Source organism: Lytechinus pictus, chromosome 1 (assembly GCF_037042905.1).
Source record: "Lytechinus pictus isolate F3 Inbred chromosome 1, Lp3.0, whole genome shotgun sequence".
In the NCBI taxonomy this organism is placed as follows: Eukaryota; Metazoa; Echinodermata; class Echinoidea; order Temnopleuroida; family Toxopneustidae; genus Lytechinus; species Lytechinus pictus.
Window position 1 is genome coordinate 11,409,985 of NC_087245.1, and position 72,089 is coordinate 11,482,073.

Below are 72,089 nucleotides of genomic sequence, written 5' to 3' on the forward strand. Positions count from 1 at the left end.
ATTCAAAACATGCCAGGGACGTTCAGACCCAGAAACATTAACTGCTGGAAAATAACCAGGCAAAACTTTATTTTGGACCTTTCACAACCTGCCTATATCTGTAACATTGCAGTCAATGGGGATTTTCCAAGGCTCTTTTATACATTATCCAGGGCTCTTTTGGGCATTCCTTGGGGGGCAAAATCCCCCTGAGTCCCCTTTTATTTTCCCCTGCTAAATACCAATACTGTTCTCTTACATATTAAAGCTTTGTGCAACTAATACGAAAATTACCCTAATATGAATTTTGATCACTGTGCATTGATTGGGATTCAAAATCTTACCTACATGTAGGCCACTTGCTCAAGTGCACAAAATGAATATCATCTTTTCAGTATTATTACCTGGAATTACATGTATATTTTTCATTCATGAATGAAGACATAAATGTAGGTCTTACATGTAGGCCTATTTATAACAAGATCTGTGATAATCTTTGAACTGGCCATATATTTGAAAATCTAATCACAGCTTTGTGGGGAACTTATTAGAAGAGAACCATGAATTCCTGGCTATACATTGTACATGTTTACAACAAGAGAGAGATACATGTAGGAGATGTCCCGACCATTTTACAATCTACTCATCAAATTGCCATTTACATACTATACATTGTAGACTTGAATAGTGATCTTAATTTTTCAAATAGCTGTTACCTTGTAATTCCTTTTGTGCGATTTATTTCACTTTCACCTTTCTGTTTTCTCACTTTTCTCCTCTTCCATCCTTTACATTCCCTTAAAAAAAGAGACTTTTGAACTATCAAATCTATACAACAGACAGATGATGGAAATGTGAGGATGGAAAATTCATTTTAAACATGGCTCATGCGAGCAATGTTTTGATGGAATGGGTTCTCACGCTATTATCACACAATATTACTTTGCCATTTTCTCCTAGGATACCACTCTTATACAGTCTATAATGACTGGAATTGATACTGGAAGAGCACTTTTATTATGAAAGAAATACTGCTTTGAAGTTCAATATAAATCTTTGACAAAATAAATTATAAAATAAGAGATAAAATCAATTCCTTTGTCAGAGGACTAAATCCTGGATCAGAGCCCTATTGCATAAAAGTTACTGTTATGATAACTTTGCCATCCAATGGTAATTACCATGGCAACGATGATCAACAGCCAATCAGAATCAAGAATCCCATGAAAGTTACCATTGCATGGCAAAGATACCATAATGGTAACCTTTATGCAATGGGGCCCTAGAAGTTTATAGAGCCAATCAGAGTTCCCTTTGCCTTAACTTTTGCAGTGCTTTATATTTGTTGCATCGTGCGTAACAAAAACAATTAATAGGGCAGGGCCCTACATGTTAATTTTTTTTTTTGTAGAGATACAGAAAATATATTAAATTTCCTATAAATGGGCTTACGGAACAGAAGAGAAAGCATCATGTGTGTTTCTGATAATTTGATTGCATACATGTACATGATATATATACACATGTATCATACCTGCTTTACACTAGTTTAATAGTGGAATGTTTCATTCTCTGGTTGTACTGTATGCCATCCTTGTACATTTTTTCTATGAGATCATGCTTCATATGGCAGAATTTAATGATAATATTTACTCAAGATCATATGAAATTCTAGCATTTTTCGAAATCCTACATCTCAATACAAAACATGGAAAGGCACAATGGAGTCCATTTCAAGGAGGCGTGTCTACTTTCTATCCCAGTGGAGTGGTTGTGTTATTTTTGCACAGGATATGGTGGAAGTGATGACATAAACAGAGATACATGTAGTGTGACCTGAATTTCCAGGTCACCAATGCTTGACTCAACATGGGAGAATCTTCAGGAGAACGAAGAGATTGTGATATACTGTTTCACTTTCCAACAACCTGTTGAACATCTGGCATCATTCTGATTTTCTGAGCAGACTTTTGCTGAATCTTTATTTTAAATGGTTGTACAGGGGACATGGTTTTATAGACATGTATGCTCTGTACATGTAGTGTCTTCCTCAAAGGACAAGTCCAACCCAACCAAAAGTTGAAAGGAGAAAAATCCAAGAATCATAACACTGACAATTTAATCAGAATCAGATACTATAAGAGAGTTATGACATTTTAAGTTTTGCTTGATTTCACAAAACGTCCTGGTCGGCATCATTGGCGGCGGAAGCTAAAAATTTTAGGGGGGACGCAGGAAACAAAATTGACAAGCAAAATAAAATAAATAAATAAAAAAAAAGGTTAGCAACCAAAATTTCAGGGAGGGAATACCAAAATTGTTTGACAAGCAAAAAAAAAAAGGTCATCAACAAAAATTTAGGGGGATCGTCCCCCCACCTCAAATTTAGGGGGGACACGTCCCCCTCGCTTCCGCCGCCTATGGTCGGAATGCAAATGAGGGGTAGATAACATCAAACATTCACTATTTCTTTTATTGTGTGAAACTATATTTTTATTCCTCCCTGAACATGCGGTATTACCATTGTTTTAATGTTATGGTTCACCTCAACAAAAAGTTGATTTGAATAAAAAGAGAAAAATCCAACAAGCATAACACTGACAAATTTCACCCAAATCGGATGTAGAATAAGAAAGTTATGACATTTTGAAGTTTCACTTAATTTCACAAAACAGTTTATTTATATATATATGCCCACCCTGGTCAGTATGCAAATGATGAGACTAATGACATCATCCACTCTTTTTTATTTTATTGTATGAAATATGGATTATTCTAATTGTCTTCTTGTTATCAAGTGAAACAATTATTAATTTCTCCCTGAACATGTGGAAATAGCATTGTTTTTCTATTTGGTTCAGTCAAGTTGGTCCTTATTGTCAAATCTGTAAAAAATGAAATATTGTATTATTCAAACAAAAAACAAAAGAAATAGTGAGGAACATCGTCGACTGTCTCATTTGCATGTCACCGAGTTGTGCATATCACTGTTAATTGTTATGTGAAAAATATAAAATGTCATAACTTTCTTATTTTACATCCGATTTTGATGAAACTTTCAGCGTTATGCTAGTTAAGATATTCTCTTTATTCAAATCAACATTTTTCTGGGTTGGACTTGACCTTTAAGTTTGTCCTTAATGTCAAAACTGTAAAAATTAAAATATTGTATTCAAACAATATTTTTCTCTATTGATTAAAATAATATTTTCCTCTATTGATTAAAATCAAAATTTTTCTGAGGTGGAATTGACCTTTAAGCTTAATATTCAACGGATGAATTGGCTTTGTCAAAAGTAGACAATTTGATTGTGGCAGAATGATGGTATCTATTTTTATCATCAACAATAGCTGATCTTTTTAGACAAAATGGAAGTCGTAATTATTAAAAAAGGGGGGCAACAAATACATGTTATCAAGGTTCATTAAACAGCTTGCCTGATGTCCAGCTGGCAGGCTGCATTTTAAGGCCAAGTGCAGTTATGATACAAATAGACCATTCTTATCCCCTGCCCATAGAACACATGTACACAACACTCGTAATAGTAATTACAGTGCACATGTGTAGGTAATGAATCATAAATATGGCCTACATGGAACAATATCAGGAGAGAAAAAAATAAAAGGAAAATTAATATTTCTAATGATTAGTTATAGGTAGTTGTGAGTTCATCTGATCGATGAAAAACATCTGTTATACATGTATATCAGCCTCAACAACACAGGTCTGCTATTTGTACAGAATGAACAATGTAGGTTCCATTGTCTCAATGTGTCATATTAAACAAGTATTCATTATAACAGAGACCCTGCAATTACTCTCCCACTTTAGCTTGTAGAGTTATCTGTTTATGTGTGGATCTAAAAAGATGAAAATGTTATAAATACCGGTATATCTTGCTATGAGAAAATATTGATTTTGGACATTTTACATATGAAAGAAAGTGTTGATGTAACATGGGAGAATTGTAAATAAAGAAACAAGCTAATGTAGCCAATTTTCATTCATTGCATTCATGCATTGTATTATGTCAATTATATCATTGGTAAAATGTTAAATGCAAATATATGCCGTATTGGAGGGAAATAAAAAAAATAAGAAAAATACATTCTATTGAATATTGTACTCTATGATTTGCATGTAGAATAGGTTGGAAGAATGTATAAAATCAGAGTATGGTCAAATATGAAACACATCAGCCATATTAGGCATTGCTATTTTGTTCTGTTTTCTACATTTGTGTGCAACATTGCCAAGTGTCTTCTGCTTAAATTGTTTATATGTTTAATGTTCAATATAGACAATAAAATTAGTCAATAAACTTGAGATTGAAATTGAATTGAAGTGTAAAATATTATTGGTGAATTCAATTGTTTTTAACTGTTTGTTTTTTTATTTTATTTTTTAAAATACAGATCCATTCCTAAAGAGTTACAAGGCACACTTGGTGCAACCAGTTCTTCTTCAGAAATATCTTCCCATCTTGCTTTCGGCATCGAGCTCATCCTCACTTTCATCTATGTCTTTGTTGTGCTATCATCATGGGAACTGAGATTGCCTGAGAGTGGCTATTACTGGCCCTGCTGTCGAGCCCTTGTCATCGGTATCACATATAGTATGAACACTATGTGGGGGGTAAGCATGAAATATCTGAATTACATATTCCTTACTCTCAGTCAGTGCATTATCTTTGGAGGGGGGGGGGCTTGTATTTTAATAAATACTTTATATTGTGACTTCAGTAAAGAAAAAAAAAATTGTGTGTTTCTTATTGGAAGACAGTCCTTGGGCATTCCACTACCGTTACAGTGTACATTTTCAATTCTAAAGAATTTATGGGTTTCTAGATTTATCCCATTAGTTTTCTCTGTTTTGATATATCTCTCCATTAATATGTGTAAGTGCCGTATCTTTTGATTTAGCGATCATGCTGTTCCTCAACCCTCGCCTCCTAGTGCTTCATCTCTATTTATGCCCCCTTTTTTCCTTTGCATTTCAGTATGCATTTACTCAAGCAAGCATGAATCCAGCCCGATCATTAGCTGCTGCTGTAATAACGAGCTTGGATACAACATTATGGCTTGTCTTATTAGAGGTGAGTTGGAGAAGAATATTCCACATGCCAATGCCTTTATGATGAGTGGCATGGAGGTAGGAGAGGAGGGTTCCTCATCAATGTAAACAAAATAGATGAAATTAACCCTTTCAGCATGTAGGCAAGTATGAAGGGATACTTTTCAAGTATATTAAGAAAAAAAATTGACAAAAGTATTTGTGGAAATCGCCATGAAAGATGTGTATTACTAAAATCAGAGGTATTAGACTTAAATTTTCCTGATGCAATTTATGTTTAAGGATGAATTACATAAAGTTATTGATTTGAAGAGTAGGTCAATCTCTTGAAAAAATAGAAAATAATTCATTGTCTCCCTAATGAAAGTGTGGCTCCACTATTTTAGTGGGCCAGTGATATCATAAGCTCACTTTGTATTTGGTATATTTTCCAGCATCCCATCAGCATTTCCAAACCACTGGCTGGTCATCTTTTCTCAATTTGAGAACAGAGAATATAAATGTAGGGATTTGCCATTGTTTGAAAATGTATCTTTTACAAATAATTCTTGTTCCCTTGCCAACTGACTTTTTAATGATAAATATTATTTGATTGCTTTGTTCATTACTTGTAATATTATTATATTTGCTTCAGGTCTATGTGGCTGGCCCAGTACTAGGCGCTGTTTTGTCGGCCCTAATTTACAAGTACATCTTTGCAACAATGGCGATCCGAGACCGTAGGAGGCGTAAGAACGAGAGGGCTTTGAATGGCGACTCATCGGAAGAGGAAAACATGGTCGTACTTCAGAACATTCAATCCCCAGTAGGGAGGATCAAGGATACAAGAGATCTTTAGTTCTCCCGGGAGGATTCCATATTATCTGTTCTCTGACTCATGAGGAGAATGCATACTGCATATCTTCTACGTGACCTACAGGAAATGACTCCGTGATCCTGTAACATGGTCGTACTTTAGAACATTCAGTCCCCGGTAGGGAGGATCAAGGATACAAGAGATCTTTAGTTCTCCCGGGAGGATTCCATATTGTCTGTTCTCTGACTCATGAGGAGAATGTTTACTCCATATCTTCTAGGTGACCTACAGGAAATGACACCATGATCCTGTACAAACTCCACATAGACATTGTAGAATGTAATGTACATCATCCCAACTTCTGTTAATTTGGTATTCCATTCAAGATCTTTGAGACAATTGTCCTGGATCTGCTAGACCAGGTTCAAGATTGGAAATGGAAATAAATATCGTGCCAAAGGGTTTTAAATGAAGCACATGAAGTACCGTTTATACATGGAGTACTTCTTTAAGATCTGCATATATTCTACAGGAGAAGCTTTCCATACGATCATAATATACCAATGAAGTGAGTGATTACAGGTCATTCAAATGATGGAGAAAGGAATGTCATCCTTGCTGGTCATCATCATGGAGAAATATATTTCAGTTCAAGGAATCCTGTACTACATGTACATGTACATCCATGTTTGGTGAAACAATGTCATAAACGATGTACTAAACTATGAGTTGTTGAGATAACTATATTTCATGGTACTAATCTTGATTATGCCAAGATCTAGAGTCATTTGGAAGAATATATATTCTGAGTCTGATACAAAAATAGATGGAAACACAAATCACTGTACATTTGGTAAATAATATTTATCAAATTCAAATATTTTCCATTTGAAAATTTCTCATGATAAGCTAGAGACTGTCATGTTTCTTTAATCATGCTATAAAGGGGATTGGACATTGATATTGATTTCAGAGTACAAGAAATAGATTGATATAAGACATGGAAATAATTTGAATATAGTGTTTTGTATTTTCCATTTGAACATTCCTTATCCATTATATTTATGTTCCCTCATTTATTCATCATTAATTAATAATGAGCTGAAGATTTTTATATTTCTTATACGTACTTTACCAAATACACTGTTACCATGTTAAGCATGCTTATGGATAGGTACTAATAAATTCAAGAGTACAAGAGTAGATTGATTAAAAAAAAAATGGAATAATGATAATAATTTGAATAGAAATGAATTGTCATTTGATTTTGCTGTCCATGTGAATGTACAATATTTCATCATTCCTGTGGTACTAATACATAAACATGTAAAATAATTTTTCTTTTATCTCATGTTATTTAGCTACCTGTTTACGAATTGTTAATTAGATTTTAATATTTTTTTTACTGTTTTTATACCGGTAGGTATATTATTTTTTGTAAATTACTGGAATCTAAATTGCCATCATTATGCTGTAATGATTCTTGTGAAGTCATTTTCATAATTATTTCTTAATCCGATTTTAAGTAAAAATTGGTGTACTTGAATATTAGATATACTTAATAGTGTGGTTCAATGGCACATGTACATGTATTTATGCCGTTTTAATTTCGACAAAGGCATCACCACAGCCCACAATGCCTTTGTTACAATGTAACCATTGCTTGCGTGGTGTGATAACAAAAGGAAATAAATAGAACTCAACACAAGATGGCAGCACACAGGAATATGAAGTAGCTTGGTTAGGTCAGTTTTGTGAGAGAAATCCATTCTACAAAAATGGAATGGACCATGCTACTAACTCAATTCCAATCTATCCTTTAAATTTTCACTTTGTGATCTGAGCCAGAATATAAATGGGAAAAGAAAAATTTGATAAAATGACTTTAGGAACTTAATAGCTTGACAATGTCTGGTAGATATTAAAGTTGGAAGACTTTCTGAAATCATCCCTTGTGGATGAAATGTACAACTGCAACACTTCAGTATCAGTACTAGTGTTGAGATCTACTTATAATATCTACTTAACAAAATAATAATTTGAATTGAATGTAAAAAAAACACAAAACTACTTTTGATATCAGAGATTTTTAATGTTTTTTATATTTACTTTTAAGATCTACTCTAAATTTTACTAGTTTTCTATATCAGAAAAAAAATACAACTGAAACTACTTTTAATGTTGAGAGTTTTCATTTTTTTTACCTTTAATATCTACTTTTAATTCACTACTGTTAATGTCAGAGAAATTACAACTGAAACTACTTTTAGTATATGAGAAAGGATGTAGACTGGTTAACACACGCTAAAAAGATTGAAAATACATGTATCTGCATGCCTCTGCTTACCATTGGTGGTTGCTGGAGGCATTACATTTTCTGGTTGTCCATCTGTCTTTGCCGTTTTTTTTTCTTTCTCGGGATAACTGAAGAAATTATTGACAATATCTGATTAGATTGGGGCCCCAAGATCAAAGGTCACACATGTCGTTATTGGGAAGTTTAGAAGTTATGCCTGTAACATATTTTGGGTCTCGCAAATATGGAAGCATAAAATTTCAATGTGTGCCGTTGAGAATCAATCTAGTCTTTTCTTTTTATTGGATCAACGATTACTTTGTCACTTGTCAAAATTGTTTTTTGTTGAGATAATGTTGAATATTGACTACCAACATTGAACTTGTACACAAATGATATGTTTTTGCAAAAAATGTTTAACTAAAATTATATTTCATTGGTTTTAGCAGGTAATTTTCATGACATTTTCCCAGATAGATATTAGTTTTAGACCTTATTCTGTACAGTAGGTGATTTCATGATATGAAAAGAGAGTGGTGACTGAATTATGATTTAATCAGAAAAAAATGAATACTTTCAAATTTGTAACCATTAACACTTTTCTTCATAGTGAAAGTTGCATTTCTCATCAATATGGTTTTTAATATTACATGTAGATATTAAAAACCGACTGCTATAATGAATTTCTAATTGATAAATTCCCTCACCTGAAGATAACAAAACATTTATACTTTTGTGTATCATGGGGCTGTTGGATTGTTTTGGTAACCTATTTGGCTGCATGAAGAGAATGGGATGGATAATTCTCAAATAATGTGTGTGAACATGACATCAAGGATTGTAAGGTATTGTGTGTTCTGATACCAAACTACCTATTTCTTAATCTCATTTAAACAAGGTAATTTTAATATGTGTGATGATAGTTGTGTGTTTGTAAATTCATAAACTATGCAAGCTGTACTTGCCAGGGAAGGCAAATGTAAAATACTTGTCTCCTGAAACTTGCCTTCATTTTATCTGTCACATTTGTACAAATTCTCTTTGTATAGGTCATACATGTTTTAGATTCATTACCCACTAGATTGAGGGGGTGCTTGCCCCCTTTACAAGCCAGGTATATTTCTGAACACTGTAAATAGAACAGGTACTTTGAAGTCCTCAAACCTAACTTAGCTCTGCAAAAGCCAGGTGTGAATCTTTGGTGATGATGTTTCATTTTCAATTTTTGAAAGTGATTGCTTAATTCTTATTGCTATAGCTCTTAATGAACTTAAAATTATGCATGCATTTTACCGTTATGTTTCCTTCTCTTCACCCTGTATTTCTCCCCTCTATCTTTCTCACTATCTCGCCTCTCTTTCTCTAACCCATGCCTTCGCCATTCTTCTTCAAGGAGAACAAAATCCTGGGAACAAGTTTGCTTGTATGAACAAAAGAAATCAATGAAAGTTTGATAAAAATTGAACAAAAAATAAGAAAGTTATGATCATTAGAATGTTTACATCCCTAATGATGTGGACAACCTCCCCTTTGCAATATGACCAAATGTCAGACTCGTAAAACTTTCCAATAACTTTGAATTTAATTGCAACTTTTATCAAGTCTATCCATATATCTTTTTTTCTCATGGGAAGACATGTTATAGGGGTTCTATAAAATACTATGGAGATACCATAGACTTCTCAGTTCTGTGACATCACAATGAGAGGATCTCCATAGCAGTAGTGATTTTTACATTCAAAATACAAATAACTCTGTTATTGTTTGCCCAAATATTAGCAAACTTTCATTCATCTTATGGGCTATTCCACGGTTACGTTACATTTGGAGACACCTTGACTCATACTTGGAGCTGTAACTCCATTATTATTGATAGGAACTAAACATCTCTTTATCACAACATAGTACGCAGTCTGACTATCCTTTGTATAAAAACAAAACTTGGGAAATTTCATTATGCTCCTGGCAAATCTTTGAAATGTGTCGGTTACTCATGTTACATGATTTGGACATGCATAAAATGAAAAGTGGACATAAGTGAAAAGTGTCCTCATGCAAGGCTTTTATGAAAGTTGATTATATCCATTTCAAAGAAGTATATTAGGGAGACAAATTTGTATATAATTAAAAAAATAAAGAACACATGGTTTTTACAAGGGGTGCAGATAAAGTGGTTACTCACGTTACGGTTCAGATGGGCTATATGTACAAAGACACATTGAGCTCATGCTCACCAACCTATGGAATTGCCCTTATTCTTTGATTTTTCTTTTTTTCATACCAGCTAACTAAATCCAAGGGTTTCATTATCCTTTAATGTAAAAAAGCTGTTTCGTGTGTATCAATAGTGTACAGATGGAACCATATCATGTGTTACTGTAAATTCATTTGGACCATTCCAAGAGAGATGTCAACACTGTATATATGTGTATATTTCATTCTTAATAACATTATTGTAATATAATACATTGAGTCACCAAGCATATCGCTCTGTTTTTAGATGCTTTAATTTTATCATTATCATGTAGTTGGTACTTAATATATGAACAATATCATACAAATAATGAACATGTGTTGTGGCGATGGCAAAGGTATTTACAATATGCGACAAACGCGAATCGAAACCCTTGTGCTGATTGCATCTAGTTTGTGCACCTAAGTACGTGTAAGTGCATGAAAATCCTTCCCAGAGCCTTTTCATTGAAATAACTCGTATTTCAGATGGTGTTTTATGTGCTATAAGGGAAAGATGCATCCAAAATGTACAGTGTTGCACTTAAAAGTGCATGGCTGAAAGTACATGTGGTTGTTTAGAAAGCTGGTTTTTGTCTTTAGGGTAATCAATCCACACTGAGACTGAATGTCCACTAAATCTTGTTTTCAAATGAAAATCTTTAGAACAAAATATCTACTTGATTTTCTTAAAGCATTGAATTCTCATATTCTGCATGTACATACAGTTGTAGAATATGAATATGAACTCCTAAACTTTTGCCATTATTATGGTACTATGCATTATGGCTATTGGTTCTTGAGTAACTTAACACAAGTCAAACATTCATATTCAAATCTGCCTGGGGAAGCTTTCTTGAAGAGAAATTTTTTACTTACATGACTGAAAGAAAGTAGAAATGATGCATGTATGAAGTTCCTGTGGATACAACATCATACTCGACACTATTATGCAAAGTTGAACTAAAGGTTGAATGTAAGATAGTATCATGTCCGATTACACAAACTATGCAACTGTGTATGACTCTTACTTTGAGTTGAAATCTACTTTTATTTACACATATTGTACCAAATATGTATATGAAATGCATTTACAGCATGATGTGAACTCATCATACTTCCCAAATGTTTTACAGATATGTTTGACTGATTAGTGATGATAATAATGTTGAGATATATCACAGAGGGAGAATCTACAATGAAATGGTAGAAATTATGAAAATATCAAGTATGATTAATCCTGAAATTGATTTACGATACATGTACCATATGTTGTGATTTCCATTATATTCTACCTCTTACGTGTTGATATCATTGTCAATTTCATTTAGATATTATTTTTGGTTGTGTTCAGGGATTATTTTCTGTGTTGAATTTTTGTCCTGTTCCCCTGTCAAAATATGTGTACACTAATTGTATTTTTATAAATATCAAACAATACTTTTACAATATGTATCAAAGTGAATTGTTTGATCAATTATATACTGTCTCTGTTTTCCTCGCTCTCTTTCTCTATTTTTCCCTTTCCTTGTTTATAGTTCGTATCTCCCTATTTTAATCCCATCTTCCCCAAGTGGTTGACTTTTATACAATTTTTTTTTAGAGAAAGTACTGATATCTGTGATCAAGTCTTCTAAAAGTTATTAATATCCTTATGTATTAAATCATTTTATTATGATAATATAATGTAACAATGTATTGTGGTGTAAATTATACAATGAAATGTTTTGCTCTTCATATTTCAATATGATATTATATGATGATAACGTGCAGAGTGATATCTGTTCATTTATTCCCCCCCCCTTCTACCCCTACTGTCTCTTTCTCTCTCTAAAACTTGGAATAGCCCATCTTTTACTTTCTGTCTGTAATATACAATCAGGCTTAACACTATCTTGTTGGGACTTTTTAAATATTTCCTAATCCTATTTGATATGTGTACATTTCTTATCCAAAACTCCGTTTGATAATTTCTCATATTCCTCATTATCATCCTTGTCTAACCAGATCACTTTATTGCTCCTTCTTTCTTTCTTTTTCTGTTTCTCTCTCTCTCTCTCTTGCTCTCCTTTCCTATCTCATCCTTCCCAGTTCCCTTTCCTGTCTCTTTGTTTCTTACATGATAGGTGTAGCTGCAATAGATTGGCTGATTGTATTCAAGTATTATAGTAATAATGTTGGAAATAATTAACTTTGTCATTTTTATATGGTGTATTATGTAACATTGAAACAAATGAAAATACAGGAATACAATCCTTAATTTTTGTTTCTTTTGGTCATTATTTGTCTTATTTCAAGTCAAGGTTTAAGAAAATTATGTGAAGCTATTTTACATACCAGGAGTGATGCCAGAAATTCATTAATTGATCATATTGTGTCAAGTAATAATTTATCATATGTCAAGTTATAATATAATGAATCATGTATTTCTTTTTCAAGAAACGGGTCACCAATCAGAATCAGTTACAAATGATTAGTTGTGATTTGAAATTGACTTGCATTTGATTGCATGATCCTGTCAGCCCCCCCCCCCCCCCCTTGGTATGGTGGTGTATGTTTACCCCGGTCACTTCTATATTAAGGTGGTTTCAGAACCTGGCGCAGTGTGCGATCTTGAGAGAAATAATGCGGAGAAGCAAAGCAATCGAGCATTACAAAATGTTTGCCCTTTGAAATCTTTAACATCTTCATATAGAGACTGGCTTTTAATGCATTCACCTTCAATGAGGCGAGGGCTCAAAATCCTCTCAATATGTACTTTAAGTTCAGTCTATCCCCCCCCCCCCCCCTCTATATCTTGAGATTTCATTCCTGTGCCAGCTCAAATTGCCACAATTTCTTTCAAATTAATTTTTGAACTTTACAAGACCGTAAAAATGGCAATAACAGAAGTGATATAGGGTGATATATAATTGTGCAATTTTGAGTAGCAAATCGACTGTGTTTAATATTGTGCACTTACAGTATACAGTGCGTATCAAAAAAAAGTTTACACTTTGAAAAAGCCCTGGGAATGAAAAAATATACAACGTGTGGGTAATCTTTTCACATATAATCTTGGGTTTGGGTCTCATTTATCCAATTAAAGTAAAAGTTTTGACAGAATGTTACACTTGAGTGAGCACTGTCTATTTTTGTAAAGCTCGCAGAAATCTGTTTGCGCAGAAATGCTCGTTTTCACGCTGTGTCAAGGGGAACGGGCGAAAACAAACTTACCTTCGAAACATTTCTCATACATTTCCCTTGCACTTTTAGTCAATTGAAATAAAACGGATACATTCAAGCCATTTTGTAAGGATTTTGCCACCCAAATTGAAATTTCAACACTTAGTAAGCACAACCTTTCCCCTTTTTGTGCCAGCTTGATCTGAGGACAACTGAATATGAACAAAAGTTTATAATATCAGACATCTCCAGCATTTTTTCACTAAGTTTTTATCATTTAAAGTGGGTTTACATTTCATTTAATACTTGTTTCTCCACACTTCCAAGCCTAAGCCATTTCATGTAAATCACAGCTCAGTGTAAAGCAAATAATGTCACGATGACCTCAGTGTGTGGCCTGGGGGAGTGGGATGGGGCGTAATGCACTATTCGAAGTGTTTTGGGCAAGGAAACAATTTTAAAAAAAGTAAAATATATCTTCAAATCAATTTTACTAGCAAAATTCCATGTGTTCTTCATGATTAAGGTCTACTTTTATTCGCATAACTATTTCAAAGTTCTGCGCAAATCATTTTTCACAAACTTTTCAAAAGTAAGTGGTGCTCACTCAAGCGGAAATATTTTTCGACAGTTATATCGCCATTTGCTTAAATGGATCTTTACCAATATTAAAATGTGGAAAAATCTTCAGGATATTACAAATCCCGGGGGGGCCACATACATTGACGAGTGGATACCATGCGCGACCAAAAAAAAACACGTAAAAAGGATGTCTTTTTCAAGATAGGGCACGTTACGTACGTAACGTGATAAGGGTGTCAAAACACAAAAATAATGAAAAAAGGATATTTATTTCGCTAGGAAAGCTACGTGTTTAGGGTCAAATTTGCGGGGATGATAAAACAAAATTAAAATGTTTTATAAAGGATGTCCTTTTTGCCCCAAACATTACGTGTTTAAAGTCCGATTTACCAATGTGTAAAGGTAAAACCGACGACCGACGGACCCGTGACATAACAATAAAATATTGCTGTACTTGTTTAGGGGTTCATTTCAGGGACTACTTGCCAAGTGTATCGTTTTGTTTCCAATACTTGTTAAGGGTAGGGTTTCACACGCCAATACTTGTTAAGGGGTGCATTTTCAGAATATGGAAAATACGTGTTTAGGGTGCTTTTCGAGACCTCATGGTCGCGCATGGTATCCACTCGTCAATGGAAGTGCCCCCCCCCCCCCGGGTTACAAATGTATAATTTTACAGGATTTTTTCTAAGTGTAAACTTTTTTTTGATACGCACTGTATTATGAAGAATAATTTTGATGCGTTATAAATTCGCCTTCAACTTTTTTTCTTTAGTTCCCCTTTCCTTCTTTATTTATGTTCTTGGCTCCTGCGTAGCCCGGAGCACGTGCCCCTTGGTATCTCTCTGCCCCCTATCTATCTCTCTCTCTACCTCTATCTTTCAGTTATCATGCACATTATCATTCCAAATGCTATATGGAAGATTGCTAACAATAACACACTGGTGTAACATCACATTCATAACTTCTACTAGCTAGGGCTAGGTCATAATTCCCCCGTAGGGCTGAGGTCATCCAGCGGTCATATCTTTTTTATTTTTTAATTATCAGCCATGCGAGGGAGGATTGCTCGTAACCAAACATATCCTAATAATATTATTTTCATAATTTTGTTGAAATGGGCATTCCTGGTTTCAACGCAATTATCATTGTAAAGAGACTCATTTCTTTCCTGATCTTTGATAAGCCGCACCTCTCCTAGAATAGCTCTAGGACCCGGTCACAACAATCGGTTGCGATCAAATACTACTAAAATCAAACTAACTTGATGTTCAAGCAGTCAGAAGCGAACATTTTGGGGCTTGCTTTTGATTTATTTAAGTTGAAGTTTAACTTGACTCTCCTGCAACATGCCCTAGTTGCTATAATATCCTACTCCCGCAAAGACGAAGCTATATCGTGACCTCGATGTATTATATCGCGTTCTTATTCTCATCCCGTTCGAACCGTTTTACCCGAGTTCAAGACCTGTTAAAAATCTCACCGCAGATGGATAATAAAAAACTCATAAATTGCATTACGCTTTGATGCTAATATGCAATGCGCGCGGCGATATCGAAATAATTGCATGGGCCTTATTCGGTGCTGGAAGAACTATTATGAGGAAACAATTGATTTTCGAAGTTGAATGCGTTCGTCGTCGTCAGCGAGACTGATCCTGAAGAAGAGGCACACCCAAGTTTTTTAAGGCAATATATCGAGGGATTCGTGGTTTTTACACTTGATCTTCAAAGCTTGATACATCTATCTACCAGGCAGGATATGTGACTTCAGTTTTCCTGGATGGGGAATCAATCGATTTAAATGCATTTTCTCTCAAAACAAGGTAAATAGATATTTTTTTATTTAAAACGTTTTCACTATTGTAGAAATAGAAGTTGTTATAAAGTTATTTTGATATGCCAAGCTGTTTATAATGAGCATTATGAATGGACTTTAATAAATTTATCAAACGAATGCCCGTTTGCTTAATATTAATTCTCTCTACTTTCAAGTATTAAGATATATTTCTTGGAGAAATGATAACGAGCATCGCAATATAAACAAAAAAATCAGCGTCGGGCTAACATTAAACGAGGACATACCGAAATTTAAAAAAAATGAAGACAATCAGAGTGATGAGTCATTAGGCACCCCTCAATAACAATTGCTTTAATCATTAATGAATAAAGAGGCCGCTCGAGTTGGCGATCATGCCAAGGCAATTAAAATTTCGAAATTTATCATAATTACGTGTATTCCAGGCCTACAAAATAATGTGGTCATGAAAATAATTAGCCAGATCCTGTATAACTAAAATAAACTCTGGTACCTGGGAATTATCATTCTGATTGTAAATGGGTGTGTAAAACTTAAGACAGACGGGGGTCGGGAAAAGGGTAGAGCAGAAAGACAGCCCCCCCCCCCCCTCTCTCTCTCTCTTGTCTTGTTATTTTGATATTCCACAAAGGTATACACTCTCAGGGGCGGATCCAGCTTTTTATAAAGGGGGGGTTGGGGTGGTATGCGAGGGAGCGTAGCGACCGAGTCGAAGCGAGCGGAGCGAGCGAGGGGGGAGGGTGTGGGAGGGGGGTGTCCCCCCTCCCACAGTAGGGAAAATTTTTGAAAAATAAATACATAGAAATAGAATAAAATAAAATTACAAGTTTAAAAAAAAAGATAAGATTTAAAAAAATGGTCCCCGGATTTTTTTTTTGGGGGGGTTGCAACCCCCCCAACCCCCCCTCTAGATCCGCTTCTGACTCTCTGTCCTTACGTTAGAAAGGTCTTCGCTTTATATGATTGGGGAAAGAATTACAAATCCAGGGTTTGAGTTGATTTTGATTTTTAAAAATACAAATAAATTTTTTTTTTCGAATCCCTTCCTTGAATGTATTAAAGGCAGGGGTGGGGACGTCGACCCCCCCCCCCCATCTACTGTCCAACACTGATAACCTGAACCCCACCTACTTTTCCACCATGGGGAATTTCTGGCATGCATTTATATCCATGAAAACGATGTCAACATTTATTTGCATGCATTTTATTTACAGCTGTTTCTGCCCGGAAATCTAGAAATTAAATTAGAATGGCCGTCTGTGCTATAAAACAGCCAAGTATTTATTTCAATGCTGTTTTTCGTTAAAAGTCCTTTAAAGAATGCTTCTGATGGTCAATATAAGATATGAAATGCTCTAGAGATCAGAATAATAGGCCTTTAAAAAATATATAAAGATTTGAATATGGTGATATTCACGCTCCTTTCTCGTCATCCCTCTCCATTTTCTTCTCATCTCCTTGATCCAATTATTTTACAAGAGGAACTTCTAAATAATTGTGAACATTCATTATTAAACTATTACAAAAATATTTCTTTTTGTTTAGATATTTTATCACGACGCGTCAGTGTCCATGTTGTCAGAGGAATAGTAATGGATTTGTTTTCAATTAATGATGGGAGGAATATCTGTGCTATATATAAGCATGAATATTTAAAAAGCGTAACTATGGTAACCTGTTTTAACGTTGCAATTATATTGATATCCTATACGTGAAGATACAATGATTCCCAATATCAATGAAATAAACATCATATATATTAACCCACTTTTCAAATTGACAGATAATGTCGGAGATGGTATGTCTGGTGGATGGAGGCTAGTCAATAGGAAATAATTTATGTTCTATCATAGACAATCTCAGGCTTGACAGAAAAACAATAAATTTCAATGCTAAAGTAGTGAACCGAAAATCACGTTCTATGCCACACAAACGTGAATTCGCGCTTTCATCCGAAAGGTTAAGATGTGGGCCTAATGCTTCTCCCTGAAGTGAAATTCTGATATTCACTAGGGTATATTGATACCAATGTTTTGAATTAGCAAACATGACGATTTAATCATATCATCATGTTATCAATTACTGAGGTCATTCAAATATGAATGAACCATGAATAGATGCGCGCCCGATTCGGAGTTTTATCTCACCTATACCATGTATACCGGGAGAATGTTCACCCCCTGTAGAGACTGTAATGTCACTCTCACTCGTGGGACTTGTAGCTACAATATACAATTCAATTTTCATAATTTCCACCCTCCCAAAAAGATGGGTGTCATGGACGATATGGTGACAGTTTTGTCATTTTACAACAAATGTCCGGAAGTAATTCAACCTGTTGGTCTAAAAATGCCAAAATTGCACGACTCCAGGATAACGTCATAATTCGTATTAGATATGAGCAGGTCACTTTTACTTATCCTGTCGAGGTGCTTGTGTATAAGGGCCGTTTATGATTATTCATGAATTTACAGGTGCAACCATCAGATTCTACGTCTATGTATAACAATGCCAATGTTTTGTAAAGGGCTGAAGTTTGGATACGGCACTCATGCACTACTTCAGAATATTGCGAGAAAGTGAAACGAGCTATAGACAATCATCGACATTCTTTCATTCAGGTTATGAAATGGATTTACACAAAATATGAAGAAAATTCGAGGAAAATTCATCCGTTACGAGGCCGAACAACCACATATTAAGAGAAATCACTCTTGAATCAGATTAGATTTAGAAATTATTTCTAGTAAAAATAATTCGCATTTTTATTCACTTTAATTAGAGATACTTCATGCTTGAATCGACTAATTACCACATGCAGAGTAATAATTAGGGCACTCTAAAAGGAATGTAAATACGCAGAATGAAAAAAAAATCATTACTTTTAGAGGGGGCGAGAGTGAATTTAGTTTCTTAGCAACCAACTCTCAACATCTTATAATTTTGATGCATGCTTGCTTATAATGCCTATTAAATTAATTGCAAAATACGTCAAAATATCAAGTGGCACAGTGTCGTCCATTCGAAAGGGGCATGGCGACCAGCTATTGGAATGAACATTTTTTCTAACCGATAAATGCCTATGGCCAGTAAAAGTATTATATCAAACCAAATACTTCACAAATATATTATCAGCATCATCAAAATTAATTTCTCATTTCCTGGTCAGGACGTTCGCATTTATGTAAATTTTACATATTCAAAGTCAGTTACGTTTTGCATTCCCCTTTTTCGTCATCGTCTCAACAAAAGAAAATACCATCGAAGGTAATTACCATGGATATCTCTTTTTTCTTTATTGATTTCCGTTGTAAAATGTAAATTGTAATCAGTGGAATTGACCAATGTTGATAGATCAGGACATTTGGAACGTGTTCAGATACAACAAATATGATAGTTTGAACGTGGCTAACTTTGAATCAAAGTATCAAACGGTAACCCAGAGCACCTACCAGCAGGAGCACCTATATCTTCAAAACCACAGGTTACTCATTGCCATTCGCCTGGAATATGTTTGATGCGGGAGAAAAGATGACATGCACGACCGTGACAGCCGAGAGTGAATCTTGCCTGTTCTGAAAGCAATATAGATCTTGAGTACTAGTATTTATTTGTCTGAATCATCGTATAAACAGGAGTCAGATTCTCTTCGAATCTGTATGTCTTATCAGTACAGGAAGAGAGTTTTTTTTGTCGTATTCGAAATGTTTTATAATGGTTGTGCCATGTCGACGACTGTTTCGTGCAACCTGCCAACACGAGGTACAGACTCATGAATATTTGCGTCAAGACTTAGTGCATGTGTTGGTTTGTCTCTCCTTTTGAGTTTGATATCTATATTTTGAGGGGTCAAGATGGACATACGAGAACGAACCATAGTAACGAATGATGACCACCGCTAGTGGATGAGGTCCTGAGGACTTTCATGAACATGGTGAAAGATTGCTGAAATATATGTAATCTTCATAGTTTTTGGTGAGTTTTATCTCCTATGTAGTTGGCGTGTCACGTCCGCATCGGGAGTCAGGCGTCAATCGCATTTTAAGGGATTTCTTATGCTTTTCACTGAATTTAGTACTAGTTCAACAATGGTTAATGTACTCTGATAATATGTGGATATATCATTGTAAAAGAGCATTTCCTTACACATAACTTTGTATAATGGCAGGTCTTTAATAAAAAGGTAGCATCTTTAACCCCGATATAAGACAAACAAACTTATCATATCATATGTATAAGATTGTGAATACATTATGCCAAGTGAATATACCACTACTCATGATATTGGACAGTTTGGACGTAATTATTAAATTGTTCCATCGGTATATGTCTTTTGGGCGCCACTTTGTCTACTTCCAATTTATCTAATGTCAGTTTCATTCGGTCTAACCCCACATGGTCTAATCCCGTTTTCTTCCCCAGATATGCTTTTTTACCATCTTAGAGGCCGCGGAACCGGTATGCCCCCCCCCCCCTTTCAAAACCGTTCTGCGGCTGCTGCATTTGGTTTATTGCCCCGCCCCAGTTACCATTCATGGTGTTGATTCTTTCAGCAATTCAGCAATAAATATATCGTGTTTTACTCAACCCAGGTGTAGTAAATGGGTACCTGGCACTAAATATTCATTCTTTGAAACCTCGTTTTGTATGTCAAAATAACATAAGACGGTGCATAATATTATGTCCGATTAAACGAAATAATAAAAACCAAAATAAAAGTGTATAAGTTTGGGAACGTTCGGTTATTTTCGACCAGTTTATTATTATTTTTTTAATATGGGGGGTGTTCACTAACACATTGCTTGTTTTCACCAATCCGTCTTAACAGTGAAGGAAGTTTACATTGTGACACATCGGATCAATATTTGCATACCACCCACTTAATTGTCATGAAGATTCCTGTTTTATGCCATTTCTTTTTTATATATACATCCTCTTTCACCATATTACAAAAAGAAAACATCATTCATCTCGACTCAACTTGACATCAAGGTGGTTTCGGCCATTCATGACGGTTTTCGAAAATTGCTCTTTAGTTCAAGGCAATGAATATGTTTTGTCATTGACATCTGTTTATGGATGAAATATCCTATTCAATCCTACTACGCGTTTCACTCCATAACGGCTAACATCCATCACTAAATGATTATAAATACAACTTAATCATGCATGCTACACATGATAAATAATGCATGTAATCCCTATTAGAGGACTATTCTATAATCGTTTTTCATATTCTTTTGTACTTAAATGATAATACCAAAGACCTAGAAACGAACGATTCCATTTACTTGATGTTCGTTATAACACTTTATTTCTACATGAATACATTAACAAAAATTGTGTTTAATTTACACATATAGGTGAATGCGTAAGTCAAGCAACGGTTTAATATAACTCTACAATATTTATTTAACATACTAGTCGTGTTTGAAGAAGGGTTGACGAGATCAAGAGAGGGGAGATGAACGTGGAAAGGGGTATGAATTACGAGGCAAAAAGAGTGAATATTTTGCGAAAAAGTGCAAATTTTTAGTTTGGACGTGGAAATGGGTATGAATTACTAAACCAAAAGAGTGAATATTTTGCGAAAAGTGCAATGACATTAATGCAAAGTGTTCCTATTGAATGAAAGTTAATCATTCATTCGCTGACGGCAAGGGTGACTGAAAAATTTGTAATTTGCATTTATACTACCTGCCCATTTGCAACAGGCATGACATGTGATAACCTGGAACGTAAGGTCTGTGATTAAAGATTATGCATAATCATCCCGTTTATTATCGCATGTGTTTGTTATTGATGATTGTTCTCAATTACAAATCTTACAAATGAGCAAGATGTCAATGAATAATAAACCTGCATAAATATAAATGAGGGTTTTTTCAGTGATTGATACTACAATTATGAATTGTTTTACAACGCTCTTACAGGAAAAGACCAACAAGTGGTGTTCATTGCAGAACGGACATTGATGGGCACTTCATGCTCATCTGGAAAACGAAGCGATCAACTAAGCAACCACAGCGACGACGAGAGCGGTGATGAAGATTAAATGTCCAGAAGCATACCTGACATTGAGTAAAAATTGCCTTGCTGAACGTGCTGCAAATGACTGTTATCATTTATGGCTGGTATCAAAGTGAAACCGACATGGAGTACGATGACGAACTTATGCATGGCCTGTCTGCTTGTGGCCTGCATCATCACCGCTTCCGTGTTGCTGCTTTGGCGGATGTCGTCCTCTCCGACAATTACCGTGACCAAGCTTGACCACCAACGACGAGGCGATCGTCGTAATCGACCTCCACCGAATATCATCTTCCTGCTGGCCGATGATCTCGGGTATAACGACGTCGGTTACCACAACCCGGCTATGAAAACAAGTAACATTAATCGGATATCATCACGTGGGATCCGACTTGAGAATTACTATGTGCAACCGGTTTGTTCGCCTACCCGGAGTCAATTGTTGAGTGGAAGATATCAGCTAAGTTTTTTTAATACTTATTTTTGGCTTAATTGATGTTGTTGTATTTATTCATACTAGTTATGTATCATTTAGTACTTTGACATAATGCCGTTACGAATATAGAGCCAAACTTTGACAATTTTCGTAACCGCGATGAGCTGATGATGATGTTGCAGCTGCGTCTCCGAGTGATTATGACCTAGCCTGTTTCATCTGATTTTACTTTTTTTTCTGAATTCCTGTCTCAACAGTATATATAACATTGCCATAATTTTGTGGATGAGATTCATCCAGGGATCCAACTCCCCAAACATTGCTAATTAATGTGTTTATAATGAAAGATTGAAGACACTTTGGCTGTAATAAGCTTCTAAATTGCTTTTATACACTGTAAAAACGCTGTTTAAGATTTTATACAACGCTGTTTACTATATGAACCTTACAGTATTTGTTTAACCGTTTAAACAATCATGTTTAATTTATTAAAGATTAGATATTGAAAATTAAACTTTGTTGCTTAAGATTTAAACACTTGTTTAAACTGTTTAAACAATTACTGTAAGGTTCATATAGTAAACAGCGTTGTATAATGTTTTTTACTGCATGTATAGTACATAATAACAGAAAACTGTTTAAGCTTTAGTACTTTGCCATGTACGAGAAAAGGCATCGTTCACTTTTTTCGCCATTGACTTTCTCTTTTCACCTGCTCGCCTTTCCTTTCTCATCCATCTTCTTTTCACCTATCTCCTTCCTCCGGCGTCGTCCCTTATCAATTCACTTTACCTATAATATCATTTAGTTATGCTCGAGCTGATAAAACTGCAACTTTTCAATGCCTTTATCATGTTTATAACCTGTTTTATGGAGGGCATGTGCACTTCAGGGACCATGGAACGACTTTGAAAGGGGACTGAACTTACATAAAATCATATTTTGATGGTTGTTTTCACGTTTTTATGGTTACTGAAAAAAGTGTGGCGGGCTGTAGCTCCACCCCCCCCCCGCCCCACCCGATTCCACGGCTTCGGCCACCCATCTCGAAATTAGAATGGTACTCGCAAAGGACGTACTGTATAGAGTCGATAGAACACAACCATTCTGTATTATCTTTTCATTCTTAACCAGTAACCATACTCCTGTATAATTTACTAGTATTTTTGTAAAAGATCTTTCCTGGATTTTGGATAATCAATTTTCTGTGATTGGTTATTTTGTCAAAATATATCAAAGACATCAAAGGCGTAATGAGCCTGATATTGCGGATGGAGTAAAAGTTCTTTAAAAAGATGCGAGCGGGTGAAGCGAGTGAGAAAAGTTTTAACCTTAATAATACATACATATAATTTTTGGATAGATTTTGACATACTATTAAAAAAACACACCCTTTCGCTGTCTCCTTTTTTTTTTATTGATCGTGCTGTTTTTTGAGGGAGGACATTTACGCCAGCCCCCCCCCCCCCCCACACTATGTTGTCCGGCAGTGATTTTGCGGGTTCGTGGATCCTCGTAAATTTTCTTCTAGTAAACACATTTTTAATATGATCCGAACAAGTTTATAAGATCTTGAAAGACTTGGGAGACAATATGAAAGTTTGAGCGCAAAATATATGTACTGGAAGTTCCCTCACCGTAAAAACAAAGCTTATGTCATAATTATCTGATATTTTGCATGAGACAATGATTGTCAATTTCTGGATCGTCATATAATACTCAAGTAACCATGTCAAATAACATTGATTTTTCATTCCAAAAATGTTTCTATCTTCATTTCATAATTCAAAAATGACGATGTTCTATATTATTTTCAACTCTTCTTTAAAAGGATGAAAAATGAAGCATCTTGTTATCTGTTCGTAAAAGTAGTGTTTAGTTTTGGTTTGTTTGATTTTATTAACCAATACACACGTTTACAAACGAATAAGGTTTTTTTTTTTAAATAAACTGCTTAATATAATTTGTCTCAATGTAATGAGATACCTAATCATACGGCGTGACCCCGTGACCATCGGCCGTTAATGAAGTATGTCAACAAAGCTTGGAACGTCACTTGCTATATCGTCAAATGAAGTGGTAAATAATTAATAATTGTTGCTTTTTTATAATTTCACCAACAGATTCATACAGGGATGCAGCATAGTATAATCTGGGTTGGCCAACCACTCTGCCATCCCATAACTGACCCGACCATAGCCAACCAGCTCAGGAAGGCTGGCTACGCCACTCACGCTGTGGGCAAGTGGCACTTAGGCTACTACAACAAGGATTGCTGGCCCACAAACCGAGGATTCGATTCCTTTTTTGGTTAGTAAATAGCTAGACGGTCAGGGAAGCAGAAATATTTGGTAAAGAATATAACAAAGTACAGAATTCTACACACAAAGGATATTTATGCAAGTGCATGTAACTTGTTCAAGAGTTCGAGGGTCCCGCCAATAATTATTTTTCGCATTTATTTTTACAAAATATTTATTAACAAAAATTTCAAACTTTGTGCGACTTCGACACTTCTAAACCTCCCACTATAGCTGACTATACTTATATCATATATATGCGAATTCCGTTGGTTTCTTATCATTATGATAATCATTAGCAAATTTTCGCACGCCCGTGACATAGTGATATATAATTGTGTTCATAAAGGCATTATATACTTCCGAGACTTGCCAGACTTGCGTCCTTCCCCGGGGGCCAGTCAAATATATTGCAGTACACATGCGTGACCAAAAAAAAAACGCGTTTAAAGGTTTTTTTTTTCAGTTTTGGACGAGGGCATTCGTTAAGGGTATCAATAACACCGATTTTCAAGAAAAATTGTGGTTTTGAAAGACTGGTCATGCAATGGTCAATCGCGGGGCGGGGGCAAACGTACTTAGGGTATTTTTTTTTCAAAAGCTTTTTTTTTCAAGACTAGCCAAACGTGTTTAGGGTATGTTTTTTTCCAAGCTTTTTCCCCGGGATCATATTCTGGCGACAACTTGTTTAGGGGCCAAAATGTGTTAATAAAGCCCGCGAAAAACTTGTTATGGGGGTTATTTTGCACACAGACAAAAAATAACTCGTTCAGGGGGTGTTTGGAAATAATTTGGTCACGCATGTGTACAGCAATACATGTTGACTGCCCCCCCCCCCCGGGGCGTCCTTGTTCGGAATCATCGTCGGCGTCGCCCCTTATGCGAATTAAAGTGATTGGTTAACATTGGTTTGACTTTAAAAAAATCTGAGCTAGAAGGTCACACTTGTCACCTGTGTGTGTGATATGTTACAAAAATGAAGCCCAGAAAAAATTGCGTTCGAAAATAATTATTTAGTGCTTCAAAAATTGAAATAAAAAGTGACCGAAAACACCATCTTAATTTCATCCCATACACTTATGTGTACTATTTAGGCGTCTTGTAGACGCCTTTTTACAAAATCGGGGTTTGCCTTGTAGTTTTAGCTTTTCATTCTCAATAATGGTTGTTTTCAGGGTTTATTAGTTCTAATACATGCACTTGTACACATGTTTCATCTTGGTTTGAGAATTTTTTAAATCGGCTGCTCACAAAGTTAAACAATACCTTTAAGAAAACTAATATTGGAAACACAAGAAATGTTGAAAAGGGGGAATTTTAACAAAATTTTTCTCGATACATATGAGACACTTCCTCACTCAATGCTTGGCGAAGTGATAGAATATGAAGAAGAAAAACCTACGGACTCAACGGTACGCGAACGATTTCAAAGGATGCAAGTTGCCGAAAAATGGTAGCCACATGCTCCCAAGTTCAATTCAATTCAATTCATTTATTTGCCATCCTTTAAAAACATACAAATATATGTACAAGTATACAACAACAAAGGAGTAAAAGAATTTAAATCACAGTATAAGCAATAAGAAAATGGTAGAAACATAAAAGAAATGAAAAGAAAATGTAGCGGATGTAGGGAGTCAGAAAGGCCATTGACCTGTCAAAGCCGACTCCCTTGATTACTACATTATGGTACGATTAAAAACACAAATAGAATAGTGGCCAAAAAAAACCAGACACGAACATATCGATATCACCCCCCCCCCTTTGATAGGCAGTTGGAATTATTAACTATAAGTAGACAGTTGGTTTTTGTTTCAATCTAAAACGCCAAACTCGCAAAGTTCGGACATGACTTGTGACGATCGAATTCTGCATCCCATCACAAATTCTTCGTAATAGGCTCGTGGACCAGTTCCAAAATTGACGTAATCATTCGTTATAATACAGGTATGCTGACGGGTAGCGGGGGATTTTATACACATAAGCACTACGGTGGACATCCGGGATTGGAAAGCTCTAAGAACTGGACCGGATATGATTTGAGGGATAATTTGGAACAGGTAGCCCAAGACTATCAAGGAGTGTACTCAACCCATCTTTTCACTCAGAAATCACAAAATATTATCCGTCACCACAATAAGTCGAAGGTCAGTGAAAAAAAGGTTAAATCTAAACAACAAAAATGATGTGATATCTGTGTTACACCAATACAGTGAAGCATGGGCGAAAATCCCAGGGGGGACAAGGGGACGCCCCCCCCCCACCCGAAATAGTAGGGGTACACAATATCAAATGTCCCCTTACTATTTTTGGTCTTATATGATGGAAAGAAATACATTATTCAAAATCTAAATAAAACATATATTTTGGACGAGACGACCTTACTTTTTTGGTGATAAGCTTCTTTTTTTTTGGGGGGGGGGCTTGTCAAATTTATTTTGGTTGATTCGAAATTACCTTACCTTTGGGGTGATAAGGTTTTTTTTTTTTGCTAGTCAAATTTTCCAGCCCCTGGTCCCCCTACCTTTGGAGAAGATTTCCGCCCTTGCAGTGAAGAGAGGGGGGAGAAAGAGAGAGGAAGGAGGGGTAGAAGAGATTGATAGATAGATAGATAGATAGGTAGGTAGGTAGGTAGATAGATAGATAGATAGATTAGATAGGATAGATAGATAGATAAATAGATAAATAGATAGATAGATAAGATTAATGGATAAAAATGATTTAAAGGAGTAAATACATAAATAAACAAATAAAGCAATCAATCATTAACCAATGAAAAGAAAATACTGAATTTTTAATAAATGAATCATTATTAATTAATTATTTAATTAATCAATCAATTAATTGATTGATTAGTTAATTAAAATTATGCTGTTACTCAAACTATTTGCTATTTTAAGGCAAAAAAATTGGTTTACAAGATTGGCCTTTGACACTTTTGCACGAAAGATATTCGTCGTAAAAAACTATGAACATTCTGATTTTTTAAATTTCTATTATTAATAATGTTTTAAACATTCACTTGTATTATAGCCGCTGTTTTTGTACCACTCCTTTCAAGCTGTGCACTATCCTCTCGAGGTTCCATCTTGGTATACGGAAGACTTTAACTACATAGCCGATGAGAAGAGACGAATCTATGCCGGTATGGTGAAATGCATGGATGAAGCAGTCGGTAATATTACCAGGACATTGAAGAAAACTGGCTTGTGGAACAATACCATTATCATATTTTCTTCAGGTAATTAATAGTCATATTGACCACTTCATCAGATATTAAGCAAATATAAAAAGTGATGGATACAGAAAGGATACAGCAAAGTCCTAAATTCATAAAAGGTTTTTCAGTGTAAGTGTTAAATCAAATCCTTCACATGTGCTCACATCTGATTCCTTAAGGTGCACAATGGTATAATGTTTGCGTTTTTACACTTGGATAGTAAACAGTGCACCAAACTTTAATTTCAGGAATAACAATTACCCTGCCTCATAAATGATAAAGTGTATATAGATTTTAGCACAGTTACTAAAGATATTCGATCATGATGATAATGTATTAGAAAATAATTGTGATATGTCATTATGTGTAAAACTTTCGTAAAAATCAATTTTATGAAAAACCCATCTCACATTTTCATTTTGACAGACAATGGGGCAAATTTCAACTATGGAGGCAACAACTGGCCCTTACGTGGTATGAAAAGATCACTATGGGAGGGTGGCATCAAGTCTGTAGGTTTCATCGCCAGTCCTTTACTACCAAAACACGTTCGAGGAACAGTCAATAATAATTTATTTCATGTAACCGACTGGTTTCCTACTCTTGTCAAGGGTGTGGCAAGAGGGCGCCTAAGGGGTACAAACCTCGATGGACACAATCTATGGAAACATTTGATAAGCAAAAAGAAGTAAGTTAACTATATTTATGTCCTATTAAACATGTCATTTAAAATGGCTTGTGGCTTTATCTGCTTTATACCATTTTTTCTAAACAACTTTAACGGTTTTAATCATTTCGCCTTTTTGTGAACTAGATACATGCCCCCCCCCCCCTCCGCAGGAACACGCCCACTGACATGACTGAGGACTGTTGTATTGTTTCAACATCGTCATACTAGTATTCTTCAAATTAGATCGAATTTTACTTCAACATGCATTCAAGAAAAAAAAGTAAAACTATTCCGAATATAACTGTATCGCAATTTTGATATTCTCCTCGCTTGCTTAGTTTCCGCACATGCATAAAGATATATTCTGTTTCCAGAATTGATTTACGGTTTATTCCATTGATCTTATCTCGGGATACATTTTATTATTTTCATTGTACAGCACAATTTCACTTTTAAGGAGTTTCAGTCATTTTTCCATGATGAAATGATCCATCTAGAAACAAAATTATGTCCTCACATGTTTCTATGTGGCCTTTTCAGGATACGGAACCGGGAGAATTGGCCACGGAAAGAGATATTACACAACATCGACACGTATTCACCTGTCTTCAGTGAGATACCTTATTGGTTTTCACTTAACTTCCCAGCAGCTATTCGATATGAAAAGTGGAAACTTATCACGTCTCAAATCGGTTAGTAAATGGTGACAATCCTCAAATAATTTTGGTGTTTGGGCAGGGGCCGGATGCAGTATTGACCCGTAGGGTCTAGGGTGTGAATTTTCTGCCAAGCCGCAAGCAAAAAAAAAAAAAAAAAAAAAAAAGGTTGGGAAGCTCTTTTGCCCCATGTATCTGCCCCTGGTTGGGGTAGGGGTGGTGACGGGATTTTTTTTTACATGGGGTAGGGGCAAGATAACCTAAAGTTGATAATTTTTTTTTAACAGGGGTAACATTGATTTACACGTCTTATAGTATACATCGCTTTCTTACAGTCTTCTCCTTTCTTTCCTTTTCCATTCTCAATTCTACCGTTATTCTCTTTTCTTTTTCACTACTTGAAAATAGATAGGGCGGTCGCATTCTACAACGATGAGTGTCTGAGAATATTCTGTGTTTCTTTTTATTAACTATAGACCTTGCAGTTCCTTTGTTTTTATATTTTGCATATTGACAGGCAACAAAAGCTGGGTACCACCACCAGAATCAGGGGAACAGACCATCCATTCCACAGATACACCAGAAAAACGGTTATGGCTCTTCGACCTATCCGAAGATCCGAACGAAACGAATGATTTATCGTCAGAAAGGAGAGATATAACTTATTTCCTTTTAAGACGGCTTGGGTCATATCTACGGGAATCCGTTCCTATAGTATATCCTGGTCCAGATAGAAGAGCAAACCCGGCTCTTCATAACAATTCATTTAGTGACTGGATTCAATGACGATTCCATAAAGGTGTTAAACTATTTTCGTGAGTATTTATTCAGGCAAGATTCATTCTACATTCACCGTGAGTGTATTAATTACTACTTCGAAAAAGCAAGTAGTGGCTTTTCAGACATTTTAGGCTTTGGGGGAGTCTTGTACATTGACACAAGATGAAAAGCACGTATATGCACTGCGTTTATTCACTTGCTTTGAATGTAGATGATTCACAGACTCAGGAAAGAAAATAACCTCCGTAATCGGGCCTCCCCTTGGGCCGATGATTAGTGAGAGTTTAGGCCTAAAATTATTATTAAAAAAAGAAAAATACTTATCTGATTTCATGAAAATTGTTGAGGAATATTCTCGGGACCACTTCCATTGACCAGTGGATATCATTCGTGTCCATGGGATTTCAAGAAAACATGCTAAACAAATCTGGAAACGCACCTCTTAACAAGTATAGTCGTGTGAAAACCCACCCTAATGTTGCAGTAATATTTCCCCCACACTCGACGGCGAGTAAAACAAAAAACGTTTATATTAAAACCAGCCATATGTATATATAGGTGGTACAAAAAAGTTAAAACGGTCTTTTTTCAACTCGCTGTACGGCCACCGTATGGTAAAAGTGACTACGCCATTATCAAGTATTTATTGGGTACAAAACGTCACCCACTTGCAAGGTGCATCGGGAATAGGGATACACCATATGTAAATTGGCTCTGGGTAAATCTCGCCCTTAAAACTTTCGTTGGTGCAAAAGGTTCAGACCTCTTCCCTTTTTCGAAATATATATATTCTAGTTTTATACCCTTTCAAATCACACCCCAATCACGTCTTTTACCACACGAAAGGTATACCCTTTTTCAGCAATTTACTGTTTTTGACACCCTTCACGTAACATGCTGTATCTTAAAATAGATAACCTTTTTTATGCGTGCGTTTGTTTGTTTTGTTTTCTTTTGTTTCATCATTTTGGACGACCATGATATCCACTTTTCAATGGAAGTGCCCCACGCCCGGGTATATTATCATCACTATTATAATCTTATTCAAATTAGGTTTGTTGACATGTTCATTCATGAAGAGAAATTTCTGCCAATATTTACAATTGTTGTTAGTGAAATGAAATAATTTTCTTGGATATCTCGAGTTTGTTTCATTTATTTATTTGACGGGGCAATTATACATCTTCGTTACAATTGTATATTCCTTCTCACATTTTTGTGCTAAAAACGACTTTAATTGGGCAACATTATGTACTCATGGTAATCAGATTTAATAATGCATCATTTGTTTACTTACAACAGTTTTCCATTCTCTTGTTTTTTAGACAACTATTGAAAATAATTGAAAACAGATTGTGACATGTGGCAAAGTATGAATGGTATGATAAGTTATAAGTATAACCAACATGATAGGGTTTAGGACGTATGAGCGATAGGCCTAGATTAATTCAAACATTACAATGTGTTTGTTTTAATAATAAATACATAATTCGTGAAAATGTGTATTACACCCACAATTGTTATTTTGAAATCTACAATTCGTTATTCTAATCATGATTCACTCAGAAATATGTACAGCCATATAAAAATGAGCTCCTCTAGAGAGCCTTTTTACACTGTTTTTTATCATGTCACAACAGTTATTTTCATTGAGAGAAATATTTCCTATTTATTAGTGAGAAATGTTGCAAACAAATTATATTCTGTCAATACGCGATGGCCAAAATGCTTTGTCATTTGTCTATTTTACAAATCTGTCTCATTTCCTGTCTGCATCTCTGAGCAAACGTAATTCTGATTCATTTGCAATGCTTTTGTTTTCAGAAAATCACAACTTCATCATCGCCAAAACCTCTCACTCTGTACGTATGGGCATTGCTAAAAACCAGAACTATTGTGTACTGTAGAATAAAAAAAATAAAAAACGTAGCAAATACTATTGCTAGTTTCAATATACATGAAAATAAGCAATTGGGTTTTTTTTGCCATTTTTTTTTTAGTGTTCGCGCCGATGTGACTGCTAAGTGCGGGGCTTTATGTTGTAACCAAAGGAAAATACATGACCTAGCTGAGCCTGAAGTGAAACCTACAGGGTTTAAAAAAAAATATTTTGCTCCAGGGGCACAATAATGCTACCATATCCCCCATAAAATCAAGATTAAAGGGGAAGTTCACCCTGAAGAAAAGTTTGTGGTAAAAATAGCATAAAGAATAATAAAAGAACAATGGTGAAGGTTGGAGGAAAATCCATTAAAAATTAAGAAAGTTATTAGAATTTTAAGTTCTGGATTTGTTACGTCATAAACGAGCAGCTGCCCCATATGTTATGAGTTATAAAAAATGTAAAATAAAACGCATGAACTTCATTTTTCCAGTGGTTCCTGATGACTTATTTTTGTTTTATATTCATGTTTGGGTGTGAAGTGATTTGTCTATTGATATACGAAAGGTACAGTAAAAACCATTTTCAATTTTCTGAGAAAATGACATTTCATTGATTTTTTACCATTCGCTATGTAGGAATGCTGCTCACATATGACGTCACAAATCAAATACCGGTAATTAGAATTCTAATAACTCTTTAAAGGGGAATCCAGCCTTTGCCATAAAATGTTGTGTTGGGAAGGAGAAAAATAAATTAAACAGAATGGCGAAAGTCTGAAAGAAATCGGACAAGGAATAAGAAAGTTAAAGCTGTTTTTAAATTGCGATCACTATAGTATGTAGATTTCAAATTGGCAACTGGGTAAGTAAATTATATGACAAGGGGCAAGGACACCTTTCCCATAGGCCATGTACTTTATTATCAGGGATTTGTGGTTTTCTGCTAAGTACCCATTCCCCTGGGGCAGTAATCTAAATATAATCCAGGTAGTATATATTTTATGTTCTCATATGAAAGAAAAATATAATTTGAAATAAAACTTTTTTTGAAAATGACATTTTAGCCACAATATGTATTGGAGTACATGGAAGAGTAGTCCCTGCCTTACATCACTATGACATCCCATATGCGGCCAATTTGAAGTCTCCATGGGTATAGTGATTACCAATATTTACAACTTTAAAAAAATCATAACTTTCTTGTTGTTTGTCCAATATTGTTCAAACTTTCACGTATCAACTTGTCTCATTTTTCTTCTTCTTATAAAAACAAGTTTTTATTTGGGTTGGATTCCCCTTTAATTCTTTGATGGATTTTCGTCAAAACTTTGGCTCTATTTTTAATGATTTTTTCTGCTATTTTTAGTCAGGGTGAACTTTCCCTTTAATGATCAGAAGTTACATAAATTAACTATATCCAGATAACATTTTTCCAAAAATCACAAGCATTTCTACCTTATTATACATTGATTGATTTCTTTTCAAGATGCTTGCTGGTCATTCTTGCTTATTTTCATGGCCATCATCTTTTTGTGTTTCTCTAAAAGAGAGTGACAAAGGGGGTATTGACACCTTGCCACTGACACTAGGCTGCAGGGGAAAGCAAATACACGATCTTCTGATTACAAGGCAAGAGTCAGAACCACTACACCACAACGTTTCTACCTTCTCTTCTCTCCTTTGCCCCTCTTTTTCTTTACTTTGCACCCCCTCCCCTTCCCGCCACTCCTTTAGACATTTATTCTTCTCTCTCCCTCCCCTACATTTCTTCTCCTCTCCACTTTCAATATACATACCCCCTAAACTTGTGCACAGATAAGTGTCCTCCCCTTTTCAAAATACCATAACCAATTATAGAAATGATTTTGATCAAATTAATCTGCAAGATACATTTCTAAACTTAATGGCTAACTTCTGCTTTAAAATATATCATACATGAGTGAGCATGCATTAAAAGAAAATTGTCACTCTTACAAAGTATCAAGGTTCATTTCTTGTTTAAACAATGTTATTCCTCTTTGTTTATGAAGTTTGCTCACTCAAACCAGCTGTGGTTATAACCTCTACAGCTCATACTTCATGTGAGGGTACACTTTCTGAGATATGCATAATTTCAACTCAATTTTTTTGTGTTAAAAAATTGTGAAAAAATGAACAAATTAAATTTTATCCAAAAAAATCTGTATATGGGAGTGCCTTTGGTGTGTATTCACTTTATATGCACAACTTGACAAATCAATATATCTTTCATTCAAAAGTTAGTCTACATTATTTTGCTATAACTAATTTTGTTCAAAAGTTAGTATTTTTATAAAAGGAAAGCAATTTTTGTGTTTGTTTAGGTTACTCTCCTTCTCACTCTCCTTTTTTATTTCTTCCTCTCTTGTTCCTTATTTTTCAATCATTACAAAAATGTTTGATTGTATATATGCAAAATATACCAAAATTGTTGCTTTATTTAAACAAAAATCAAATAAAGGTTTGTTGCAGTTGTACAATAGAATTAATGATAATTATCTTTTAAATATATAAGGCCAGGAATTCTATTTGATGAACAGTCTGTTTCAGGGAAAGTCTAGATGTTTTGTTAAAGCTGATAGTTTTCAAATTATTTGTTGAGATAATACTTTTTCTACTAAGATCCATGCTTGAAAAAAATATCTTGAGACCTGTCTCATAAGGCTTGGTAACTAACAGGATAAATTAACTCCGATAGTAGAAATATGTAATAATAATGTCATATTTTACCCAGGGAAGCCACTTCAGTTCCGAAACTGTTCTAACAGCGAGTAGTGGCTAAGCCCTGTTACCAGCTTACCATGGCAGTTTCCATCATCACAAGTTCTTTCTTCTGAAAATTGTATCTTTTAACTCAACTTCATGTTTACAGCAATTATATACGAGGTGCACTTTTGACCTATTTTTAAGGTAATTTGCCACTTGGTCTACACCCACTTCGCCTACTTTCCGTTTGGTCCGATCTGACATGGATTTATCCTAGTTCATCTATAACCAGTTTGATACTAATCATCTGGTCTAATTGCCACTTCGTTCATTCATCATTTTACCTAATTTCCAGTTAGGCTGTATTCATTGTTGTTATATATTGGTAATGATGTCATACATGATGTCATACCATGACTCACTGTTCTTACTATTGTAGCTGCGCAGGGGCAATGCGGAATAAACTTGCTTTGGAATCATATACCAAGATTATCAGATGTGTGCTATTTATGTGCCTTATTTACTAATTACTGTAGAATAATCAGGATAACAACAAATCTGACGATGAGGATTGAGTTTTGTGTTTGTTCTTCACTTTGGGAAAGTTCGAGTACCTGAGGAGGACTACTTTTGGAACAATTGGTGAATTTCGGGAAGACGAAGGGAGTTGGTCCGAGTACATTGAGCGTATGGGACACTACTTCGACGCCAATAGCATCATCAATGATGCTAAGCATCATTGAAGAGAGGAGGAAAAGATCCATTTTATTTAATGTTTGTGGAGCCTCAACCTACAAGTTCATATCAAGTTTGGCAGCACCAAGGAAAACCAGGTAAAATTGAGTTCAAGGAACTTGTGAAATCAATGACTGATCATTGAGAGCCAAAGCCATCGGTGATCGTCCAGCAATTCAAATTAATAGTAGGTCAAGAAAATCAGATGATTCGCTGTCAACTTACATTGCTGAGCTGCGACGATTGGCTAATGAATGTAAGTTTGATACTATTTTGGAGGAATGTTGAGAGATTGGATTGTGTGCAGAGTGGCAGATGATAGAAAACAAAGGAGGTTATTGGCTGAACCAACTCTAACATAAAAAAAAGCTAAAGATATTGCATTGGCAATGGAATTGGCTGATAAAAATACAGCCAACCTCAATGATCAGAACAAAGGCAAGATGGTGAACAAAATCGCTCATGGGGTTAGTCATAGTAAGTCGTCACCGCCCTATTTCCTAGAAACATTCCTCATGCGGTAGCTGCAGTAAGGGGCATCATAAAGGAGAAGCCTGTCCAGCAAAAGATGGAGAGTGTTTCCACTGCAAGAAAAAAGGAAATTTTGCCATGGTATGCAGCGCCAAAGGAGAGAGGAAGGAGCAGAGAAAAGTTTTCAAGCAGCAAGGAAAACTGACCACATCCAACAAACCTCACTCTTCAGCTCGAAACAAAAGATGATGAAAACAAAACCGGCTACGAGTTGTATCAACACGAAAGTTTCAAAAGGTCCGAAACCTCCTCCAATTATGACTCTGCTGATAGTGAAAGGGAAGCCTATAAACTTCCAAGTGGACACGGGCTCGGCAGTAATGCTCATCAATGAGAAAACCTGGCTATCTCAGTGGAGTGACAAAGAGAGGCCTAAGCTGATCCAAAACGTGGCTTAATAGTAAATACACCAAACACTTAGTCGAAATTATCAGACAAATTGAAGTCCATGTATCCAAGGGCAACAAGGAGGAACGTTTGCCTTTGATAGTTGCAAGAGATAGAGGGCCGAATCTCATGGGATGAGATTGGCTGCATGAAATGGAGGGAGATACATGTAAACTTGGTCAAGGTCAATGATGTAGAAAGAGTGTTTCAGATTATGCGGGGCTGTTCACACGAGACCTTGGAAAGTTCAAAGGTGTAGAAGTGGATTAGGATATTGACCCCCGAGGCATCGCCTAAGGTTTTGAAGGCCCGTCCAGTTCCATTTTCATTTCAAAGTCATCTGGATCAAGAGTTGGATTGCCTTCTCGCAGAAGACATAATTGAACCTGTTCAGTATTCAAACTGGGCAGCTCCAGTGGTCCCAGTCGTCAAGGGAGATGGATCCATTCGCATTTATGGGGATTATAAAACGATTAACATAGCAGCTCGATCGGATACCTATCCGATCCCAAGAGTAGAAGAGCTATTTGCAAGGCTTGCAAATGGAAAGAAATTTACAAAGCTGGATCTTTCTCATGCCTACCAACAATCCTGTCTGAGAAATCCAGGGAGCTCCTCACAATCAACACGCATTGAGGGTTATTTCGATATAAGAGACAGCCTTTTGAAGGTTTAACGGCGCCCTGGGTTTCAGCGGATGATGGAGTCATTGCTGGCCGGTATTCCAGGTGTGGCTGTCTACCTAGATGATCTTCTCATCACAGGAGAGTCAACAGATGCCCACATGAAAAACCTAAAAATAGTCCTGGATGCCCTTCTGAAAGCTGGACTGAGACTTAAGAAAGAGAAATGTGTGTTTCTCAAGGACGAGGTTGATTACCTCGGACACACTATCACTGCAAAGGGTATTCATCCCACGGGGGACAAGGTGCAAGCCATCACAAATGGGCCTGAACCAAAGAGCGTAAAGGAACTCCTGTCGTTCCTGGACTTGCTGAATCATTATGGTAAACTCTTACCTAACCTTGCATCGAATCTAGAACCTCTTCATCGGTTGTTGAGGAAAGACGCAAAATGGCAGTGGGGCAAGGAGCAAAAACAGGCTTCTGAAGAGCCACAAAGTTGCTAAATTGAACTAGGGTGCTAGCCCATTATAATCCTAAAGAGCAACTGATACTAGCTTGCGACGCTAGTCTGTACGGTGTCAGAGCCGTACTCGCACGTAGGTTTTCGGATGGGACCGTAAAACCCATCGGTTTCGCGTCACAAACACTGAATATGGCAGAACGCAGATATTCGCAATTCGATAAGGATTAGCGATTGTATTTGGTGTGAATGGTTTCACCAATATCTGTATGGCTGTAAATTTGAAATAATTACGATCAAAAGCCGCTACTTGGTCTCTTTGGAGAGAGGAAAGTCATTCCACAGATGGCTTCTCCACGCGAGTGGGCGATTACACTTGCGGCATATCAAATAAGGTTAAAAGCGGGAGAGAGAAATTCAAACTCTGATGCACTCAGTAGATTACCACTTGAATCAACCATTCCAGATCCTCCGAATGTCAATCACACAAGCGACAGCCGTCGAAAGCTCCATCCCATCATTGGGAATATCCAAATAAACCTTGGTTGCAATTCTTGTCAATTACCCAGATCCAGTAGAAGGGAAGATGTTGCTAGTAATAGTAGATGCATATTCAAAATGGATAGATGTTCACATTATGAATAAATTGACGAGTGAAGTGACAATAAACAAATTGAGGGAAGTCTTTTTGGCACAAGGTCTTCCTCAAACACTGGTTTTGGATAATGGGCCCTGTTCCACTAGTGAAGAATTCATTTTGTTCATGAAAATGAATGCAATCAATCACATAATTGATAAAAGGTACACCATATCACCCAGCTACTAATGGTCTTAAGGAAAGAGCAGTGCAAACCGTTAAAAGAGCCCTCAGAAAAATGAGTGGACCCCTTCAGACGAGATTATCAAGGTTCTTGTTGTGAGTTACCGTACAACTCCACAAGCTACCACAATGCAAACACCGGCAGAATTGCTCATGAATCACAGCTGTTCTGCCTGATGTGAACGCAACTGTTGAAAAGAAGCATTTCTCACAGAAGACCGCTCACACTTCTCGCAAACTTCGCGAATTTAAGATAGGTGAAGAAGTCCTTGAGAGAAATTACGGGCAAGGGAATCAATGGCTACACAGAAAAGTACTAGAATGTAACGGTCCAGTATTTTATGTCGTAAATGTCAATGCCAATGGCTCGGTACTGAAAAGGAATAGACCTCGAACAAAGACACCGGCCCGACATACGAAGACGATATCATCCCTGATAACGCCAATGACTATTGCGATGTCAACGAAGATCCGCCAGACATTCGCGCAGATCATGAAGACAATCATGAAGTTGACCATGATGACAGTATAAAGTATTATCCTAGACGAGAGCGTAGAAAACCAAACTATTATGAATTTTCTTAATTTTTGACACAACAATAATGATTATAAAATCTTGTCTTGGATTATTAACTCTCACTTTTTGGACCTTGTCAAAATTCTTGATTTAATTTGTCTAGTTCAGTGAACAAATTTTATCATTGAATTTATTAGTTTTAATTCTAATTTCAGTTCCTGACCGACAAATATAATTTAATTGCGTTTAATAACGATCAAAAGTTTCTCAAGGTTGAAATATGAATCTGGAAACGGATATCAAAAGAAATTGTCAATCTTTTTAAAATATAGTTCTAAGACCAGTTTAATATTTTACTGGTACAGTTACAAATTAAATTGGAATGTGGGATGTTCATAAAAGGTATGTTTAATCTAAGGAGGAAGAGATGTTATATATTGATAATGATGTCATACATGATGTCATACCATGACTCACTGTTTCTTATTATTGTAGCTGTGCAGGCGCAATGCGGAATAAACTAGCTTTGGAATCATATACCAAGATTATAAGACGTGTGCTATCTATGTGCCTTATTGACTAATTACTGTAGATTAATTAGGAGTTCATAACAATTGCATCTAATATCCACTTGGTATAACATCATTGTATGATTAGATGAACTGCCCATGAACCAAATATTCATATGGTAAAGTGCAAAAAGAAAGTAAACAAGTGGAAATTAGACCACACAACAATTTGCCCAAGTGAATACCAGGCGAAATGATGGTTGGACCAAGTAGCAATCGGACCAAATTGATAGGATACAAGTGATTTTAAAATGTGATTTTCCTTCAAGGTCAATTGCACAGTGGGCATCCTCCAATGAGCTCCTGTGATGTAAACCAGTCTTGATACACTGTAAACCTCAATATGTTACAAATGATGTAAAATATACTGTGGAATTGGGTAGAAATCACGACGGCCATTTGCCCTTTATTTGGAAAATAGGGACATCTGTTGGGTGTTTCATAAAGCTGTTCGTAAGTTAAGAGTGACTTTAAGAACGACTGGCGATCCTTTCTTGTGGTAAATGGTATATTCATTGGAGATAGTTTAGCGCATAAGAAAGGATCACCAGTCATTCTTGAAGTCGCTCTCAACATCTTTATGAACATCTTTATGAAACAGCCCCCTGGAGTCAATCTGTAATCATTTTGTACCTTACCAGCACATCTGTGGTAATAATGTTTTCACAAACATGGCACAATTATATTAGGTATAAGATTACCTGAATAAAATGTTGCATTCTGGGTGGGGAACCAGGAACTGTAAGAGCAGTTTGGGTCTAAAGCTGATGCTATTCATTGTGACTGTGGCAATACATGTATGCCTTTAAATGTCTTGATTCTGTTCCTTACAGCCTACTCTCAGGGGTCAGCTAAGCTGAAATCACCAACATCACTCAGTTGTGCAAAAGAGTCTGTTTTTGTTAGGGTCCACTGATCACTGGATCTATCAACGTCATGACACAGGAAATCCATCCACAGGGGAAGGTGACCCTACTGATGTCTTGAGTTTCTTGACAGATTTCTTCAAGCACTCGTACACAACCGGGTAGATACGCTGACATGTTTCTATACACTGCTGCAATGCCTATAAAAGGAAAATAACAAAAATATAAACATTAGTCACATAATTGTTACAATAAAGAGGTATCTAATTCCAGTGAGTTAAAATGCTATTGATTGTCAAATTCATTGTAACTGTAATTACTATGGAATACTGTGTAAAAATATAGTCAATTGAAATAAATTTAAATCTCTTTAAAGAGGTCTCCATTTTAGGACATTTCTTTCTGAACCAGAGGAGTCTGGAATGATAGACAGTACAAACAGTTAATAACTTCCCTCTAAAGTCTCCAAAGGTAGAAACCCTATATGACTAACCTTGAAGGGGTCTCCAAACTAGACCTGTCCTTCCTGAACCAGAGAAGAGTCTTGATTGATAGAAGGTAGAAACCCTCAATGACTTACCTTGATGGATTCTTCACTCTGGAGCTGTCCTTTCTGAACCAGACATGAGACTTGATTGATAGAAGGTAGGAATCCGACAGTGATGATAGCTTGTGGGTCATCTGTAGCCATGGAATCTGCAGCTTCATCAAATGCCGTTGGATCAAGCAGAAGTCTTTCTCCTGACTGTCTCTGAAATAATGACCACATCATAGAAGGAATTAAGTTAAATGAAATATTGTAATTTCAAAGTTTTAGACTCAAAGAATTATTCCTTTTTACAAGAGGAGTTTACAATGATAATAATCTGAGTCCCATGGCATAAAGATTTGCAGTGAATCAGACTTTTCAATTTAGATGTATTCTCATTTGTGCAATATGTCTATGCTATTGCCAGATTTGAATTATATTGCGCTATAAACTTCTAAAATTGTCAAACAATACAATAATCTAATGAAGTTTCCACTCTCATTTTCTTTTCAAGAAGCAAACTTTATTCTGATTTATCTATGCCTTTTGACCATGTGACACCCCCCATGAGATCAGATTATGATCACTTCTATATGCTTATATTTCTACATCTTGAATTTGATCCATCAGACAATTCTTTAGTTGTCACAAGAATTAACAATTTTCATGTTTTTAATAACCTCTGTGACCATTTTCCCGAGAAATATTCTTCGGCTGGTATAATCAAGATTTATGAAATAACAATTCTGTTTTGCTCATGGTCAGAACTTTGAAACAGAGGATATGTGAATCAAATCCAAGCCAGTTTCCTGCTGCAAGAAATTGATGCATATTGTGCTCCATTCAAAAGGTAAATGAGTACTTGGCTGGAATTAATTCCTTGAAATGTTTGTGCGATACTGAAGTCTGCCAGGCTAAAGCTGCGGTAATAACATTCAAGTCCTTTGGAAGCACAGAGGTAATGTGATATGCGCTATACAATATCTATTTATCATGATCCTGAATTTTAGTGATCGATAGCAAACCATATGATTGTGTTACGGAGACTTGATCATCTGTGCTCACATATGCATACATGGGGCAATTTTGAGGTTGATGCATCAAACACTTTATGATATCAAGATAACTCATGCAAATAATGACCTCCAAGACCTTTGACCTACTAGTCAGCAATTTTCACTGATAAGAGTTATAAGCTTCTAAGCCCTTGCATCTGATTGGATAGGCAAAAATAAGTCAATGAAAATCATTGATTATTTGCTTCATGGAAAACTCTAATGATGTAATACAGACTTACCACTGAACTCCCAATTACAAGGTCATACATCTCAATACCAGCATTAGCAACAGCAATGGATGCACAAGTAATGGCTGCTGAAAGAACTGCATGGATTGGAATAACAAAATAGAGTTTATCATTGCTATGGATGTGTGTTTCGGTGTGTTTTATTTGGTTATTACAATTTATTATGAAAGTCATTATATCATTCATTCAGCCCAAGTTCAAGCAATATAATATAATTATAACAGCATAATAGTTTAATGGCATACAGTACAGTACATCTTGTTGGGATGTCTGTACTGCCTATGACAGAAAATGTCTGGTGGCGTCCAGTGGCTATCATGTGAATATATTCTCAAAGTGGAGTTATTGCTCTTTTTATGTCCAATTTGAATAACATTATAAGATTAATAATGTAAATCTAAAATGATATCTTGTGATACAGGTTTAAGGCAACAAAGTTTAACTTACCACTGCCATCGTTTTCTAGTACTGTGATGAAAATATCAACTTGGGACTTGGGAATCTTGTGCTGTAAACCCAAAGAAAAATTACAAAAAAATGCAAAGAATTACTACTCTCTCATCTACCTTCTTCCTTCCAGTTGCACATCATAATTCGTCCTTTACCAATACATATGATGCATATATCTCATTTTGAATGGGCTCTTGATTAATTTACATTTTCAGGTGCAATCTCAAATTTATCAAGCTTACATCATATTTTGATTTCATATCCTCAAAAAAAATTGTTTTAAAGCATTAACATTGATACAATCTAGTAATGAATTTGAATGATAATTTGTACTTTAGGGAAGTTTCCAAAACATAAAAACATTGAAAATGTTCTTTATTATATTCTTATGCATACTTCTAGTTCACTATAAAAGTATAAAAAATGTCACTCGACACAATTAGGGCATTTAAAAAAAAGACCCCTAATGACTATATTTTGACTCCTCAGAAGACCAGTTAAATGGTCATTACAAAATTCACAAGTTGGAAGCTACTCCTTGTGATGCTCACTGAACACAGAGTGAACAATCAAAATTGGCAAATTTTCCAAAGTAGATGACAAATGCTGTCTGAATATTATTATACAAAGTATACCTAAACATACTACATATAGCGGTCACATACATCTCCTATGCCTATATACTTCCTGCACATGTTAATGGTACTGTTACATGTATTACCCATATACAACGTAAGCTGAAAGACATTGACACAATCACACTCTTGTCATTGACTGAAAGTAGCTTACCAAGCAAACGGCTGGTTCTAAGGCTTGCTGCACCTGTAATGCCAGGTCCTTCTCTGTGGATGTAGTTAAATGGCCTTGCCTCACTTCACTGGCAAAGGTAGCAAATTTAAACTCACATCGAAGCTGACCATTGATGACAAACCCATCTCTCCTTGGCACCTCTCTTGGTCCATACACTGCACATATGACCTTGGTGTTCTTCATTTCAATATAACATGATCCTTTCGCTTGACTAACAACCCCAGCTTTGAGAACTGAAAATCAAAGATGAGGGAAAAATGGTAGGTGGGAAGACATAGTAAGTGTTTACACAATAGTGTATATGACCTTAAGAAAACATTACAAGAAGTAGGAAAATACAAGATAATCAGAATTAACTATGTGATGATGTCAGTTTCTAATAATAATAGGAGAGGTATGGTCTATATTCTTCTGACCATAAGACAATTAATATCAACCATGCTTTCACTGATTGGATATTCTGAAAATTTCCAAGCTTAAATACAAACATCATAAAAAACAAATACTTACATATTGGTCTGATTTCTTCAGGTGATCTTCCATCTTGTCGCTTTCCTTCCTCTAGAAGCTACAGGTAATTGAAAAATTAACAAGAAACATGAAGGTATCAAATGCCAATTTCTAGCTAGAAAGTACAAGATTGTACTCCCCGGAGGGGGGGGGGGGGGGCTCAAATTATAACATGATACCTATGTGCCGCACCAAAAATGAAAATAGGGCCCATTAGGGGGCTCTGGAACTCAAGTTCTGTGTTAAAATGGGGGTCTCTGTAACTGCTCTAGGATCAACGATTTCTAAAAATGCAATGCTCTGGAACAGCACAAATTCAGTGTTTCGGAGCATTGCATGAATATGCATGAAATCGGGCATGATGTTTCTGCCCAATGAACAAATCAGCGGTCTCCGAATCGATTAAAAATTAGATTGAAAATGGGGGTCTCAACCGCCGCACATATATATCTTACATTTATAACAAGTCCCCCAGGTTGAATCCGTACAACAAATAATTATCTGTATACAATTCACATTTCAGTTGTAAGTAATTATGTAAAAATTGATAATTCTAAAATGTGAATCGTATGCAAATAATAATTATTTGTTTAATAATAATTTGTTGTGTTACAAACACTGCCTCCACACCAAGTTCATCGTCCCTACATCATCGCAAAACGAGTCAAAGGTCATGCCTCTGTGTTATAAAGTGTGGAAGCATTTTTGTAGCTGCAATTAAGCGATCAGTCTGGTAAGAAACCTTGTAATTTCTTTTTTTCTTTTTTTTCTGAAGTGAAGCCTTTATACGCAATAAGAATATTAGTGGTATCTTCACATTTTCTGGCAGCCGAGTTGATGGTCTATCTATGTGATGTTTCCACGTCTCCTCCAGGAAGAGAACACAATCCCAGGGCAGCATAAAGACTATTTTTGGCCACTAACCTACAGTAAGGAGTGTACAGTGAGGTACCATATGTATTTTTGGCACATAAACTTGATCTATTTTGCTACTTTTTCAGAAGTTATAGGGAACATTTGTAACTTTTAAGTAATTTTTATCATGTTTTAGGACTTGAAGATTATTTTTGTGTTTTTTTTTTTTACAAATTCAGAGCTTTCTAAATTTTGTGGTCCTACTAAAGGCTTCAAAACCTGATTTATTCCGCGTTTTTCCAAAATTAATGTGGTGGATTTTTTAGGAAACTCCATCATTGTTTACCACGTTCGACACACAGGTCTTTAGGGCCAGTGTCTAGGCTCCTTGATGAAAAGACAAATAGATCTAGGTCTATCATACATGTAGAAATATCATAGTGCTCCTGCCTTGGGCTTAGACAGGAATAACTGTTGTTTCTGGGGATTTATTCAACAATTTCTGACATTTTACTATCATCCCCATTCACCAACGGAAGTACGTAAGTGCGAGCTCTCATGTGTAATCATTTCTCCCAATTCGGGCCTATATTGTTTTGTCTATATTTTTATTTTCTTGAGGTCTAAATGATATTACATTATCTTGAACGATTGCGCACTATTTTCGTTAGACTCTAATCTTTCTTTCGATACTACGAAATATGAAATAAAAGATAGAAAATATATGTTGCTGATGATTTATTCCTTATTTTTACAAATTTTTTGCCGGAGAGGGAAAACGTTCGTTGAGATAGTCTTTTATCAAAGCTATCCGATTAGACTTTTCGATATGGGAGCGACAAATTCCGAGAAGCGTTATGCAGCGGCATAAATCATGATATATGGCGACTGGTAAAGACGTCTGTAAGGATGATGACGTCATTCAAGATGGCAATTTACGATGACCAACGAAAGGATCGAGGATGACTATGTTTTTATCAATTGAAGGGAATTAGCGGTAACTGCGGTCTGAAGTATTACATTTCTTAATGTTATATATTTCTTTGTCAAGTTGGATGTAAAATTTCTTCTTTGTAAATGGGATATTTTATGTACAAAAACGATCTGAAAATCGGTTTTTTGCCGAATGTTACTTGTTAGATCTAACGTTACTGCTAAAGTAAAAGTTACAGCTTTACGTACAGGCCTCCATTGACTTCAGTCTATGTATTGGTGAGAAGCCACGCAGTTCAGCAGAACAACCAAATACAGAGACTGAAGCTTTTTGGTCTACTTGGCCTTGGACTTTATAAGACTTGGCTACCAAAATTAAAAAAATTATTCATTTCATCAAATTCATGATCAACTTAGAGTTAGATCTATCATCTAGCTATTCCACCACATTTTACACACTTCTGATCGTCTCCAACAGGCCGTTCCCGATACTCCCCTTCTAGCATACCGACGCCCACCGAATCTCAGGGACCTCATTGTTCGTGCTGAAGTGCCCTCCCTCACTAACCATTCTTCTCCCATACAGCATGGCACCTTCAAATGCACCAGCAACAGGTGCATCATATGTGAAATACACCTTCACGAGGGCGATACTTTCACCAGCAACTCTACCAGCCTGTCTCACCAAATCAAGGGCAACATCACATGCACTACCACTAATGTTGTATATCTCATCACTTGCAGAGTTTGTAGGGTACAATACATAGGGGAAACCAAGACCACACTCAAGAAACGATTCTATGGGCACAGATCCACCGTCAACACAGCAAAGCTGGACACTCCAGTTGGCCGCCATTTTAACCTCCCCAACCACTCCATCACTGACATGATGCTACAGGGCATCGAATCTTTAGGTACCCGTCCTGACTCAGTCCGTACTAGCAGGGAGAAGCTCTGGATGAAACGACTTCGCACCACCCAACCTCATGGCCTGAACATCCAAGAGGGGAACGACTGATTTTTCTTTCCTATCCACTTTCAATTTATATATACATATAATTTTTCCCCTCAGCTCTTTTGAATAGTTACATTATAGTTTCTTACTCTACTTTCCTCCCATATCTCATACAAGCTCAGCTCCAATTTTTCCTTCCTTATTCAGGCGATATAATAATAATTATTATATATATATATATATATATTTGTTTTTTCTCCACTCACCTCTTTTAGATTTACCACATTTGCTTATTTACATGTATACTATGGTTTCTTCATAATACACCCCCTCTCTTCTATATTTGCTTTTACCTTTTTAGGCAATTTGCTTCCTCTTTTTCACATATACAGGTTTTTTTGTTTGTTTTTTTTCCTACTATATAGTCTTATGTTTTTTTCCCGTCACACCTAGCGGATTACAATATCAGTTACACCATATGTGTATTTATATATTTTTTCATATACATTTCTTTTTTGGATATATTTATATACATATCACTTATAGATACATATTTACACTTACCTTCTTCTCTTAGTTTGTTTAATGCTTTATCATATATACTTATATGTCTTTTGCACATTATCAGTTGTTCCCCATTCTTTTTCTTTTTTTTCCCCCACTCTTATGCACCAGTTTATTAAGCCTTTCTTTGTAACCTGTTTGACCCACCTCTCACTAATTCTCTTGTTTTTCATCCCATTATCACTGTTTTGTTCCAGATCCTGTTTGATGTTGCCTGCCTCATTATTTTAATCCCTCCTGGCTTGAGGTCTTTTACTGGCCTTACTTACACTAACTTCCCTTTGTGTCTGCCTACTCCTTTTCTTTCATCCCCTTCACTAACCCGATTGGTCTTCTCTACTCACTAATGCCCCGGCCTTTTGTCTCCTTGTTTCTAGTGTTGCTGTAGCTTGTTTGTGGTCTATATTATGGTTGTTCCACTTTATATGTTTGTCATTTTGCCTCCGACGAAGATTCTGCTAGGATCGAAAGCTTAGGCCCCTTTTTTACTTTCTAATCTAGCTATTCTATTTCTAGCTCTCTTTTTTTTCATTCCGAGTCCGACATTGCCATGAATAATTGCAGAGTGCTTGAAATCTGTAGACTGTAATTGGCTTCCCTGTAATTTCTTCAATTATATCATTATCAAATGTTTAACAACGGGTGTTTCCTTACTTTAAGTTTACTATTAGTAGGCCTATTAGTTTTGCGGCGCGGCGAACTGCAACTGCACTGAAAATTCACCACGACTCCGATGGTTACCCACGCCGGCAGTCACGGCCAATGATTAATGAAGATGAGCGGTTCCGTGACGTTAGAATAGTCAATAGAAAGGGATTCTTGATCTCTACTTACCGGTTGATGCAGTTTATCAGTCCGTTTCTTATACAAAAAGGTGCTTTGCGATTCATCTGGTCCTTGAATGCGCTTGGTGTCAGTCGGCATTTTTAACAGTTATGTCTCAAATTTATATTAAATTTGGAAAAAGTGCTTAGCTTCGTCAACCTCGTTTAAAATTTCAGGATCGTGGGTGCAGTGATATGGTAAAGTTAGCTGAGCAAAATAATAGGGAAAACACCAAAAGCATTTCGCTCATAATATGAGCGATGTGCGGAGGATTCAAAAACAAAGTAAATGTATTAAATATGCCCGTCAAATGACAGAGAACATGGGAGGTCTTTATCGAAAATTTGTGACCCGGAACAACACTTTGGTCCTAAGTTTTAGGCCTGGCGAAAAATTGCAACTGTATTGCCGTTTGTCCAGAATCAAGGGCACTGTATGCATGCATGCTTATTTAATTCATCAAAACTGAAGCATCTTCTTCTTCTTCCTCTCCCTCCTCTTCTTCTTCCGCTTTTTATATTCTTTCTCCCCATCTTCATTCAAAAATGAAAAAAATGCCATTTTGATTGTAAGTGCATTGCAGTCATCTAAAAGTCCTTAAAAGCTTTGAGAGTTATTAATATGCTAATGAACAGTTTGGAGAGAAAAATTGAATATGTGAAAATATATATCATTTGTAAGAAAATCTAGATTCTACTGACATTATATTCTTAGAGGATTATTTCACCCGAAGCAACACTCACTTTAGACTTTTCTAATTTTCGAGCCTCATTGGCTAAAAAAAGCGGATGAATAGAATATCTCATTTTTATGTGCTCGTGATGCATTCCATGATATCCAGGTATTGAGATATTCACTTTTGAAATCGGTTATTGGAATATTTAGATTTAGAGATAGTTTTATTCACTTTCCGTTCAATATCATAATTTATGATACATAAAATAGAAGAAATCATGAACTGAATTGAGGTGAACTAAAATGATTTTGGCTGATAAGTAAATGAAATAGAACGGAGGACACACCAAGAAATGCCATGCTGGTATGAGAGGCAAGCCCTGTAACTTATGGTTTCAGTTATTTTGCAAAACGAGTATACATATACAGCAACATTGGGGGGGGGGGACGGAAACTTTACAGAATGTAAACGTTTTAACGAATGAGTGACAGTAACTTTAGACAAAGTGATTATGATACAATATTAATAATTATAAATAATAAATAGTATAAATGAAATTATAAGTGAGAGAAAGAGATTGAGAGACGAAAGCGATTTTCGAGACCTTCTTGTTATTTTGTGAGTGTCTGATGTAAATAAGTAGGCCTAAAACAAACTTCTCCATTAAAAAAAATCTTTGGATAGTAGAGGTCATTTGTGACATTGTCTAACTCTGAACAGAATAGATGAATGCCATTGAGTATCGTCTAGGTTGTTCTCAGCATAGGAAAATCATGGGGATTTTATTTTTGCTTACTTACTGCGCTCGCCCGTCAATTCTATGTTCATCTAAGTTAATTTCAACCAGCGATTATTTTTGTTTCAGCAATATTATTTATATAATACTTTCAATGTCTGTACATAAAGTGTAAACTATGTCGTTATCCCTTAATTGTATAGATGTAGGATTTCAAAATGCACAATTAAAAACATATGCTATTCGACAGAAATAGTGGTCTAGAAATATGGAATTTTTTTACTTATCGTATAGGCTTACTTCATTTAATTCATTTTCATTAGGCCTATCATTGTTTGAAATTTATTTCACATAGGTGGAGCAATGTGGCCCAGTGGATTAGTCTCCGGACTTTGAAACAGAGGGTCGTGACCGTGGGTTCAAATCCCAGCCATGGCGTAGTTTCCTTCAGCAAGAAATTTATCCACATTGTGCTGCACTCAACCCAGGTGAGGTGAATAGGTACCTGGCAGGAATTTATTCCTCGAAATGCCCTGATCGCTGGAAGGCTGCATGAACTACAGCCGGGGTAATAATATTCAAGTCATTTGGACGGGCATACAGTCTTTATTCATAATGTGATATGCGCTATATACAAGAACTGTCTATTATTATTTTAAATCCGACAACAATAATGCATATTTATTAAATTACAAATAAATGAGAAGTATAGAGGAAATATATAGTTGTAACTTAATTTCAATGGGAGGAATATGATGGGACCTATCATTCGTGAGCTTATCATGTACACTAAGAAAAAAAGAAGCACTTTCTTTTGATGGGTGCATTCTTGCACCTAAAGTGAAAAAAAAAGTTCCAAACGTGTATTATGTTCTTCTAGCTTTCTCCTGGAAATGACAGTTTGCTCCCTTTTGCGCTTGTTCCATCACAGATCCAGTTATCACGTCGGTCGGGCAATTCGAGAAAAGGTGAGGGCCACCTAAATTCCCGAATAGTCGGGTCCAGTTCACCCGACCACTTTAGAATTTTACTATAATTTTCACAAAATATCGGGTAAACTGGACCTGACCTTTTTGGGAAATAAGGATGCACTTTTCTCGAATGGTCGGGTAATTGGACTCTAACTTTTCGGAAATTTAGGGGCCTAGCTTTTCTCAAATCGTCCGGCTTCGTGAAAACCCGACCCGACGCGACAATACGATGTGATGACACAAGCCAGATTTTTGTTGAAGGTACATGTACTGCGTATGGTATACAACATAGGCAGCACGACCCCCTGGAAATCAGATTCGTATACGTTACAATGTGAACATTGAAATCACTAATTTTGCAGCGAATCACCCCCCCCCCCTTTTTTTTTTTTTTTGCTTGTTTTTTTCCAAACCCCTATTAAAAATCGTCCCAAGGGTCCTGGATGTACGACACGATTAGCACTAGTGATCATGACATTCAAATATGTTGTTCTTGACCAGTTTGGCTCAGCTTCGTTGATCCTTCTTTGATTTTCATGCTTTTACACGAGCTAATTTGCTTTAATGGTTTCATTGTCCTTTACCGCACAAGACTTCCTTTACTTAGGACTTCAGTAGGTAGTAGATAAATATTTTTGTTGTTATTAATTATCTTATTTAGACGATGGATAACACAATCTATAGCATAATCTCTATCAGTGGCGTACCGTGGGTCACGGCATTGGGGGGTACCAGCAAAAAAATTGAGTCACTTAGAGAGCGCGCAAAGCGCGCTCGGTTACCAGTTGACATAATAGAGACATTTTAAGGACAGTGCCATTAAACGGATATGTATCTCACTGATCACATAATGCGAAGCGCGAGCTGAAATTTTTTGAAAGTCAGACCTAAAAAGGGACATTATAAGCAAATTTTTGTAATCATAATAAGTACCTGTCTCGCTAAACAAACAATGCGAGCGCGAAGCGCGAGCTGAAATTTTTGTATATATTGAACCCCAAACAGGGACATTTTAAGGACTATATTCTAGGAATCTATTAAGAGTATACATATTTCACCATAGCCATCTAATGCGAGTGCCAAGCGCTTGCTGATTTTGTTAGAATAATATACATCTAAACACATGAAGCACTTGTAGTCATTGTAATCATGATTAACATACCCATCTCACTAATCAAATATTGCGAGCACGAAGCGCGAGCTGAAAATTTAGGAAATTCAGACCTAAAGAGGGACATTTTAAGGCTTCTTTGTAGGAATTCACGAAGATCATACGTTTTTCACAAACCAAATGATGCGAGCGCGAAGCGCGAGCTGAAATTTTTGTATATATTGACCCCCAAACTGGGATATATTAAGGACTATGTTTTTAAGGAATCCATTAAGAGTACACATATCTCACCATAGTCATCTAATGCGAGTGCCAAGCGCATGCTGATTTTGTTAGAATTACATCTAAACACATGACGCATTTTTTGTAGTAATTGTAATCATAATTATCATACGCATCTCACTAATCAAATATTGCGAGCGCGTAGCGCGAGCTGAAAATTTAGACCTGAAGAGGGGGCATTATAAGGCCTGCTTGTAGGAATTCACGAAGACCATGCGTATTTCACTAACCAAATGATGCGAGCGTGAAGCGCAAGCTGAAAATTTTTGACATTCAGATCAGAAAAAGGGACATTTTAAGGACGTTCCACAGTTAAAGTGAAATCCATGTCATTTTCACCAAACTTTGCACATAGATATTTTAGAACCTTAATATTCGAAATATGCAAAAATTAACATAGGTCCATGTGCTTGATTTTTTGCTATAGAGCTTCAAAGTTCACCCAAATTGATGTTATTAAGAATTGCGCATTCAAAAGAATTTGGCATTTTTAGACCGCCCAAGATTACTATAATGAGTTTAAACCTATATTACTCAGTCAAAATACATGAAAAAGTCATCAAATTTCGCAAGAGAGTTAATAATTGTATCGTTAGAATGGAGAATCTATTTATAATGCTATTTGTTTGCAATTTTAAGTTTAACAGCACTGTCAGTTCTTAAAAATGGCGTAAAAGATAACAAAATCCCAATCTAAAAAATGTAAAATTTAAGTAACAAACTACAAACGTACAATAAATGCTGCACTTTATTCAAAATCCATGTCATTTTCACAAAAATTTGCAGAGTTGTAGAGGAAGGTATACCTAAGAGGTACAAACATTAAAAAATAGGGGTTCATGTGCTTCTTTTTAAACTATCAGCATTTTTATTAGAGCAAATGTGCTTTTTAAAACACCAAAAATGCGCCGAATGCTTAGTATCTATGTGAAGAAAAAATCAAAACCACTCTACCATTTATTCAAACTGGGGTAATATTCGTGATTCTTGGCAGCACTGCAGAGTAAATTATTTTGAAATTGTAGAGAATATTTTTTTGAATGGTCCATGGAATAATTCCATTTTTAGCTTCATGAAATAACGCATTAGTCCAGGATAGTAGGGGTCGAACCTTGTTTTTTTATATATACAATGTTTTTGTATGGTTTCTTGTCAATTCGAGGGTGCTGATTCCGAATCTGAATGATGCCACTCGTGTAACCTTGAGCATTTTCTGCAAATTGGCAAAATCCAATATGGCCGCCAAAATATTCAAATTACCCATGAAAGTCATAAAATTGTCCACACATTGGCTTTAAAGTACATGCAATTGTGCTGCCGGAGTGAAATAATATCTGGAAAAATGATTTTTGTCAAAATATTTATTTTCTTGATATCAAAATGGCCGCCATCATAGACCCCTGTACAATATAAATGGGGAAAATTAATTTTTACAAAATTGAGCACTGAAATGCAAGTAATTATGATCTATGAGTGAAGCAATGTCTGTAAACATGATTGCTAACGATATATATCATTTGTTATGCCAGTTATGTGATAAATCCTGTATTTTGATATTCAAAATGGCCTTCAAAAGCCCTAACACTATTATGTACAATGTGAATGGTGACACACAAAAATCACAAGAGTGAGCACTAAAATGCATTTTGTTGAGATAAACGAGTGGAAAAACTGACTAAAAACATTATTGTTAACGAAATATATTATTAAACATGCCATGTATGTGATAAACCCTGTATTTTTATATTTAATATGACCGCCAAAGGCCCTAAAATCATGATCTACGATGTGAGAGAGGACAAAAACAATCACAAGGTGAGCACTAAAACGTATTTTTTGTGGTAAATTAGTGGAATACTGTCTTCAAATATAATTTGCAACGAAATATATTATTCGGGTTTCATATTTGTGTTAAATATTGTATTTTGACTTTCAAAATGGCCGCCAAAAGACATTGACTGTATTATGTACAATCGATCTGGGAAACCAATTTTCACATGAGTCAGCACCATAACATGCATATAATTGTGATTTAAGAGTAAAATATTGTCTGAAAACATAATTCCTAACAAGAAATATCATTCATTCTGCCAGGTAGGTGATAAATAATGTATTTTGAAAGTCAAAATGGCCGCTACAGGCCCTAACGGTAGGCCTAATATGTACTATGTGAATGGGAACATATAATTTTAACAGAATTTGGCTTTGCTTGACTAAATGGTGTTGCATGTATGAGTGAAATATCGTCTGAAAATATGATTTTGTAACCAAATAGATCATTTCTTATGTTATTTAGGTGATAAATGCTATATTCAAATTTCAAAATGGCTGCAATATGTTTCTTTGTGGAAATTATCTTTCCCCATTCAAATTTTACATATTAAGATAAGTGACTATGGCGGCCATTTTTCATTTTTAAAAGGCTGCATTCATCACCTTTATGACACAAGCTATGATATATTTCGTTAGAAATCATTGGGTTTAGACAATACTTAACACTTACATCAAAATTAAGCCATTTTCATAGTAAACATTTTGTCAAAATTATCTGCCCCCAGTTACAATGTACATACTACTTTGGGCTATGGCAGCAATTTTGAATTTCAAAGTAAGGTCTTTATTACCTTCTCAACCATTATGTGATGTATTTAGTCAGAAATCATGTTCAAGACCAAATTTTACCTATACATCACATAGTTACGTGCGTTTTTGGTTCTCATTCTGGTGATGATTAGTTTCCCTATACGCATGTTACAGAATTTGTAGGGGCTTGTGCGGCCGTTTTGAAAGTCAAAATACAGTATTTATCACCTATGGGAGAGGAAATGTTATATTTCATTAAAAAATCACGTTTTCAAACAATATTTTCCTTATACAACAGAATTATATGGATTTCATAGTCAGGCAAATCCTAATTCTTTCAAAAGTATTTGTCCCCATTTACATTGTAGATAATACTGTAAGGGCCCATAGGGGCCATTTTGAATTTTACAATACAGCATTTATCTCATGCATGAAAAATGAAATGATATGTTTCGCCAGAAATCATGTGTTTAGACAATATTTCACTCGTATAGATTACAATTACATTCATTTTATTGCTTTTACTCTTGTGAAAATTAGTTTCTTCATTCGCTTTGTTCATAATACAGATAGGGCCTATGGCAGCCATTTTGAATGTCAACATGCAGCATAATTACCGAAATTGCAAGGGAAATGATATGTTTCGTTATAAATCCTTGTTGTCAGACAGTGTTACACCAATATTTCGCAGTTATTGGCATTTTAAAGTCAAACAAATTCAAAGGTTACGAAAATTATTTGTCCCCTTTTATATATTGTTCACAGTATAAGGGGTCTATGACAGCCATTTTGAATATCATAATACAGCATTTATCACATTAGATAGTATACAAATGACCTAGTTTTGTTAATAGTCATGTTTTCAGACAGTAGTCCACTCGCAGGTCACAATCACATGCAATAATAGTGCTCTTGTTTGAAAAAATATTTTCCCCATTCATATTCTACATAATAAAGTATACAGCGGTTATGGCGGCCATTTTGAATATCAATAAAATAAATATTTTGTCAAATATCGCTTTTCCAATTGGTATTTCACTTCTGCACAACAACTACATGCATTTTATAGCTAATGTGTTGGCAATTTTATGATTTTCATGGGTAATTTGTATATTTTGGCGGCCATATTGGATTTTGCCAATTTGCGGAAAATGCTCAAGGTTACAAGAGTGGCATCATTCAGATTCGGAATCAGCACCCTCGAATTGACTAGAAACCATCAAAAAACATTGTATATCTAAAAAAACAAGGTTCGACACCTTGTCTATGGGGCCTATCCTGGACTACATCGGATCTGTAGTTAAAGTGCAGAAGATGAGAAAAATCAGCTCATACCCGCAGCTAATTAATCACCTGTTCATCCATTGTGACGTCAGCGCGCAGAGTGTAAACTATGCGCAGATCATAATGCGCACAAACATAAGGACTGATTTTAGGAATTCATGAAGAACAGACATATCTCACCAATCCACGAATGCGAACGTAAACACGGACAGGAAATGGTTTATATTAAGACCTTAAAATGGGGCAATCACTTTAAGAAGTCATGAAAGAGAAGCATATGTCACTACATAAACCAATAATTCGAAGTGCAAGGAAATATATTTGGTGTCTATTGACTTGAAAACGGGAGGTTTTAGTACAAGAGGATTATATATCTTGTTAAACAGACAATGCAAGCACCAGGAAAAATGAAGACATAGGCCCTGCCCAAATTATGTTTGATAAAGTTATGATTTTTTTAAATGTAATATAACATAACATAATTATAATATAATATTACATTATAATTAACAATATAATTTCTTCTTTCCCCACTACGTTTCTCTCCCTTTCTCTCTCTTTTTCTCCTTTTCCCCGTTTTTTTTTTTTTTTTTTTTTTTTTTTTTTGGGGGGCAGCCGATTGGGGGGCATGTGCCCCCCCCGTAGTTACGCCACTGATCTCTTTCACGAATTATAGTAGTCATGGTAGTTGTAATTCCACTGACATCTTTCCCGCCTAAAGTGATGTTTTTCATCCTTAAAACAAAACAAACAAACCTTGAGCTATATGAGGTCCTTTTCATGCGTCTTACTTTTGATTGTTCAATTTGCCTGCAGTGCATTTCACGGTTAGGCGTTTTATCATAGCATTATTTCTTCATCGGCCTAACAGTGCTATTTACGAATTAGGTGACAATGTACCGAGAAGACTTTTAAAATGAACTCAAATGGCAAATATTTTCGTCATTCAATTGATCAGAAACAAAATGAAACCGCACCCTTCTCACTCCTCTTTATGTAACATTCTTTTCTCTTTTGTCTCCTTTGATAGAAAGCTTTACGATAGAGGTTTACCCGCAAAAAAAGAGGAAGAGTAGACAGTAGAAAAGTGGAGAAACAAAGAGAGAGGGGGTGGGCGGGAAATATCAAAGAGAGAATGTTTTCACGAGCGATTGTGTTTAAATATTTTGTCCCTATTTGTATATTGTATGTTGCAATTTGATTTTTTTTTTTATAACAATAAGCATGTATATCCAGGTTCGGCAATTCACTTATAACTTACGTAAATCTATAATACCAGCAGGGAAATGGGAGGTTAGACTTCCTTGCACCAAGGGTCTGTGCCTGGTTGATCATGGCCCTGCATGGGATTTGAAGCGGGGGTGCTGGTAGGTATGTTGTACCCAGGGGCGGATCCAGGATTTTCCAAAGGGGGACATTTTTCCGACGAAAAATTTGACAAGCAAAAAAAAAGGGTCTTCACTATCAAGGGGGGGGGGGGCACACTTTTGTTTTAATGCCTTTTTACATTACAAATTTTAATTTTGCTTCTCAAAAGGGGGGTGCACGGGCCGACCGTGCCCACCCCCTGGATCCGCCAGTGGTTGTACCTTTCATGGTTGTACAACATATGCAGTACCCCCATTAAAATTAGTGGCGGGTTTATGTCCAATACGTCCAATGCAGGGGCGGAAATCTCTCCCAAAAGGTAGGGGGGACACAGGGGCGGATCCAGCCTTCGCCAATAGGAGGGGGGGGCGGAAATTTGTTTCAGCCATATTTTCCCCGATCGGCAGCTCGAAGATTATTTTTGTTTGTTTCTTTGAAGGAATAGTCCTCATTAGTCACTTCTTAGCTTTATTGTTATAAATTAATATATAATATCATAATCCTTATTTATATGATGCGAGCGCGAAGCGCGAGCTAATTTTTTGGAAATTTTGTGTATTTTTTCCTGAAATTTGAACATTCTGGGCAATGTTTGTTATCCTGAAAAAGATGTGTTTAATAATTACTACGAACGCAAAGCGCGAGCAGAAATGAACTGATGGAAAAGATACCTGTTAAAGTAGCATTTAACAATCAAATAATGCGAGCGCGAAGCGCAAGCTAATTTTTTTTTACATTTCACCCAAAGAATGGGAATTCTAAGCACATTTTGTAACTCAAGCAGAATAGGTATATAAGTAAACAATTGATGCGAGCGCGAAGCGCGAGCGGAAAATTTCGAGATTTAGTCCTTTATTTACTGAACGAGACACTATTCATGTTTTGTAAATCATGAAAAGGATGAGTATTAATAATGCGAGCGCAAAGCGCGAGCAGAAAATTTTTATATACGTTTTGAACTGGTTCCTGTTAAAAAGGTAACTAGTAAGGACTGCTTGCACTTAGCCATGAAGGCGTGACATATTTCAACAATCAAAAGATGCGAGCGCGAAGCGCAAGCTGAACAATTTTGAACTTTCTAAAGAAAGAATGGAAAATTTTGATTAATTTTTTTTAATCGTGTACAGGATAGCTATATAATTTAATAATTGATGCGAGCGCGAAGAGCGAGCAGAAGAAAAAAAAATCGAGATTTAGACCTAAAAATGGGCCACTCCGTTCATGTTTTGTAAATAATGAAAAGGATGAGTAATATGGGGTCTTCCTACATTAATAATGCGAGCACAAAGCGCGAGCAGAAAAATTTTGATATTGTGATCTGAAACTGGATAATGATTTAAATAGAGAACAAGTTGAGTATCTGAATAAACATGCGCGCGCGTGTTCCATATTTAGACCTAGAATCTAGGCATTCTAAATACATCTTTAATCATGAATATCATGAAACTTTGATATTCCGATCTGAAAAAAAGAGTCAATTTCAGCTTTATATTTCAAGCACTTTGTAGAAAAATTGTAAGGTGGATATGGATCGCACTTAAAAAAGAGCTGATATTTTCATTGTTATTACTCTGAGTTTTGACATAGGACCGGGACATCCTTACGACATGTCATCATATGAAAATGATGACTATTCCTCTTGCTAAGCGAGATGAAACAAAAGGGACAATTTGATTATCAAATTAATATCATATTTATTAATGCCTAATGAGGGCGCGAAATCTGATGATATTATGGCATAAAAACTGGACATTTCACTTTTGTAATTATGAATAGGATGCATCAGTTAAAGTATTTTTAACCATTAATGCGAGCGCAAATTGCGAGCTAAAATTTTTGATAAACTGTCACGAAAAGGGGTTTTTAAGTAGTTTGTTGTATAATCAATATTGAAACATATATAACTCGCCAATCAAAATGCAAGCGTGCAGCGCGCTAGCTGATACGTCTTAACAATCAGACCTGAAAAGGGATATTTTGAAAACTTTATGAAATACACGAAAATAATAGGTACCTGATAAATGAAAATTTGCGAGCGCACAGCGCAAGCAGCAAATGTTAATATTCAGACCATAAAACTGACATTTTTACAGAGCACTTTTTAAAAATCAATTTGTAAATCACACAAAATAATGAAAGTTCGATTTCCGAGGTGAAATATGTTTTGTATATTGACTTCCAAACTTGACATTCGAGCTCCATATTGAACAAGATATGTAAATCACCTAACAGGCAATGCGAGCGCGAAGCGCGAGCGAAAATTTTATATAGTGGCACGAAAGATTCTTTTTATTTTCCAAGTCTTCCCCTCATCTTATTTTATTTACTCGTCGTCCTTCTCTTCTTTATATAGTGGCACGAAAGATTCTTTTTATTTTCCAAGTCTTCCCCTCATCTTATTTTATTTACTCGTCGTCCTTCTCTTCTTTTTCTCCTCTCCTTTCCCTCCTTTATTCCTTCTTTCTTTCCCTTTTTACTTGCTCCGCCAAGAGGGGAGGTGGGGGGGGGGCGGGCCCCTCGGCCCCCTGGTCCGCCTACGGGGACAAGGGGCGGGAAAATTTGACAAGCAAAAAAAAGGTTATCATCCCAAAAGTAAGGTCATCTCGTCCCAACTTGTCCCAAAATACATGTTTTATTTAGATTTAGAATGATGTATTTCTTACCATCATAAAAGACCAAAAATAGTAGGGGGGACATTTGATATCGTGTCCCCCCTACTATTTTGAGTAGGGGGGACACGTCCCCCCTGTCCCCCCTGGGATTTCCGCCCATGGTCCAATGCAAGTTCGTCCAATGACCATGTCGTCTAATGCCGTTTGGTACATACGGTATTAGAGAAGCTGATTAAAATAATGTTTCCGATGGTGCATGGGAATTCACCCCCATTTTTTATAAGACTACTTGTGCTTTCTCATGTTAAGTCATATCGGTCACTTACTTAAATCTAACCATGTTAACCATGGATAATTGAAGTGGGAATGTTCTTCTCTAAGAATTGCAGAAATAAATTCCAATAGACCACAAACTTTACGCCTCCAATTTCTTGACGAACATGCAGTTAACTATTCTACATTTCACGTGATTCAAAATCGATCGATCCTCATCCATATACAGTTTCTGCAAAAACCATGCACTCTGGAGAACCGGAACGTCCAAATCATTAAGTCTGAAGATTTATGAGAAACTTCAGCATGCTTTATATTTTCACACCCTTACACTCCTCAGACTCTACTATCCATCATACAATAGAATGGGCAAAATCAAATAAAATATCGACTGATGATTGAATGTAGACCGATTTATTCAACATACTTTACTGTTCAGAAATAAAACAAAATGATATACGATCAGCTGTTCAATATAGCCTAACTATAAATATTTTACGTTACACTCCCCAGTTTGTATACATTCTATACAGGTGCTTTTATTTTGTTTTTACTTATAATAGTATGCATGCATTACATAAAGTTACCAAAATGAAAACACTCGTACTGCATCAAGGAAAGAATTCCCATAATTTTTTTTTGGATGATCTATAAAATGCCAGTCAAACAGCTGGGAGGTCTTTGTCGAAAATTTGTAAACTGGAACAGCAGTTTCGTCCTTAGTTTCGGAGCTGATAAAACATTGCAAATATGTCGTTTATCTAGAGTCCAGAACGAAACTGTTGAGTTGATTTTTTGTCGTCAAAGACTTCTTGGTTGTGCTTTGTCATGAAGGGCAGCTGATAATACATTTTCTATGTTCTTGGCCGTCGTGGGTCTTGAAGCGAAAATTCTCTACTAGCCCTCTTCTTATACCGACATTTTGAATAGTTTAATGAACAATGTATCAGCATACTCAATGGATGAAGAAAGATCAGCAAAACTGTATATTCTAGCCATTTGCCATAATTTATAAAGCTACATCTCCACCAGTTTGCGTTGGTCTACACACTTGAACTAATGAATAACCATCTAAAAAAATTAATTTGACTTATTTTTCTTCTACATAACAATATAATATAACATAAATATAACAAATGTATATTTATAATAAATCAGGCATATATATATCATTTAGCACAAAACCAGTAGCAGAAGATGGATTGCCATGATTGTAAGCAAAAAAATGCTTGAAAATATGACAAACCGAAACATATATTAATCATAGTAATTATACTATGAGCAGAATGGATAATTACGAATTATTAAAGTATTAATTAAGTATAACGCAAAAAAAGATAAAAAAATCTAACAAGCCTACACTTGATATAATATATACACAACAAAAAAGTAAGTCCCCCCTTAAACAAACATCCATAATTTCCGAACCAATGCGAGATTTTAATATATTTTTACATGAGCGTGTAGGTAATTTTATAAGCTACCCTCTGAGTATTTTATGTCATGCTTCAGTGAGCACCACCATAAGGCAAAATTGTCAATTTTCAAAAGTCACAAGCCCAATATCATGATTTTGATTCCACTTTATTGAAACGAATTCCACATTCTCATCATGAAAAATAGTAAGAAGGCTTGTAAAATGTACTTTCTAAAAGACGATGCAACTTTTTTGGCTAAATTTCACGGTTGAATAAACACAAGTCTAATTGTTATAATTTGATTTTTTACACATTTCTATCGAATGATCGAATATGATGACAGTTATTTTTGGGAAGAGTATCTTCAACAATATTCATCGTTTCGCGGTTCAATAAACATTTAATGAAGACAAAAAATACGATTTTTAAATATCATAGGCAAGTATTGTTTCATTTTGGGAACTGAAATTATTTTTTGTTATGTTCATGACCAATTAACATGCTTCAATGTTTCGAAGGCGTTTAATTAAACATTCACGCTTGAATGAACATGTGGAATGTGATTGGCTCTTTTTTACGTTATTGGAAAATAATGCAATGGCTAACTATGGATATCTGTCACAAACCTTCTTGCATAGTTTATTTAATTTGATTTTAATAAAAATCCCGTCTAATGTATAATGCATCAGTGAGCACACAATATTAACAAATTATGCAAATGAGTAGAAAGTTCAAGGCCTTGGCTCCACTCATTGCCGTATCGAATGGTTATTTTGGTGTGCGCGCCTTTTGGATAGTCTTACTCTGAACCCATGTGCGAAGTTTCATGAAAAAACTGTGGACAGAAGTAACAAAAACCGTCCATGAAACAAACCCTCATTTCACTGTTGTTAAAATTTTGGCTTCCTCTCTCATAGACATTGTGTACACTATGGGTGCATATGTTTAAAGGGGAATCCAGCCTTGGCCATAAAATGTTGTGTTGGGAAGGAGAAAAATTAATTAAACAGAATGGTGAAAGTTTTAAAGAAATCGGACAAGCAATAAGAAAGTTATAGCTGCTTTAAAATTGAGATCACTAATACTATGTAGATTTTAAATTGGCAACTGGGTAAGTAAATTATGACAAGGGGCAAGGACAACTTTCCCATAGGCCATGTACTTTATTATCAGGGATTTGTGGTTTTCTCCTAAGTACCCATTCCCCTGGGGCAGTAGTCTAAACATAACCCAGGTAGTATATTGTTTTATGTCCTCATGAAAGAAAAATATAATTTGAAATAAAACTTTTACGAAAAATGACATTTTAGCCATAATATGTATTGGAGTACATGGAAGAGTAGTCCTTGCCTTACATCACTATGACATCCCATATGCGGCCAATTTGAAGTCTCCATGGGTATAGTGATTACCAATATTTACAACTTTTAACAATTCATAACTTTCTTGTTGTTTGTCCAATATTGTTCAAACTTTCACCTATCAACTTGTCTGATTTTTTGTTTGGGTTGGATTCCCCTCTAAGAATAAGTAACCCCTTATTCAATATGGTGGAACTTTTTTTCAAGGCTGTCTTTAGCAATGTCATTTGGCAGTAATGTTTATCGACCTATGGGCAGAATTCTGTGCAAAAAATAAAATTGATCTGTTCATTTATGGATGAGTGAGCACGTATCAAAGTGGGAAAAGGGACATTTTCAATGTCACAGACTCATTTTGAAGGGTATTTAAGTGAATAATAGGGCCAAATTCGTTTTCAAATGTGACTTAATTGCTGTTCTTTTTATCATCCATCATTTATATCACCACACACTTTCCGAACTTTCAACATTTTCATGGTTGAGCGAGCACATTCGAAAAACTTGGGAATGAACACTCTTTATACTGCATAAATGTATTCTTTTCCGAACGATTTCTCAGGATCAGTTGAATTTATGGACAAATCAGTGGTGGATCCAGAATTTTGAAATGGGGAGGGGCCGAATAATTGGGGGAGCCACCAACTTTTTCCCATTTTAACATGCTTTAAAAGTTGAAGAGGATACTACCATAAACCCCTATGATGATACGTCACAATACATTGTGCTCACTCAACCATTAACATATACGATATCAAAATTGTGTGTGGAGTGGCTAAATGATGGATAGTAAAACAGCATTAACACCATGAAGTTTACCTAAAAACAACATTTGCCCAACTTTGTATTAAACAATCTGAAAAACGACTATTGTGACTTTCAAAAATTGTCATTTTTAATTCAATCTTTGATTACTCATGCATGACTCAACCGATCAATCTCATATTTCTTCAGGAGTTGCTTAATGAGTGTAGAAAATCACCTACGAAATATCATATCTCAAAATTATTCCGTTCAAAAGTTAAAGCAATTTGATTTAGGGGGATCTTCTTTTTTGTTGTGTATATAATCAAGAAAAAACAATGATAATGATAAATAAAGGTGATGAAGATGATGATGATGATAATGATGATGATGATGATGATGACGATGGTGTTGGTGATGATGGTGGTGATGGTGGTGGTGGTAGTGGTAGTGGTGGAAATGATGATGATGATGAAAAAGGAATAATACAACACGATTATGACACAGGAAAGTTTTACTTTACATATATTGATAGTAACATGACCTTAATTGAACATATCAAAATGCGTATAAAGTTTGAACCATATTTCAGAGATTGCAGTGAAATTAAAATCATAGTAAATAGATGACAAAAGTACCTGAATCTCATGAAAATTCTTTGGAAAGCATCTCTCATTCAGATGTAACAAAGAAATGTTTGTTTGTATATTCATATTGACTGTTAAAACATCACGATAATCATATTGACAGTTTCATGTTAAGCATTAAAATCTCCATCAGATAAGATATTTCAAACAAATTTTAAGTTTGTATGATTATGACAGATTCACACTCTATTGATTTATGCGAGGGTGTACACACGTTTTAGAAGAAACTCTGTCAATACTGGAGAATGACAACATTAAAATGTTATTATTCATATTTTGTCGATCGGTTCAATGAATCTTTTGTTGCCTTTGTACTTTGCAGCACATTAGATTTTCCCTTTCTGTGTGTGTCTCCGAAATATTCTTTTCTTTCCGTTCTTATTCTATCTCGCCCATGCAATTATTTTTCTGGTCACGCACACCTTTATAGTACAAGTCATGTTTGATAATGCAAAATGAACCACCTACAACTGCGGGAAGTGCTTTCTCTATCTTCACCTAATCAAATATCTTCTGCTTTAACCAGCTGCTAATTTCTATACCATGTAAGTACCCATGGAAGAAATGCCAATTAATTATTTGACTCTTAGTTAAAGGAGAACTGGTAAGCACTTTGTGAAGCAAATGGTAGGCCCTTGTTTTGAGCCAATCAGATGCACTGGCATTGATTTAGTAACTTATATTTAACAGTTGTTAGTGAAATTCACCCTCTAATTGCTTTTGTATTTCTAACTGGATTGGCTGATGTATAACTAAAAAAAATCGATCAAGAAATTTACTTCAAATTAAATGTATCATTCCAAATTGGCATCAATTCATTTTATCATGTCTCTCGGTGTGTTGTAGGTTGGTCATGATTTTACTCTGAACATTATAAACAAAACAAAGTAATATATCTCGTATCTACATTTAATCTACAACTGACACCGGAATAATATTGGGTGAATCAATACATCAATATAGCCAACAATGAGAGCTTGGAAGTCATGATAATGAGGAAATGAACGAGCATAGATACTCGGACCAATCTAACGAAGACATGTCATCTGATCATTCTCTTATTGATTTTTTTATTATTAAAACGTTTACGTGGTTATTATGAGATATGTGTCATGATGTATTAATGTCATACTAATCATAGCAAAAGATTAATGAAAAATGAAAAAGAAATGAACAGCTAGAAAATTCACCTCGACCTATATATGTTTCTATAGACTGCTAGATATTGCTCGAGGCTGCTCAGACAATCATGTCAAAATTGATATGAAAGAAATATCTTCTAATCACCTCCTCCCAGCCGCAGAGCAATAACAGTTTATTCCAGGGAAGGATCCAGGATTTCCATTAAGGGTGGGGGACTTTTATGGTGATTTATGTCAGGAAAACTTGGACAGGCCAAAAAAAAAGGGTTTTCACTACCAAATGTAGCCTACGTCTTTTTGTTCCAGGAAAAATAAGACAAGTAAAAAAAAAAAAGGGGGGGGGGGTCCTACGGTGTGTATAAACAAATTGTTATGCCTCTCAAAAAGGGCGGGGCGGGGGGGGGGGCACGGGTCGAATGTGCCCCTATCTGGATCAGCCACTGGTTTATTCGTTTTTATTTTCGTGTAGAGAATCGTAAACTATTTTGACCAACCAAAAAAATAGATCATTTACAACTGTAAAATGATTGTAAAATTTGCAATTATCTACAAATTAAATGACAGTGCCATGTTTCACGGAGACATAAAAGGTGTTTTTCTGGTTAGGGATGTGGTTGTTTTTTTGTTGGAGGCGGTATTAGTGATGGAGGAGTGTGTGCGCACACGCGTGAGTGAGGTGTGAGGGTGCGTGTGTGTGTGTGTGTGTGTAGGCGGATCGATGTCATAACACTGAGCACCCTGGTTACAGCCTTTTATAATTATTTTCGTGATATTCGTTGATTAATATTTGTTAATAAATTTCATACATGTTAATTCTGAACAGTAGCGTACGCAGGATATTTGAAAGGGGGGTTGAAGCTGAATAAAATGTTGACAAGCAAAAAAAAAGTCTTTACCAAACATTTAGGGAGGGGGGTTGTGGGTATCAAAACAATTAGAGAAGGGGGGGTAATCTGAGAAGGATATTAATACAAGACAAATAATTCACTCTGATCTAATCTTACTGAAATCAAACAACTTAAACAAAACAAAAAACAAAACCAGAAAACATCTGCATGTACCTGTGGTATAAGGTATCCATGGTATCGGTTCCATTTGCATTGCAATCTACCCGTCAATGTATTTGATTCTTTTCGTTGTTGCGTTCATATGTATTATTCTCTTTCAAGTTGTTTGTTATTGATCATGTATTTTCATTAAGTAATTCTTATATTATGATTGTAATAGATTCCTTTTTCATATTTGTATAAATTGCACTTTGAAACATTAGTCTAAAACGCTTTATGATTTAGAATGTTATCATTATCATGTTACAAACCCTATACCTATGCCTATTTTGCAATGAAAACATTACTTGAAATTAAGGGGAATAAAAAAGAGAACCCAACAAAAATCAATCCCTCAACTGCCGCCACACAATAGGTCCATGCTTACAGTGAAGGATATTTGAACTAATAATGCATATCTCTCATTGTTATTTTTTAGAACTTGATACAAAAGAAGATGGATGACGACATACTAAATGAAGGTATAACTTCAACAACTCAAACGAAGACAAAAGTCATGAACGGGAGTAGGAATTCGGATCTCTTCGTGTTTGAAGATTACAACCAACGCATTGCTACAGCCACCATCCTTTGTATCGTCTTTGTGGTTGGATCCATCGGCAACACTCTCGTTATCATTGCCGTAATCCTTTCTCGTAAACTCCGTACATCCACCAACTGGTTCGTTGTCAACCTGGGTTGCTCAGACCTTCTAACATGCCTCTCTCTACCTTTTCATATTGTCGCCTTACTTAGCCGTGACGGTTGGCCTCTGGCTGGTTGGATCTGTGCTGCCAATTCTGTTGTGAGTCTGATATGTGTAGGCGCAAGCGTCATGACGTTATCTCTCATTGCCTATAACCGCTGGTTCTTGCTGACTAAAATAATTGGAAGCTTCCAGAAGCTCTACACAACTCGGAACATATGCTTGATGGTACTCAGTGCTTGGCTTTACCCAGCTCTTTTGGTCCTGGTGCCTCACTTTGCAGGGTTGGGTCGACTGGGATATTCTTACGAGTACAAAACATGCTCACAAGATACATCACTTCCTAACTCGGACCTATATAGCCTCATAGCAGGGGCAGGTGGCATTATTCCTGTATTCATTGCCATAGTTGTGATTTACATTCGGATCTATCTCTTCGTTACCAAACAGAGAAAAAATATGAACCAGCTCAAAAAGGCAGGCATACCCGAGTCTCAAAATGTTCAAACAGAAATGAGCTCATCGGAAGTTTCATCGGTTGCACAAAGCAACCTCTCACCCGACAATGCAACCAAACAAAGCTGTTCGACATTGAACATGGACATATCACAAACAACAGAGAAAGGCCTGGACGAATCATCTGGGGATGACAAAGCAATAGCCAATGAAGAGAATTTCCAAAAGAAATCATCACCTGAAATTCCTAGAGATCTTTCAAAGCGGTCTCCAGAAGAACCGAAAGTTAATCAGAAGCGTCCAAGATTCTTTAAGCCAAAGGCATCTGAAAACAAGACACAACCACGACTGAACAAATACAATGTCACGGTAACGAAAAGACTTGCCATCGTTGTTTTAGCCTTCTTCATTTGCCTTCTCCCGTTCGGTGTAAGCGTTGTTGTTCCTCCAAGCGATCCTGGTATCCCTTGGACTGGTTTGATGCTGTCATTAAATAGTTGCATCAACCCTTTGATTTACGCCAGAACAATGCCAGATTTCCGCAAGGTGATGCTGGCCATCATTCGTTGTCGCCTTAAAAACATACCCGATCCAATTGCATGCTTAAGTCGATTTCGTTAATATGGTTAGATCGGGTGCCTATAAAGTTGGTTGCTCAAGTGTATCACTTTTTCAGACAATTTAGTGGTCATCTTTATCATAGCCAAAGAATTGTAATTATTTTCCAAAGATAGAATGATATTTCATTCCGGTATATATTGTCTTTCACGGTTAGACCATGTACTTTTGGCCATTTTCCTAAAGTGGTTGCTTCTATGTATTCATATCCGCGTGTGTATACTGTAGAAGGAAAGAGAGTCAAGAAGTCAGTCAGAACCTGTATCATCGGTTATGTCAAATGTCTTCAGATCTTAAAGACAGACCATAGCTGGTGAGGCATTGACATGATCAATTAGCGAGTTTCATTCAGCGATCGACGTACGGGCATATAATATGGCAAACCCTTTTAAAGGGGGTTCTCCAGTTGAAAAATAATATGATTTGAACATAAAGATAAATCAGACAAATCTAGACTAATTCATTGAACACTTCAATAGGAACAACTTAATAGGAAGGATTACTGTAATAGTTTTATCTTGTTTTAAATAGATACTTAAGGCTGAAAATAATATGGCTTCAACAGAGAAAGAAAAGTCAGACAAATAAAATACTGAAAATTTCATCAAAATTGGACAAGGAATAGACATCTTAAAGATTTGCATTATTTCGGTGAAACAGTCTACACATGGTCTATGCATGTCTTCATTAATATTCAAAGAGCAAATTAACAGTGTCACATCCCCACTTGTTTTTTTTTGTTGTGTTTATTCAAATTTTGTCTTCCAAAGAATTAAAACATTTGGATTGACAACTGATTTAAAGTGGTACTCCAGGCTGAAAATAATATGATTTGAACAAAAACGAAAATAATATGATTTGAACAAAAACGAAAAATCAGACAAATACAACACTGAAAATGTCATCAAAATCGGACAAGGAGTAAGTGCCGCATATCAAGAGTGACATTGTGAGAAAGTACAGGAGTTTAGCATTGTGGTGATATAGATATCTTTGAGGCTTAAAATAAAAATTTGCACAATTTACAGAAGAAAACAGAGGGAGAAAATTCAGTTCTGGGGCACATTTTCAGGCCTGAAATTTACTTATTTATCAAAATGTTTTTAAAAATATAAATAACCAATATGAAAGAGAAACATTTCCTCTATCCGATTGTGCAATGATATTTAATTTGACTTGATGATAAAGTAGGTTAATTCTTAGAGAAAGAAAATCTCACTGTTCACGAGATTTTGCAGGAAGGAGGATTCAGCCGCGAGAGGATTTGGATGACTTTGGCCTATTTGCTCCTAAGCATAGGGACCTGCGGTATGACTGATAATGGGCGCTAAATTTAATTTAATTTCCGGAATATGCCATTTTTAAATTATGATGGGTTAAATATGTTTAATGACTACTACGCTTATATAAATTTGATGATATAAGAGTATAATTCACATTCTTTACCCTTTACCAAATCTAAAGAGGGGCTTTACTTGGAGCCCATGATTTCATTTTTTTGTATTAGTAATTATTATTTTGTACTTGTGAAGTTATGTAACTTACACATGTAATCAAATCAATTGTTTATATTCATTGTGAATATGTGTCATTCAAACATTTTTCTTTTTTATTTCGATGTTGTGTATAGAGGACATTGGTTTCCCCTTAAAACTTCAAATTCAGTATAGCTTATTGGGAAAGCAATATAGTCTAAATCTGCATGAAACTATCTATCTTCTTATGTCTTATGATATACCATATATCAATTATTGCAACCTTATCTGGGGAAATTGTATTAAAACAAATTAACTCGACCATTTATTTGTATTACAAAAGAAAGCTGTTAGGGTCTGCCCTTAATCAGCATATCTGTCACACACTGATCCTCTTTTTATCAACCAAAAACATACAAGATAAATGATATAATTACTATACAAAGAACTATTTTCATGTTTAAATATTACTACAAAATGCTTCCTCTCGTGATTACAGACTTCTTTTCTTATAATAACAACTTGCATTCATATCCAACACGAACTTAACACAACATTCACTTAAATAATCCGAGGACACCATTAACATATAAAATTTAATTTTGAATGAAATAAATTGAAATTGAATTGAAAAAAAAAACGCTCAGACATCATGGGCCTGATATTTGGAATACTTTTCCAGACTCACTCAAACAGACGAGATTCATTCATCACTTTAAAAAGTTATCGAAAACTTACTACTTAATTAAGTAGTAATGAATTACTACTTAATAATGTAAACGAAGCTTGGGAGACTTGGGAGAATATGTTCTCTGTAGCTCACAGTAGACATGCACCGTACTCAATATTTCGATGTAGCAATATACGTAATGCACCAGGGGTTACCAGCTAGAGCAATACTCAAACTCGGAAGGCAGAGATATATATTGCGTACAAAAGTCCCCAAAAGTGGCAAGTTTGAACATTAGAAAGCTGTCAAAAAGGCACGGAATGCTGTAAATAACAATGATGACTAAATGCACGAAGAGGCAATATTATTCAAATGGAATAAAATAAAATAACGGCAATCCAACAAAATTGTGGGAAATAACAAAAGAAGCGCTATCTATGTCGAACGTCGAAGAACTTTACCGATACAACATACTAATTAACTTTTGGCAGATGAGTTTACTAAATACTTTGTTCATATTGGAAAGAAATTTGATTTATGGATGACGAAATCGATCATTCGATATTTGATGACGATCTTGAAAATCTAGGGGATAATTTTACTTTTGAACCACTAGTGAGCATGACATGCAAAAGGTAATAAAAGCTATGAAATCTGCTAAAGCCACAGGAATCGATGGAATATCACCCAGGCTTCTAAAATCTGCATGTCCTATTATTTTGAAATCACTGACTGCTGCTCAATAGCCAGATATGCAAATGAAATTCTCACTGTTCGTAAAGAAATGATATATTCAAGAAATAATATTTGACTTCCACCAATTTTTTTTTCAATGAGGTGCTATTCATACCTGTAATGTTAAGTTTACTTTGTGAATACCTTATGATTTCCTTTGTATGTGACTTTTATACATTTTGATGCCATCACTCATATGCCTTCTTAGGCCGGCCGTCGGTTTTGACGGGTGTGATTTTTAAATAAAGAATAAACTAAACTATAAATGCTTTGTTAGCTACATGTTTCCTGATAAATGGAAAATAGCAAAAGTTTCTCCAGTTTATAAGTGTGGTGAACAAGAAGACATCGGAAACTACAGACCTATATCTGTCGTTCATGCTGTATCCAAAATATGAGAAAGAGCAGTTCATAATTAACTCTACAAATTTCCCCAAAGAAAGTAAATATTGTTACGAGAGCAATCTGGTTATTAGACCGCATCACTCAACCCAAACTGAAGTGATATATGTTACTGATCACATTCTTAGAGTCATATGAACGACGGATTCGTCACTGGAGCAATTTTTGTTGATCTGAAAAAGGCATTTGACACAGTTGACCGTCATAATATTAGAAAAATTATATCATGCTGGTGTCAAAGGACGTGAGATGCAGTGGTTTAGATCGTATTCCGAAAAGAGAGCACAATTATTAACTAAAAATCATGAAAATAGATGATTGTATGTCTTCATTTGTCCGTCCGGTTACCATTGGAGTGCCCCAAGGCTCAATATTAGGGCCGTTAATGTTTGTAATTTACATCAATAGTTTACCACTGGCTTTTACTGATCTCGAACGCAAAGTACATATATATGCATTGCTTATAAATGTTGTGATTTAACATGTTGAATAATTATACATACATTTTTTAAGATATGAGCTAACAATTTTCAAGCATTGACTAAAGTTTCGTCTAAACTTTGATTAATTTAATCGACGTCACACCAATGATAAGTATTTGATGAATTCAAAACCTGATTTGCTGTCACCGGTTCGTTGGTGTAATTATTTGTTGTCATATTCTACTTTCTGTTGGTTTGATACTGCCCATATGTTTCCCTAAACTTCTATTACATCCAGGCATTTAATCAGATTCAATTTGAAAGCTATAATAATTGACAATAATTCGTGTCTTTGTATTTACTTTTCAATTTATTTGGTTGTTCCTCAGAGTTCAAATAAAGCATATCTTTTGAAATATCCACCAGCGTATGTGTTCTTCAAAATTGATGTTTGTATTTAGGAT

At 35.6% G+C, this 72,089-nt stretch overlaps 4 protein-coding genes across 4 annotated transcripts; 3 read left to right on the forward strand and 1 right to left on the reverse strand.

Moving 5' to 3' along the window:
- Positions 1–3,936: 3,936 nt before the first annotated feature.
- On the forward strand, positions 3,937–12,637 carry LOC129255071 (aquaporin-2-like). The gene is made up of 4 exons (XM_054893631.2): positions 3,937–3,947; positions 4,396–4,615; positions 4,980–5,075; positions 5,688–12,637. Exons 1-4 carry the CDS (start codon positions 3,937–3,939, stop codon positions 5,889–5,891), a joined length of 531 nt encoding a protein of 176 aa, XP_054749606.2. The 3' UTR covers positions 5,892–12,637.
- Positions 12,638–23,056: 10,419 nt separating this feature from the next.
- On the forward strand, positions 23,057–38,360 carry LOC129258671 (arylsulfatase B-like). Its single transcript, XM_054896939.2, has 6 exons — positions 23,057–24,718; positions 26,656–26,855; positions 27,742–27,949; positions 28,355–28,616; positions 29,139–29,290; positions 29,772–38,360. The coding sequence occupies exons 1-6, from the start codon at positions 24,544–24,546 to the stop codon at positions 30,038–30,040; spliced, it is 1,266 nt and encodes a 421-aa protein (XP_054752914.1). The 5' UTR covers positions 23,057–24,543; the 3' UTR covers positions 30,041–38,360.
- Positions 34,357–48,238, reverse strand: LOC129258776 (exosome complex component MTR3-like). Its single transcript, XM_054897044.2, has 7 exons — positions 47,900–48,238; positions 43,759–43,816; positions 43,228–43,481; positions 42,436–42,496; positions 41,980–42,065; positions 40,734–40,904; positions 34,357–40,353 (listed from the first exon to the last, which is right to left on the reverse strand). Exons 1-7 carry the CDS (start codon positions 47,987–47,989, stop codon positions 40,222–40,224), a joined length of 852 nt encoding a protein of 283 aa, XP_054753019.1. The 5' UTR covers positions 47,990–48,238; the 3' UTR covers positions 34,357–40,221.
- Positions 48,239–64,365: 16,127 nt separating this feature from the next.
- LOC129258968 (probable G-protein coupled receptor No18) lies at positions 64,366–68,646 on the forward strand. The gene is made up of 2 exons (XM_064095997.1): positions 64,366–64,498; positions 66,581–68,646. Exon 2 carries the CDS (start codon positions 66,599–66,601, stop codon positions 67,922–67,924), a length of 1,326 nt encoding a protein of 441 aa, XP_063952067.1. The 5' UTR covers positions 64,366–64,498; positions 66,581–66,598; the 3' UTR covers positions 67,925–68,646.
- The last annotated feature ends 3,443 nt before the right edge of the window (positions 68,647–72,089 follow it).

Excerpts from the sequence above, each read along its gene's own strand:
- LOC129258776 (XM_054897044.2), bottom strand. The coding sequence starts at position 47,989 with ATGCCGACTGACACCAAGCGCATTCAAGGACCAGATGAATCGCAAAGC. Across the intron at positions 43,482-43,758 it reads TGAAGAAATCAGACCAATAT|TTCTCAAAGCTGGGGTTGTT; the intron begins GTAAGTATTTGT and ends TTTGATTTTCAG. Across the intron at positions 42,066-42,435 it reads ACTAGAAAACGATGGCAGTG|TTCTTTCAGCAGCCATTACT; the intron begins GTAAGTTAAACT and ends CAATCCATGCAG.
- LOC129258968 (XM_064095997.1), top strand. The coding sequence starts at position 66,599 with ATGGATGACGACATACTAAATGAAGGTATAACTTCAACAACTCAAACG.
- LOC129258671 (XM_054896939.2), top strand. The coding sequence starts at position 24,544 with ATGCAGCATAGTATAATCTGGGTTGGCCAACCACTCTGCCATCCCATA. Across the intron at positions 26,856-27,741 it reads GTCACCACAATAAGTCGAAG|CCGCTGTTTTTGTACCACTC; the intron begins GTCAGTGAAAAA and ends CTTGTATTATAG. Across the intron at positions 27,950-28,354 it reads CATTATCATATTTTCTTCAG|ACAATGGGGCAAATTTCAAC; the intron begins GTAATTAATAGT and ends TCATTTTGACAG.
- LOC129255071 (XM_054893631.2), top strand. Across the intron at positions 4,616-4,979 it reads GTATGAACACTATGTGGGGG|TATGCATTTACTCAAGCAAG; the intron begins GTAAGCATGAAA and ends TTTGCATTTCAG. Across the intron at positions 5,076-5,687 it reads TATGGCTTGTCTTATTAGAG|GTCTATGTGGCTGGCCCAGT; the intron begins GTGAGTTGGAGA and ends TATTTGCTTCAG.